At 45.9% G+C, this 63,187-nt stretch overlaps 1 protein-coding gene across 6 annotated transcripts; it reads right to left on the bottom strand.

Moving 5' to 3' along the window:
* Positions 1-22,666: 22,666 nt before the first annotated feature.
* On the bottom strand, positions 22,667-51,668 carry LOC105494658 (adenylate kinase 2). Of its 6 annotated transcripts, none has more exons than XM_011763296.3 (9): positions 51,478-51,619; positions 46,604-46,721; positions 39,400-39,525; positions 36,261-36,371; positions 36,034-36,128; positions 29,213-29,285; positions 27,870-28,065; positions 26,744-26,812; positions 22,667-25,504 (listed from the first exon to the last, which is right to left on the bottom strand). In XM_011763296.3, exons 3-9 carry the CDS (start codon positions 39,472-39,474, stop codon positions 25,500-25,502), a joined length of 624 nt encoding a protein of 207 aa, XP_011761598.2. In that variant the 5' UTR covers positions 39,475-39,525; positions 46,604-46,721; positions 51,478-51,619; the 3' UTR covers positions 22,667-25,499. The 6 variants fall into 6 exon arrangements, with proteins under 6 accessions (XP_011761598.2, XP_011761599.2, XP_070952802.1 ...); XM_011763297.2 differs by lacking the exon at positions 51,478-51,619 and adding an exon at positions 46,904-49,570; XM_071096701.1 differs by lacking the exon at positions 51,478-51,619 and adding an exon at positions 47,334-49,570.
* Positions 51,669-63,187: the final 11,519 nt, after the last annotated feature.

The following is a 63,187-nucleotide window of genomic DNA, read 5'->3' as shown; positions in this document are numbered from 1 at the left end:
AAGAAGCTGGAAAAGTTATGAAAACCAATCCTCATTGAGCACACAAAAGAAGTATTATGCAGTACAGGTAATTTAAGGGCTTTATTTTATTTTATTTTATTTTTTGAGACAGAGTCTCGCTCTGTTGCCCAGGCTGGAGATGGTGTGCTCTCGGCTCACTGCAACCTCCGCTTCCCAGGTTCAAGCAATTCTCCTGCCTCAGCCTCCCGAGTAGCTGGGATTACAGGCGCCCATCACCATGCCCAGCTAATTTTTGTATTTTTAATAGAGACGGGGTTTCACTGTGTTGACCACGCTGGTCTCGAACTCCTGACTCCAGGTGATCTGCCCGCCTCGGCCTCCCAAAATGCTGGGATTACATGTGTGAGCCACTGTACCCAGCCCTAAGAGCTTTAAATGTAGTTTTGGGTATGTCTTTTCTACCTGACTGCTGACTTTAAAACTGAACCCCGTTCAGAGACACCCCCATTATGATTATAAATATGAAAGAGTATTGAATTTCTACACACACATCTCTCCACAGACCCAAAGTCCCATGATAACTTGTTTGGCTCATCTCACTGTAGCCACACCTAGCATCATGCTGGACACAAAGCAGGTACTCAGTAAATGTTTACTGAAGGAACAACTCAAACATGCTTACTTGTGAAAATAAGACCAGAGTGGTTTGTGTGGGTCTAGGTGGCTACAGGTGCTCTCACTCTTCAAGACAAGAAGGCACATAGGCACCACTGTGCACCTGTTCTTCCAAGTACACCAGGCCAGAGGCAGAGTGAAGGTGAATGTGGATTTGTATGTGTTTATTCACTCTACACTATGTGAAAACTGGAGCCAGTTTTCTATAATATTTTTGGCAATTACATCTGTATCAGTTTCACAAATTACCACAAATTTGTGGCTTAAAACAAGACGATTTTATTGTCTTACAGTTCTGGAAGTCAGAAGTCCAAAACGGGTCTTATGGAGGCTAAAATCAAAGTGTCAGCAGGGCTGCATTCCTTCTGGAGGCTCTAGGGGAGAATTGGTTTTCATAACTTTTCCAGCTTCTTGGGCTGCACTCCTTGGCTGGTGGTCCCCTCTTCCATCTTCAAAGCCTGCAACACAGCATCTTTAAATCTCTCTTTGTTCTATCTTCATACATTATCTTCTCTCTTATAAGGACCCTTGTGATTACATCAGGCCCACTAGGATAATCATCCAGGATGATCTCTCCATTTTAAGATCCTTAATGTAATCATATCTGCAAAATCTCTTTACCATCCGAGGTAACCTTCACAGGTTCTGGGGATTAGGACCTGATATCTTTAGGTGGTCATTACTCAGCCTACCGCAGGATATCATTTTGCTTTGTTGAGCAAGATGCTCAATACATGTTTGGTGAATTGCATCGTAACAGAAAGAAAAAGTACTGCCCCAGCAGAGAGCCCACAACCTGAGTACCCTGGAGCTGTAAGAGCTGAGCAATCATGGGCATAGCATAACCCAAAGCTCTCCCAACATACGGGGGAGGAGCTGAATCACTAAGCTCCCCAACACTCAGGGCATTGCTGTTTCTCTTTCCCCCGATACTGGTCACTCCTGCTCCAACCTCTTCCAGGGATCAAAATTTCTGTTCTTATATCTTGAAGAAATAACTTGCATGTGTTATTGTTATTAAACAATTTAAATCTTTTTTTTTTTTTCCTAGAGACAGAGTCTCACTCTGTTGCCCAGGCTGGAGCACAGTGGCGTGATCTCAGCTCACTGCAACCTCCACCTCCCAGGTTCAAGTGATTCTCCTGCCTCAGCCTCCCGAGTAGCTGAGACTACACGACTGGCTAATTTTTTGTATTTTTAGTAAAGACAGGGTTTTACCATGTTGGATGGGTTGGTCTTGAACTCCTGACCTCAGATGATCCGCCCACCTTGGCCTCCCAAAGTGCTGGGATTACAGGCATGAGCCACTGTGCCCTGCCTAGAATCTTTATTTCTATTTATTAATTGAGAAAAGGAACCAACTGTTTTAGTTAAACATGAACTTCGGAGTCAGAAAGATCTGGGTTCAACTTCTTCCCTGAGAAAACACCAAATGGCAGACGACTGGTGCAGAGAGTTGACTCAGACGCCTGGGGGCCCAGGAATGGGAGGTCATAGTGGTTTCCATGGAGGCTTTGGCAGTGGCGATGGGGCCTTGGGGTAGTAGTTGGGGTCAGGGTCTGGGCCATGGAGCTTGCAGAGGCAAGGGTGAAGACAAGGAATGGATGCCTGTCACCAAGTTGGGCTACCTGGTCAAGGACATGAAGATCAAGTCCCTGGAGGAGATCTAGCTCTTCTCCCTGCCCATCGAGGAGTCTGAGATCATTGACATTTTCCTGGGGGCATCTTTCAAGGATGAGGTTTTGAAGACCACGCCTGTGTAAAAACAGACCTGCACTGACCAGCACACCAGGCTCAAGGTGTGTGTTGCCAATGGGAACTACAGTGGCCACATTGGTCTGGGTGTTAAGTGCTCTGAGGAGGTAGCCACTGCCATCCGAGGGGCCATGACCCTGGTCAGGCTCTCCATTGTCCCTGTGCAGAGAAGCCACTGGGGGAATAAGATCAGTTAGCCCCCACACCATCCCTTGCAAGGTGACAGGCTGCCGTGGCTCTGTGCTGGTGCGCCTTATCCCTGCTCCACTGAGGCAATGGCGTCACCTTGGTCCCTGTGCCCAAGATGCTGCTGATGGCTAGTATTGACCAGTGCTCCACCTCAGCCAGGTGTATTCCATCGTAACAGAAAGAAAAAGTACTGCCCCAGCAGAGAGCCCACAATATGAGCACCCTGGAGCTGTTAAGAGCTGAGAAATCGGCTGGACACGGTGGCTCATGCCTGTAATCCCAGCACTTTGGGAGGCCGAGGCGGGCGGATCACAAGGTCAGGAGGTTGAGACCAGCCTGGCCGACATAGTGAAACCCTGTCTCTACTAAAAATAAAACAAATTAGCTGGGTGTGGTGGCATGCGCCTGTAGTCCCAGCTACCCGGGAGGCAGAAGTTGCAGTGAGCCAAGATGGCGCCACTGCACTACAGCCTGGGCAACAGAGACTCCATCTCAAAAAAAAAAAAAAAAAAAAAAAAAAAAAGAGCTGAGAAATCATAGGCATAGCATAACCCAAAGCTGCACTGCCACCTGGGCAACTTCGCCAAGGCCACCTTTGATGCCATCTCCAAGAATTATAGCTATCTGACCCCCAACCTCTGGAGAGACACCATATTCATCAAGTCTCCCTATCAGGAGTTCACTGACCATCTCATCAAGATCCAGACCAGAGTCTCTGTGCGGAGGACCCAGGTTCCAGCTATGTATACAAGATAGAGTTTTGTTTTGTTTTTTGAGACAGGGTTGCCCGGGCTGGAGTGCAGTGGCATGACCTCCAGGGCTCAAGCAATCCTCCTGCCTCAGCCACTCCCCAACCCTAGTAGCTGGGACTACAAGCATGCACCACCGTCCCCAGCTAATTTTTTGTGTGTTTTTTGTAGAGACAGGGTTTGCCATGGTGTCCAGGCTGGTCTGGAATTCCTGGGCTCAAGTGATCCGTATGCCTCGGCCTCCCAAAGTGCTAAGATTACAGGTGTGAATCACTGCCCCTGGTCAACAGAGTTTTTACACAAGAAAAAATAAAATGAATTAAGCCTGCTTAAAAAAAAATCTGGATTCAAAGATCTTGGTTCTACCACTTACTAGCTATAAATAGTAATTTTAACTCTGAGAAGCCTCAGATGATGTTTTTGTTTCATTTTTTTTTTTTTGTCCTGGAAAATAGAGATAACAGAACCTCCATTATAAGGTGGGTGTGACAAATAAATAAGATCATGTATATCAAAGTGTAGTCTCCAGACCAGCTGCATTAACATCACCTGTGAAGTAGCCCCACTTCTGACATACTGAATCAGAAACCCTGGGCATGGGGCCCAGCAATCTGTGTTACAACACACCCTCCAGGAAATTCTGGTGTAGTTCAAGTTTGAAAACCACTGATATCTATGTAATACACCTAGTACCCAATTGGTACTCAACAAATGATTCTGTCACCACTATTGCTTACTACTGACAGTTCTGGCATATTCCCTCTGAGATGTTAAGTTGGTTATCTATCTTTTCCCCCTCATGTCCTACAAACGCTGTCTGTCTTAATATTTGGGTTGTCTGCTAATGCAGTCTATCACCCACACAGCTGCCCTTTAATATAAGGTAGTCTTCTGGTCTTTCCTTGCGTACTTCCAGTAATAGGTAGCTCACTATTTATCTGGGCAGGGTAAACCCCCTGGTCAAGCCTGTTCATACAGGCATGCCAACTGCGTATGCACTGTAAAGACCTTCCCCTAAAGGCCTCTTCTCCAAGGTCCCTCAGCTGTGCTTAGGTCTCTCTTCAGCTTTAGGGTAGCTCCCCTGTACGTCTGAGCCTCAAATGAAGCTTGATCAGCCCTGAGGAGCAGGGGAGGTTTCCTTCTCAAATCTGGGACCGTGTTTCTACTTGCTTGCCTGGTGTTTTGGCAGCCACTTCACCCCGCTGACTCACTCTGGTTTGAGGTCACCCAAAACCCCCAAGCCTTCTTCTCAGGAACTGCAGGCACTTGCGTCGGCTGGGTCACTCCAGTCCTTGATGTGTGCAATTCATTTCTTAAAAATAACATTACTTTCAAATTATGAAAGACATACTTGATATAGTAAGTTAGGAAAACACAAAGGGGAAAAAAATCTCACTGGTAATGGTCATCCTAAAATTGACATCTGACTTTCAAAAAAAGGATCCTGTATTTTTGTATTCAAGAAAAAAAAAAAACAAAACACCCACTTAGGCAATTTCCATTTCTGGGGCAAAGAAAAGAATCAGAGAAAACGAAACTAATGTACCATAGGAATCATTGTGAATTCCAGCATATATGGACATCTCTTGTCTCATAATTCAAATGTACATCAATGCATAACAATGTAAACTCATCCCCCCAGAGACTACCATTGTTAATCTTTTGGATATAGCCTCCAGTCCTTTGCAGTTACCATCCTGTATTTTTTAACTTAACTCTAGGTCTAAATTTAACACTGAATTTGGAGATAGACAAACCTGGTTCAAATTCTGGCTTTTGTGCTTTTGAGTTATACCACTTTGGAAATTCATTTAACCTCTTGGAGCCTCAATTTCCTCATCTGTAAAAAGGGGCTGATAATATCTGCTTCCCAGGTTTGTTGTAAAGATGGAAATTAATGAGGGCCAGGTGAGGTGGCTCATGTCTGTAATCCCAGCACTTTGGGAGGCTGAGGTGAGAGGATCAGCTGAGGTCAGGAGTTCGAGACCAGCCTGGCCAACATGGTGAAACCCTGTCTCTACTAAAAATACAAAAATTAGCTGGGCATGGGGGCGCATGCCTGTAATCCCAGCTACTCGGGAGGCTGAGGCAGGAGAATCACTTGAACTTGGGAGGCAGAGGATGCATTGAGTGGAGGCCGTGCCACTGCACTCCAGCCTGGGTGACAGAGTGAGAGTTCATCTCAAAAAAAAAAAAAAAAGAAAAAGGAAAAAGAAATTAATGAGAATAAAGCTTCTGGCACACAGTAAATGCCTGCAGAGTTTGTATTGGGGTTGCTACTATTAACTCTTCATCTGGCCAACTACTGCTCCCTTCTTCCTCCAAGGCAGATGCTGTCCTCCTTTGTATCTTTCCCTGCCTTGCTGCTCCCATACATCACACTCCCTCTCTGTCTTGCTGCTGTCCCATGTCTATCTTTGTGTTATAGCATCAGACACATGACACAGTGCCCCTCTACCCTCTAAGCTCCTCCAGGGCAGGACCATGTCCACCTTATTCATTTCTGTGTTCCCAGGGTCCAGCAGAAGGCATGACCCAGTGTGGCTCTCAGGTTAGAAGGGGCTGGATAAGAATTTGCGATGGAGGCCGGGTGTTGTGACTCGTGCCTGTAATCCCAGCACTTTAGGAGGCTGAAGTGGGTGGATCACCTGAGGTCAGGCATTTGAGACCAGCCTGGCCAACATAGCGAAACCCTACCTCTACTAAAAATACAAAAAAAAAAAAAAAAAAAAAAAGAAAAAAAAATTAGCTGGGCGTGGTGGTACGTGTCTGTAATTCCAGCTACTCTGGAGGCTGAGGTAGGAGAATTGCTTGAACCCACGAGGTGGAGGCTGCAGTGAGCCGAGATAATGCCACTGCACTCCAACCTGGGCAAGAGAGCCAGACTCCATCTCAAAAAACAAACAAAAAGAATGCGTTGAAGGAATGAATAAACTTAGAAGAGATTGAATGCATGAATGAGTCAGTAACAGCAGATATCATCCACCAGCAGAATCCTCTTTCTCCTAAGGATAGAATCCTCCACCTCCCAGACTCCATCTCAAAAAACAAACAAAAGGAACGTGTTGATGGGAGGCCGAGGTGGGCGAATCATGAGGTCAGATCGAGACCATTCTGGCCAACATGGTGAAACCCTGGCTCTACTAAAAATACAAAAATTAGCTGGACGTGGTGGCATATGCCTGTAATCCTAGCTACCTGGGAGGATGAGGCAGGAGAATCACTTGAACCAGGGAGTCAGAGGTTGCAGTGAGTCAGGATCGTGCCACTGCACTCCAGCCTAGCGACAGACAGCAACTCGGTCTCAAAAAAAAATAAAAAAACAAAAAACTGTTGATTGAATGAATAAACTTAGAAGAGACTGAATCCATGAATGAGTCAGTAATAGCAGGTGTCATCCACCAGCAGAATCCTCTTTCTCCTAGAGACAGAATCCTCCACATCCCAAGGTGGGTCCTGCCACGTGTGGGATTAGGGCTTCTGCCTGGCACAGGCTGGGATGAGAGGCTCTGCCCCTCATAGCGAGAGCGTCGCTAGGGGCAGAGCCATCCTGGGTCAGGGGTGAAGGGAGGGGGCAGGGTGGGGCTGGAGTGGTGGGAAACTTGTAGCAAAGGTGGGGGGTGCCCTTGCCTAACTAGGCGGGGCTGGAACCTGAGTACTGATGCAACCAAGATCGTTTCCTACTGCAGCCACACTCCGGCTCCCACAGTCTGTCACCCCATCAGTGATGACTGAGGCGTGACCTCCAGGAGGGCCTGGCCTACAGAGCAGAGAAACAGAGGCCTTAGGGATAAAGGGTGGCAGCCTGGCTGGCCGGCCTATGAATCCAGGTCCAAGCTCAGCAGGTACTTCCTGCCGCCAGGTCCAGCACCAGCCAGTTCACCTGCTGTGCAACTTTAGCTAAGACATGTCTCCTCCCCGCTGCCTCAGTTTCCCCATCCTGGGGGACTCTTTCTGCTTTGGCATCATTAGAAGTCTTACCTATTTGCCAGACATCTTCAAAAATTTTTCTGATAGCAAAACAAAAACCAAAACCTGATACTCAATACCGTTTTTGAGTCCACTGAGCAGCCCCTTAAGAGAAGCAGACAGCTCAGAGTCAGGCTGAAAAGCTGTGTCACCCTAAGTCACTTCCCTGTCTTCAGTTTCCTTTTCTGTAAAATGGCCATTGATAATGACTATTTCCATCCCCACAAAACAGCTGTGAGGATTAAGTGAGCTGTTGGATGTAAACTGCTTTGCAGGGGTTGGGAGCATTACTCTTACTCTGAGAGAGGCGGTAGCTCCAGGCCCAACCTTACTGAGGCTAGTCCCCGACACGCCCTCAGCTTGTGGCAGCAGCAGAGATGGTAGGGCCTCCTGGGACATTCCTGAGCCTGGTGTGGCCACAGCTGAAGAAGCAAGTCTGCATGTACTCTGTGGTGAGAGCCTGGCTGGTCTCAGGGCTTGCAGGGAAGGGAGTTTTTAGAGAAGGAAATGGTTGTGGTGAGACAGAATGATGGAGCAACTTCTTGGGGATCTGGGTGGAAAGCCCCCACTCCTGGTGTGTTCTGATGGTGGGATGTGGAGCAGATAATGCAGCCCTGCACCAACCTCAATCACCATCAGAAAGTACCTGGTGTTCACCGACTGCTGGGCTAGAGCAGAAACAGGTTTTAACGTGAAACCTCAGACCACTTGCCATTTCTAGGCCTCAGAACCTCCCTCCCTGCAAGCAATTACTAGGGTCATCTGGAGGCTGGTCCCACCAGCCAAGTCTCTATTCCACTACTGTAAGGGATGGGCCAGGAAAACAGCCTTTGGAGTTAGCTCCTGATTTGCTGGTGACATGGGATGTCCTTTCCCCTCTTTGGACCTTGGTACTGGATGTGATGAAGTTGTATCTGGTTTGGCAGTGGCATAACCTTGAACCCAAGATACTGTGGCCATGCCAAGTATTTTGTAAACTCTGGGCTGTTGGACAGTAGAAAGGCCAAGTGCTGCGGAGGAATGAAGAAAACACCCGGGACAATTGAGGGCTTGATCACTTTTCACTGAGCAGCTTGAAGGAGACCCAACCTTCTGTGTTTCCACTTCCTCATCAGCAGAATGGGGACATTTTTTTTTTCGTGGTGGTTGTTTGTTTGAGACAAGGTCTCGCTCTGTCATCCAGGCTGAAGTACAGTGGCACGATCATAGCTCACTATAGCCTCCATCTCCCGGGCTCAAGCGATCCTCCAACCTGTGCTTCCTGAGTAGCTGGGACCACATGCATGCGCCACCACGTCTGGCAATTTTTGTTTTTGTAGAGATGGAGTTTTGCCCTATTGACCAGGCTGGTCTTGAACTCCTGGACTCAAGTGATCTGCCCACCTCAGCCTCCCAAAGTGCTGGGATTAACAGGCATGAGCCACTGTGCTTGGCTGGGACATTCCTCTTTAGGTCTCTCCTTCTTTCTCTGTAGAACAGGAAGAATGTGAGCTTCCAGGGTCCTGGGCCCTGTGATTCTGCTTCTCAGCTGTGACCTTGGGCAAGTCACTTCACCTTCACCTCTCTGCATCTTGGTTTCTCCATCTGTCCAATGGGTATTTTCCCCCGCCCCACTCTCAGAGTTGCTGAGGTGAAATGGGGTCATGAGCACTAAGGTGTTTTGAACAGGAAAAGTGAAAAGAGATTCTGCAGGGCAGCTCCTTTGAAGCCCCAACCTCCTTGCCCTCACCTGTCCTCCCAAGAAGGTGTAAAGCCTTTTGTGGAGTTCCACCTAAAACAGAGACCCCTGGTTAGCTCCTTCCTCAAGCCCTGCTGGGTTATCTGACAGGCCCATAGCCTAACCTGGCTGGTGTGGTGACTGGCTGCTTCTCTCTAGCTGGCACAACCCTGGAGTCCAGGCTAGGACAGAAGAGGCCTGGGTCTCTGCCCAGTGGCTTCTGCAGCAAAGGGTTTTCTAGTCAGATAGAATGGGGTTTGAGCCCCAGCTATGCCACTTTTTAGCTGTAGTTTTAGCCATTTCACAATTTGATGGTGTCAGTTCGACTGCACCATGGGATACCCAGATAACTTTGGACTTGGACTGGAACTAAACCACTCTCCTGGGTCTCTAGCTTGCAGACTCACTCTGCAGATCTTGGGACTTGCTGGCCTAGCGTGATATATATAGAGCCTATTGGCTCTGTTTCCCTGACTGGTAGAGAGGCCTTGGGCAATTTGCTGCTCCTTCTGAGTCTCTGTTTTGAAATCTGTAAAAAATATAATAATTTCTAGCACAAGGACCACTTCCCTGCTTTAGAATTCCCATTATTGGCCGGGTGCGGTGGCTCATGCCTGTAATCCCAGCACTTTGGGAGGCTGAGGCGGGCAGATCACAAGGTCAGGAGTTCAAGACCAGCCTGACTAACATGGTGAAACCCCATTTCTACTAAAAATACAAAAATTAGCTGGGTGTGGTAGTACCCGCATGTAATCCCAGCTACTCAGGAGGCTGAGGCAGAAGAATCGCTTGAACCTGGGAGGCAGAGATTGCAGTGAGCCGAGATTAGACCACTGCACTCCAGCCTGGGCAACAGAGCGAGACTTTTTTTTTTTTTTTTTTAAAGAATAATTACCATTATTTACCGAAAAGAACTCTAAATCTTCTTTGCAAGTATTTCAAGGCCATGCTCTGCTCTGCCCTGGCCCACGTTGCCAAAACTGATTTTGTCCATCACTGACTAGACACTCTCACTGGACACCATTCCCTTTCCAGCCTCCATGACTTTGTACAAGCTGTTCCCTCCCTTGAAATACACATACTCTTTCGTCTACCTGGTAAACTTTCACATGTCCTCAGGACGCATCTCCAATGTGTGTTCTTCTCAAGGCTTTCCCTGACTCCCCTAGGAGTTGTCTGTGCCCTCACAATGCCTGGCACATCCTTTGGCTATTGCATTATCCATGTCACATTGGGGCTTGGGGTCTGTATGTCTGCCTCCCTCCAAACTGTGACCCCTTGGAAGGCCTGGGTCCAAATCACTCATCTCTATATAAAACAATAGAGTGGTAGTTTCCCCTTCCTCGTGTTCTTTCAACATTTTTCAGTTTCTGGAGCACTTTTAAGATCCTTGATCTCACTGAAACTCACTGCAACTCTGGGAAGGAGACAGAGCCAAGATTAAAGCCCCCAGGCCTTCCTGGCCAGGGCTTTTTCAGAAAGGAGATGTCCAGTGGGGAGTGGGGGTTACTTCTTTGGTATCTAAGGTTTCCAGTTCAGCAGGAGGTTGGGACCTGCAGGTTGGCGGACGGTGCAAGGGCAGATGGAGGCGACAGGAAAGAGTCAGGTCTAGGGTAGGTAGGAAAGGGCTGGATCTGATTTCAGATGTGTATCTCTCTGTGGGGCCTTAGGCAGCACTCATTTCTTCTTTTCCTTTTCTTCTCTCTTCCTCCTCTTTCTTCTTCTTCCCTTCCTGCCTCCCTTCCTTCCTTCTTCCTTCTACTCTTCATTTCTTCCTCCTTTTCCTTCTTTTTTTTTTTTGGGACAGGGTCTTGCTCTGTCACCCGGGCTGGAGAGCAGTGGCGCGATCTTGGCTCACTGCAACTTCTGTGTCCCAGGTTCAAGCGATTCTCCTGCCTCAGCCTCCCAAGTAGCTGGGATTACAGGCATGCACCCCCACACCTGGCTAATTTTTGTATTTTTAGTAGAGATGGCATTTCACCATGTTGGCCAGGCTGGTCTCAAACTCCTGACCTCAAGTGATCCACCCACCTTGGCCCCCCAAAGTGCTGGGATTACAGGTGTGAACCACCGCAGCCGGCCTTCTTTTTTATTTTTTTGAGGCAGGGTCTTGCTCTGTCACCCAGGCTGGAGTGCAGTGGCACAATCTCGGCTCATTGCAACCTTGACTTTCAGGGCTCAAGCAATCCTCCCACCTCAGCCTCTCAAGTAGCTAGGACTACAGGTATATGCCACCACACCTGGCTGATTTTTTACTTTTTTGTAGAGATAAGGTCCCACTATGCTGCCCAGGCTGGTCTTGATCTCTTGGGCTCAAGCAATCCTCCTGCCCTGGCCTCTCAAAGTGCTGAGATTACAAGCGTGAGCCACCGTGCCCAGCCTGCAATTTTCATTTCTTTTTTTTTTTTTTTTTTTTGAGACGGAGTCTTGCTCTGCCGCCCAGGCTGGAGTGCAGTGGCCGGATCTCAGCTCACTGCAAGCTCCGCCTCCTGGGTTCACGCCATTCTCCTGCCTCAGCCTCCCGAGTAGCTGGGACTACAGGGGCCCGCCACTGCGCCCGGCTAGTTTTTTGTATTTTTTAGTAGAGACGGGGTTTCACCGTGTTAGCCAGGATGGTCTTGATCTCCTGACCTCGTGATCCGCCCGTCTCGGCCTCCCAAAGTGCTGGGATTACAGGCTTGAGCCACCGCGCCCGGCCTGCAATTTTCATTTCTATCTTCCATCTCTTGAATTGTTTTTAGCTCCATAAAAGGCAGCTCTGAGGGTCAAAGTGGAATGTATAAGATAATCAAAGTGTGAGTGCTCTGGGAATGAAAGGGACTGAAGAAACTATAGACATGGCAAATACATGACCCTAAATATATTCAAACACTTCAACTGCTCCCAGCTTGCTGACGAGTGATCTGTTATTGTTAGAACCCCCTCCCAGGTCCTCTAAAAACTCGTCACCAGAACCCAAGTCTTTTCCTTAAGGGCTTAGAGGCCCTCCCAGTACCACAAAAGCTCTTGAATGGGATCAAGACCCTCTTAGGGCCCAAAGATACCCCTCCCACTTCAGGGCTTCAGGATGTAGTGTTGAAGGGCTTGGAGCTTCCTATAGCTTACAGGTCTCTGATGGTGGCACCCACATCCCTTAGAGAGATTAGAGGGGCCTGCACTGCTTGCCTGGAATGGGGCTTATGCTCCATTTCATCCAAAAGCAGTTCTGTTTGCAATCTCAAGTGCAGAAATACCATAATTTGCTCTGAATGTCTGCTGTGAGCTCTGGGGACCCTGGGCACCCTCCGGATCAGAACAGGGTTGCTCTCAAGTCGAACATATCTCTCAGGCCACTATGGTATTCCTCCAGGAAGTTGTTTTCCAGGAAAGTCCCTGGGAAACAACTGGGAACATGTGTCTGTCATTCAGGGGTAGCCTGGCTCAGGGCAAGGCTGGGAAAGACAGCAACAATTTTCCTCCATGATCTCACCAGGTTATCCTAGAGCCCAGAGATGTGTGTTCTCATCCTAGTTCTGACCTTGTTGTAACCACGGATGAATCACTTAGACTTCCCAGGTCTGTATGCCTCTGACTAGGGAGAGTGGGTCCTATCTCACAGAGGATCCAGCAATATTAAAGATATGAAAATTCCTTGCTGTTGACATTTGAATAATGGGAGAAAAATACCAGTGGGAGGGAACTGCAAATTAGTGGGCCTTGAGTCAGACAGATCAGAGTTTTGGCCTCAGACCTCCCTTACACTGGCCAGATGACCTGAAACAAGTCATCTCGTACTTGGTAACACTCTTTCTGTGCTGCTTCAGGAAGCCGGTCCTCTAGAACCTCATGTTCAAACTGCAACTCAGGGATACCTTCCCTGTCTGTGCAGGGAGGTCAGCTTATTGGTATGATCACATCTTTAGCATTTGTCTTCCCAGCCAGACTGAGGGCTCCCAGCAAGAATTTTGTCTGACCTGTCCTCCAGAGGCCAACATGGGGCCTGGGCCATAGGTGCAAGTTCTTTCAGTCTCGACTGCCTCGCTAGGCTGCTGGAGAAACCCAGAAGGTAGACGATGAGACCCACAAATATGAGGCATATGGAATGCATGGGCTACCCTGTGAAGAACTTTACCTGAGGTTGGAAGGGGGCAGAGTGCCCTGAACAGGAAGGCACAGGGTGGCCTTTGGCCTCCAGGAAAGGGAGGAAGTATGAGACACGGGGAAATGCAAACAGCAGGAGGAACAGTGTTACCAAGCTGGGACTCCAGAGGCTCAAGGCCCTCCCCAGTGCCTGTGAAGCCTGTGTGTGGGCTCTGCTCCTTGTAGCCTTGTAGCCTTGAGCTGTGGCTCAGGAACTTGGTACTCAATCCAGTCCCTGCTGCCTCCCACCTGCCCTGTAGCCCCATCTCCTTGCACTCACACCCTCTCCCTACCATCTGCAACACGGAGCTCACCCTTTCCTCAACGCACCTGGTCTTTTCTGTCTCCAGACCATTGTGCACGTTGTTCCCTCAATAGGAATGCACATCTCCTTCTCTACCTGGAAGATGCAGTAGCTCCATGTCCTTCCTATAGGGAAGCCATCCAGGACATTGCAGGCAGTCATCTGCTCTCCCCATGGAGCCCTGCAGCTCCTTGGGCATCCTTCTTGCTACGCAGTGCAGTACTTCCTTCTCTGTATGCAGTGCAGCATTTCCTTCTCTCTATGCAGTGCAGCACTTACCACACTGGGTTGATGGCTCGTTTTCCTGTCTGTCTCGCTCCACCTGCCCCCTACCCCCAACTCCTATCACCCCCTGACAACCAACTGGGAGCTACTTGAAGGCAGGGATCAGCTCAGCTCCTCTCTGTGGCCCCAGTGCCCAGCAGGGTTTGGTACCAAGGAGAGATCCTAAATAACCTGGGGCCTGTGTTCTATGCAGGAGGGACTACTTTGTGGTATCCCAAATGTCCAGCCTCTCATAGATGATATGAGGGAGGAAGGTCACGGACAGGAGCAATCTTATTCAACTGCCTTCCAGGAAACTGAGGCCAATGAAGGGGTAGGGATTTGCCCAAGGTCCCGCAGCACATCAGCCATGAAGTTGGGCCTGGAACTCAGGGGTCCTGGTGCTTGGTCCCCAGCTCTGGCTGCAGCAGCCTTGAACAGTGTCCAGGCATTGAGCCAGGGTGTCTGGAGGCCCCAGGGGCCCACCTATGCAGCTGCTCACTCCACTCTGGCTCAGCCCCTCTGACCTGGCTCTCAGCCAAAGGCAGCACGAGGCTCTGGCTGCCCCTGCCAAAGGTCATGACATCAGCAATTTGAGGAGGTGGCCAGGCCACTTCCCTATGGGCAGCTCAGACACAGCAAGACCTGGAGTAGCGTCTCTATTGGACTGTGGGCTCTGAGGCTGGTCTCCCAGGTGGACAGTGTCCTTGCCAACCTGATTAGAATCCGGTTAAACCCGAGGTAACAATCTGCAGCCCACAGAGCAAAACACAGTATGGAATATGAGTTCGACAAATGTTCATTAGCATATCATTATTACTGTGACGATGATGAGATCCTACCCAGCACAGTAACTAAAAGCACAGGCCCTGAAGTGCGCCAGTCAGAGTGCAGTCAGGCCCGCCATTTACCAAGTTATGCAAGTTATTTAATTTTTTTATGCCTCAGTTTTTGAACCTTAACGGGAGAATAATAGTATCTGTCTCATAGGGCCCTAGGAGAATGAAATCATTTAAAATGCGTAAGGTGGCTGGGCATGGTGGCTCATGCCTGTAATCCCAGCACTTTGGGAGGCCAAGGTGAGTGGACTGCTTGAGGCCAGGAGTTCGAGACCAGCCTGGCCAACATGGTGAAACCCCATCTTTACTAAAAATATAAAAATTAGCTGGGCATGGTGGTGTGCGCCTACAGTCTCAGTTACTTGGGAGGCTGAGGCATGAGAATCACTTGAACCCAGGAGGTGCAGGTTGCAGTGAGTGGAGATTATGCCACCGCACTCCAGTCTGGGCAACACAGTAAGGCTCTATGTCAAAAAAATAAAATAAAATAAATGCATAAGGTAATTAGAATGGGGCCTGCAGAGAGTAATCAGAGTTAAGTGTTAACTGTTGTTAATACTATTAAGTGGCCAAAATCCTTGGGCTAACAGAACACCCCTGGCCTCTCTCTCCTACTCCACATTAAAACACAAACTGACTACATCATCCCTTCCCTGCTTGAAAAGCTTCAATAACGGGCTCTAATATGTGTCCAAACCCTTCGCATGACAGTAAGGTCTGCTCTTCCTTGTCCTCTGCCTGCTTCCCTAGCTGCTTCTCCCACCCACTTCCATTCTTCCCAAGTTCCTTCAGCCATACGCATACTGACCCTGGAACCTGCTGTGCTTTTTCATGCTTCCATGCCTCGTACAAGCTCTAGTGTCTTTCTTTCACCACCTAGCAGATTCCTGCTCAATTTCCTGTGTGCCCAAAGTAGTTGATCTCTCCTGTGTCCCCTTCATGCTCCAGATATCCTTTCATCCCAGCACACATCACCCAGTATTACAATGGACTGTTTACATGTGAGTTTCTCTCTGGACTGTGAATGCTTCCAGGGTTGGATTGTACCCTTTGCTTCCTGAATTCTTTTTGCCTGACTCGATGCCAGCAGGCCTGTGGCAGAACCTCAATGTTTGTGGAAGAAGTGAGACTCCTAACTACCCATCCCTGCATCAGAGATGCAGCCCTGATCAGTCGGTGCTAGGCATGGCAGGGTGGAGACTGGGACCTACTCTTTGTCTTTGAAGGAGCCCCAGTCCCCTGGAGAAGATGAGTCCATGTATTTACAAATAAAAGAGTGCAGAGGCTGCATGAATGGAGTGTGGGCCAATCACATTTCCAGGAGACAAATTAGAGGTTGCCAGGTGGGTGTGGAGAGGAAGGAGACATAGGAGGAGAAACAGGGAGGTACTGATTTCATGGAACTCTAGGTGGTTGTTTTGCGTGAACGTAAAATTAAGAGAAACATGAAGCCAGACAGGCCTTGTGTGGCAAGATGATGAGCCTAGACTTTAGCATGCAGGCAAAACTCTTCCCCGGTCCCTAATTCTAGGAACTCTTGGCCCAGGGAGGGGTTTCTAGGGCATTTCTTTGTTTCCTACAGCAGCAATGCAAGCTGAGGTATGAACCTAGAAGGGAAAGGCAGCCCAATTTATAAAACACATTTAATTTGACACAGCTTATCTGATTCTCACAAAACTCTGCCCTCAGTGGCTGCCTGGCAAACTCCTACTAACCCTTCAAGGTGTGGCTCAGATGTTCCCTACTTTGAGGCCTTCCCAGATCCACTTAAGCTAAGTTGATCGCTTCCTGATCTGTTTTCCACTGCTCTCCACAAGTTTCTCCGATTTTATACCCATCTCCTCTGCTAGACTGAGAGGTCCTTGGGGGCAGGCAATGTCTCATTCATCTTTGTTTCTTGGTCTCCCAGGCCCAGCAAAGATAAGGCAAGAGTAAATCTGTTGAATTAATAAATGTGGTATTACTGTGTCTATTTTGCAAATAGAGAAACTGAGGCTCAAAGAGTGTGAGTGATACATTCAAGGCCACCTAAGTGAGGAGCAGAACCAGGACCTAGACCTGGTCTGAAGAATCCATCTGGTGAGGAGGGAAGGCACAAGGTTTCACATAGTTAAGGTCAGAGTTTGGCAAACTTTCAAAGGAACTGTGCTTTGGTTCTGATCCCTGCTGCCCTGAAATCAGCACAGCTGAGGGAAGAACTTCACATTCTGCACTACCTCTGTGATGACCTGAGGTCAGGCCACTTCCTTCACTAATGCAAACTTCCCAGGTGACCACTGTCTACTTTACTCACCAGCTTCATAGCTCTAGGCACAAGCTTCTCAGCCAGACAGGCTGGGTCCCAGTCTCAACCTCAACACTTACTATGTGACCCCTGGGTTTCAGTTTCTCATCTGTAAAATGGGGATAATGATGATACCAAACTTGCAGGTCACTGTAAGGGTTAATTGAGATAATGCATACGGAGAATTTTTTTTTTTGAGATGGAGTTTTGCTTTATCGCCCAGGCTGGAGTGCAGTGGCACAATCTTGGCTCACTGCAACCTCTGCCTCCCAGGTTCAGGCAATTCCCCCACCTCAGTCTCCTGAGTAGCTGGGACTAAAGGAGTGCACCACCATGCCTGGCTAATTTTTGTATTTTTGTAGAGACGGGGTATCGCCATGTTGGCTAATCTTGTCTCGAACTCCTGACCTCAGGTGATCCACCATGCCTGGCATACAGAGGGTTCAGCATGATGTCTGGCACGTGGAAAATGCTCCTTCCTTTCCACCTCCCTACCCCACTGCCCAAATCTTTTATCTCTTCAGGGTTTGGCTCCAGTCTCTCATCCTCCTCCATGAAGCTTCCCTGCTCTGACTGCTGCAACCTTCACTCATTGCCCTCTAACTCCTGCAGCCCTTATTTATGCCACACAATTCAGGGTATTCAATCGAGCTGGATTCCTGTTGGTTACATCCTCAGGATCCGGACTGCTTTCCCCTTCCCCAAAGTCTCAGTTCCCAATAGGAATCCATGTAGTTTCAGGGAAGCTGATTCTACTTTCTCCCTCCCCTATCCCCCCAATTATAAGGGCAAGGCACATGATCTAGGCTAAGCCAGTAAACAACCCTTGCCACTAATTGCTGATTCAGAGGTGGGCATGTAATCTTATTCAGTTCAGTGACTCTCAGGACTTTTGCTGGGAATTCTGTGATACAGGGTCTCTGTATTTTCTCTCTTGTTCTGGATGTTGTGGAGTACTGATGTGATGTCTGGAACTGCTGCAGTCATTTTGCTACCATGAGAGAGACAAGCCTGATGATACCAAGGGGGCAGTCATGAGACTGGCACATAAGTGAAATCCTGACCACACCATGCCTGACTGCTGGGCTCCACTAGACTTTCAGTTGCATGAGTCAACAAATGTCCTTTATTAAGCCAGTTTTCTGTTATTTACAACTCAAAGCATTCTGATTTAAACATCTAGTTAAATGATTTTGTTTAGGTCACCAAAAGATGTATATATTCACTTATATGTTGACTAGGTCCCTGCTATATACAAGTACTGTGCTGGATGCTAGGATTTAACAATGAATAGCATTAATGTGGTACTATTCTCATCAGGGAGCCCAAGCATGATGTATAGTATGGCAAAAAGAATTGGAGATTAAAATGCCTGTGTTTAGGGGATGGCTCTGATGTTGTATTTAACTTCCTTAGTATCCATCTTACCTCCTTTGGATAGCAGAACCCTGACTTTTCTTTGAGAAGCCATCTAAAGGCCTGGTCAGTGGACCCAAGACTGGCCAAGAGGCATATTCCATGCACCTGGCCACAGCAACTAATTCAGCGATGGGCATAAAAGTCAGCCCTGAGACTGCAAACTTTAAAAACAGGTCCTGTCCTGCTGGGGTCACTAAACTGGGGAAACATAAGCCTGGGTTTCCTTAAGCTGTAAAAGAGTGCTAAGACTAGTTAATCTCTGAGAGTTGGTAGCAATAAACTCTCTGACTTCACCCATTATTGAACTAGACATTATCAGTGCCTTCTCCCATGCCTGGCCCTGGGCTGCATGATAGGGAAAGAGGGATGAGGCAGACTTATTGCCCTCTTTAGCTGAGTCTTGAAAGGACTCAGCTAAACATACACAGTATAGCCATACAAGTGGTAATCAGAGGGCACCAACTCAGCCTGAGTTGTTAGTTTTGTATTTTAAAAGTATGTGACATGTTAAACACAGAAAAATTAGAAGACATACTAAAAATTTTAAAACAAAAATGTCCCTTAGTTCAACCACTCAGTTATGATCATTGTTAATATTTTCACCTATATGTACCCAGATGCTTTTCTATGTACATAAACTTTTAAATTAAAAAAAAAAAAATACCAAATGCAATGGAGCCTGGATGGAAAAGACATTAGTGGAAAAGCTAGTGAAAACCAAATACTGTCAGTCTAGTAATGTACCAATGTTAATCTCTTAGTTTTGACAAATGTACCATACTCAAGTAAAATGTTAACATTAGGGGAAACTAGGTGAAGTATATACAGAAACTCTCTATACTATTTTTAGAACCTTTCTATAAACTTAAAATTACTCCAAAATACAATGTTTCCTTTTAAAAATAGATCCATTCTTTACCCAGACATGGTGGTGCACAAGACCAGCCTGGACAACATATGGAGATCCTGTCTCCACGAGGAAAAAAAAAAAAAAAAGCAAATTCCATTCTGTATTGTTTTAAAACCTTTGTTTATTCACTTAATACATTTATCATAAAATCTTTCTGTCTTAAAATGACTTATTTCGTGATCACATATGATTCCATCCCATGAATGAATCAGCCAATCTCCCCTTTTGTTGGAAATTTAGGTTGTTTCCAATTCTAACCCTGTTATAAAGAATGCTTTCTGCACATACTTAGTCATTTCCTTGGGGTACATGTACAAACTGGAATTGCTGAGCCAGAGCTGCTAGCTAGGAAACACTTACTGAGCACTATGGGCATCACTGTTCTAAAACACCTGATAGACATGAACTCATCCTGTCAACAGCACGAAGAGAGAGGCACTGTTCTCATTCCCTTACCACAGGACAATTTTCAAAAATTTCCAAAACATGAGCCAACATATTCTCACTAAAGACTCTCTCGGCCCACTCCAGCACCTCACTGGTGTTGAACATGTACCCCATCATGATCTTTTGTGCTCCCTCCTATTTTGGCCTCAAGATAGGAGCAGGTACAGCTAGGCCAAGGTATGGTTTCAACAGTTGAAGGTGTGCCCCTCATCTTCAACTACAGAATGTCCTACTCTCAGTAAGCTTTGCGGGTGACAAGACCATCGCTATCTGGTTGGCTGCCGTGTCAGGACCACAATGTCTCCTGCCAGCCTGGAGTAGAATCAGCATCCCTGGGGAAGATAACACTGATTCCCATCTCCACTCAGGGGCACATTTGGTAGCTCAGGAAACACCCCAGTGAAAAGCAACCTGTTCGGGTTTGGTACAGAATTCCAGGGGGATGAGGTGCCACTGAGGAATGGGAATGGGTAAAGATACCTATTCTGAAATAGCTGGTAGCCATGGTAAGGTCCTTTTTTCCTCAGTAAATGGCCTTGGGAAACGACATAGAAAGGATCATTTATTGGGTAGCTGCTATTTCTCAATTCATATGAACTTCACCACTCTTCTAGATGAGTGCTATGACCCTCATTTTACAGATGAGTTCATTGAGGCTTACAGGTTAAGTGTCTCCCTCAAGGCACACAGTAAGCTACTGTCAGGGCCAAGATCTAACCACAGACCATCTTTGTCATCCCCAGAACTCATGCCCACACCACTAGACACATGACTGGAAAAGAGAGCCGACAGTAAAACTGAGGCACTTCCCCCACTTCAGCCCCACAGCAAAGGATTGCCTGATTCATGGTCAAAGCACAGACTGTGGTGTGTTTAGGGGAGGGAGGAAGAGTGGCACATGGGCTGAGCTTAAAGCGGCCCATCAAATCTCTATGTACATATCCTTGTCTTTTGCTCTTCTGCATTCTTGACATTATTCATGAGTTGAAAAGCTTCCCTTCTACGGTCACTGTGCTTTGTTTGAAAACTTATCTCTAACCAGATACAGATTTCCCAAGAACTCTGGTAGGGGTTCTCTAGGTCAGCAGTCCCCAACATTTTTGGCACCAGGGACTAGTTTCGTGGAAGGCAATTTTTCCACAGACCAGGATGAAACTGTTCCACCTCAGATAATCAGGCATTAATTAGATTCTCACAAGAAGCAGGCAACCTACATTCCTCGCATGCACAGTTCACAATAGGGTTTGTGCTTCTATGAGAATCTAATGCCACTGCTGATCTGACAGGAGGTGGAGCTCAGGCGGTAATGCTCACTTGTCTGTTGCTCACCTCCTGTTGGTGGTAGTCGTGGCCTGGGAGTTGGGGACCCCTGCTTGAGACCCCCGCTTGAGGTTAAAGCAGCCCAGAGCACCAGTGGCCGCTGTACCTTCCCTTGTGCTGTGCCCTCAGTTGGAATGCTGCCACCCTCTGCATGGAGTCACCCAGATCCCACCTCCTTCACAAAGCTACCTTCTTCTCTGCAGTCTGACCTCCTGTACTGCATAACTAGCCCTTCCTTTACACTCTGCTTCTCTTCCAAAATAGACTCAAGGCAGTTTACAACACACATGAATACAAAAATGCTAAACACAGAACTAAGATTGGGCTGGCGTTGGAATTTCATTAAGAAACCATGGCTGAGGAATGATTAACAACTGAACACAAGACGTAGTTTTGAGTTTCCTCACAGCCAGGGCAAGAAGGAAAACAGCAGAAAATGAAGCATTTCTTTTTTTTTTTTTTTGAGACGGAGTCTCACCCTGTCGCCTAGGCTGGAGTGCAATGGTGCGATCTCAGCTCACTGCAACCTACGCCTCCTGGGTTCAAGCAATTCTCCTGCCTCAAACTCCCGAATAGTTGCTATTACAGGTGCATGCCACCACGCCCAGCTGATTTTTTTGGTATATTTAGTAGAGACAGGGTTTCACCATGTTGGCCAGAGTGGTCTCAAACTCCTGACCTTGTGATCCACATACCCCAGCCTCCCAAAGTGCTGGGATTACAGGCATGAGCTACTGTGCTCGGCCAAAAATGAAGCATTTCTTATCTAGTAGAAGAAATAAGACCAGCTAAACAGGAAGCATAATGAACTCCTAGCTAAGCTCAGAGGAATTTGTCTGGAAAACCCTTACAGAACACCACACAATCAAATTATTTGCTCCATAGCAACTTTACCCCCAAAATGCAGATCTGTTTGGCTTATTGGCTTGAGGACTATCTGCACAGGATCTAGACCCATGTTGTCTTGCCCTTTGATTCTTTGTCTTTCCATTCCCACCTGCTTTCTGCTGGGGGCACCTCAATCTGGACTGGGCACCTGGAAGGGGTCCTCTGTGAGAGCAGCTCATCATCACACTGCCATGGATGACTCTAAAGACAGAGCTGCTGCATTCCCAAGACATCAGAAGCACACTGCTCCCTCTGGAGTTATGAATAATGCAACACCATCAGCCACACAGAGCTGTAGTCTGAGAGAGCTGCCTGTGCCTCAAGAGCCTGCATACACACCCTCCCCTGGCCACCTTTTCCAGAACCAGGAGACAGTCGTGGAGGACAGGGGATGGGAACCAGCTCCTTTCCCCCAACATAACTCGCCCCTCCGGCCTTTCTGGAATATGGGTGATTCTAGGAGCTATGCAAATCCAGCACATTGGAGCTTGAGTACCAACAATAAGGAAACAACAGAGGATGACAAAATAGAAAAAGGTCTTCTTACCTGTGGCAGGTCCTTCACTGTAACACAGCAAACCTACTCGAGTTTCTCCTTTTGTTTAGATCCATGGCTCATAGCCTTTTCTGTATCATGAGTGTCTTTGAGATCATTTCCTCTCTCCCCAGCAAAGTGTCAAAGCAATTGGTACAGTGGTAAGAGGTTGGGGTGTGGAGCCAGACTTGGGCTCATGCTCTGGTTCTGCCATTATCAGATGTCTGAACCTCAAAGTCCACAGACATAAAGATAATAGCAGTACTTACCTCCATGGGGTTATTGAGAAGAATAAATGAGATAATGTATGCAGAACCTCCCACACAGTTAAGCATTTAATACGTTAGACTATTATTAATTATGAAAACACATAAAGAATTCTGCATATAATTTCAGAGGTTTGATTTCTAGGCGATCCTTAGCCTGGTTCCAGATGGTCAGTAAGACAACTTTCATCAATGCCTACATTTTCCCTCTGAATTCCATCTGTGTTTACCAAGCATCTGCTGTGTCCTGGGCAGTCCAACCCACATGAGTATCTTGGTCACTAGTGTCATCAGAACCTTTGAGGGATAGGGATCATTCCCATTCTACTGATGAGGTGAGATAACTTGCCCAAGTTCGCATGGTGAAGTTGCTGTTGAAATCTGTCTTCTGACTCGCTCTGTCTTCATCTGAGGAAAGACTTGTGAGGCTTCTGAAGAGGCTGCTTTCCATCCTGCTGTGTTCTATCAGTGACACTTTGTGCACACAGGAGATCCTAAGACACATACCCTAGGCCCTCAGAGCCGGCAGTGACTTCTTTAAAATCAGTTCTGGCAGTGCTGAGTGTCCATGGAAAAGAGCTCTTATTCAGAGCAGCCCTTCCTGTCTGCAGAGCTATGCAAGTAATTAAATCACTTCAGCAACAAGGTCAAGGGGACAGATAAGTGTTAGAGACTGTGTTTCAGTCCTGACTGCCTCTTATGCATGACCTCAGGAATGCCACTTCACCTCTCTGAGTCTGGTTTCCTCACCTATAAAAGTGAAGGACAGTTCTGACTCCACAGGGTGCTGTGTGAGGGTTACCTGAAGTCGAGGGTTACATGAAGCCTTTGCATAGTACCTGGCATAACGTCAGTCTTCTGGGAGTGGTAGGACTAGTCTGCATTCTTGGTTTGCAGATTGGAAGAGGAAACCCAGGCCCAAAGAAGCAAACAAACAATAGTTCACCCAGTCTTCTCTGTTTATTCTTCTCACTACACCATGCTGCTTCGCAGGCTGGTTTGACAAACATTTCCCCGCAATTGGATGCATGATGACCGACGGAGGAAAGAAAATTTTCAGAGGGCATTTAAAAAGCTCAGGGAACAAACAGATCAGTGCAAATCAGTAAGGTTGACACCTGAAAATGACTCTGCAGAGGTGAGGAAGTGGAGCAGAAGAAGGAGGGGCTGGTTCAGGGAACAGGATTTAATATGTCAGTGAAGATCCTGCCTCTCTCTGTAACAAGATGCCTAAAGAAGAATAGTGGTGCTTCCAGCCAGCTCCCTCTTGTTTTGGGAACAACAGTCATTTCTCAGAAAACTCACTTGCAAAGGCAGCCCTTCCAAAAGCATAAGAGCTTTAGTTTGGACAAATGATTTAAGCTCACTTTTGCTGGAGAGGAAATGAATTTAAACTAGGACACACAGAGAAGCAACAAAGAGTGCTAAAGAAGCAACTGAAAAGGTAGTCAAAGATCTGGCTTAGGGATTAGAAGCACTGGCTTTCTAGACTATGGACAAGTGCCCATTCAACAATTATCCAGTCTGGCAGGAAGCAGGTATTTTTCTGTGTATATCTGGATCCAACTAACATTTATCCATTGTCTGTTGCGTGCCAGGTACTGAGCAAAAACTTCTTCCTATAAATTTCATTTAATGCCATTAAGGCCAAGAAGGTGGCATAACCAACTTCCTTTTTCAGCTGAGGAAACAGGAGCAGAATGAATAACTAACTGGCTGGGATTTGTCCTAGGTCCCTAAACTCCAAGCACAGTGCTAGCTCCACTAGACCAAGCTGCCTTGTCTCTGGGCTCAAGAAAAGCCTGCATAGGAGCTGAAGGTCCAGAGGTTGCAAGCTTATCTTATGTGCACATACTTGGACCTCCCTACCACATAGCTGTCAGTGACCATAAGAAAGGGCTTCTTTTCCTTCCAAGCCAGGTCCAGAATTCAGTATCATTTTTCTAGCTTAGATTATCTTAAAAAATGCCACAACAGGGGATACAAATTTTAACATTTTATTGATTTAGGGGCCAAACAAGGCAGCATTTGGTCAGTTAAGAAAGGCACCTCATTGAAAATAATACATCACAGTGCTGTTGAGTGATCCCAGTCACAGGATTTGATAATGGAAAGGACAATCTTTGGATGACATAGCTTAGGACACTTGCTCATTTATTTAAAAGAGTCCCTTCACACACTGCAGATAAAAGAAGGCAAGAGCATAGGATTGTGGCATGTGCTGTGTAGCTGTGAGAGGTTACTCATGAGAGTAGGTAGCCTAGTAAATCAGTGGTAAGTCAGGGGAAGGGAATCAGCCTCCCTTTCCATTCCATTCCCTTCCCCCTCCCCTTGATTCCAGTATGCTTGATTTGTTGAGCCACCATCCCTATGAATACACCTTACATCTCTTTCAAATGTGGAGACGGTTTTTTGATCTTACAGTGTGTGGAACCAGGGTCAGTAATCAAAGCCTCCCTGTTGCAAGCTATAGACACACAGGACAACAATTTGATTTCCTGTACTCTTGGTCTGGAACCCATGGGGTTCTGAGATAAAAGCTGAGGTCTTAGTGCACTGGCTTTAAAAAATATTTTCACCAGTCCAGAGTAAATGAAAACCCGATTCCTTAGAAATAATACTGTATCTATTTCTACCCCCACCCTCCAAGCATGGTATTTTTTAAAAAATTAATTTTTCCCTTACACTTTAAAAACTCCCGCCTATGTATAAAAGAAACTGCCACACTACAATAACACTGCTGTTGTTCCAACTATTCCTTTGAGCCCCTCACCAGCCCTCCCTCACCATCCTCACCCTGACCACCCTTCCCTTCTGCCCAGCACCTAAGAGCAGGGATCACGCCGCAGGGTGATGAGCAGTGGTGTAGTCTCGCCTGGCCTTCTGATACTAGGCTGAAATAGAGAGGAAACAAGAGAGAACAAAATGGGTTTTTAAAAACCAAGTACATATCAAAGGAGGCTGGCATGTAAGCCCCAGCAACCAAATGCATTAAACACTGGACATTTCTCTGACAGGTAAAAGCAGAACCTGCTGAGGCTAAGACTCTGGAATTAAACAAAGCAAAAACAGAATTCTAACCATTCTGAGAAGGGTATATGCATTCCCTATGAATCTTCTAGTTCTCATGGGCAGCCCAAATATTACTTGCACATGTTGTATGCACACATGAATCTATGTGGATGGATGACAAATATTTGGGCAAGGATCATGCATATTCAATTAGCAAACATTCAGGGACCTCAACTTTGAGGCCAAGTGCTTACAATTGTCCCTAGTTCAAGGGGAGCTGATTCCAAGATTCATGATGCCACTGTCACCCAGAGAAGGATCCCAGGCCGGGCACACATCGCTGACAGTTTTTGTTTCACTCCTCTTCCTTGCCCATTCCCAGAAGTCATGTGCTTCCCAGAAACACACAAAGCCAGACTGAGTTTCCATTAAGAGTGGGTGGAGTTAGTTTAGAGCCAGGAAGACAAGGCAGGACAGAGGCAGCAGACATTCACTTGGACCAGGCAAAGAGGGAAGCAAGGTGGCCACGTACTCATGCCCAGTTGCCATGTGGACGGCAGATAAGACCTCTGGTAGTCTCACAGATGGCAGGAGAGCTCAGGTCAGAAGGAGGCTGGGCACTTTAGAGCCCACTAAATCGAGTCAGCAGCAGATTATGCTGAGGCAGGCGACATTATTTACTGGATCTGCCACTGACTTTCTAATGGTTTTTCCAGAGGCTGCTGTTTTTGTGGTCCTTCATAGTAGTCTGTTACTTCATCTGTTTGCCACAAATCAAACCAGACACCAAAAGACATAGCAGGGAACTTAGAAAATGCTCAATAGTTGGGAAGCTAAGGTTATGAATAAAAGCTGGTTACTGTCACAGGTGGTCTTATTTCCGGGTGATCTTTTCTTGGGGAAGTCCATGGCTATAGCCATCATAAAATTAGGGGTGAAGGGTTGGATCTAGAAGGCAGAGGGTTTGGGCTTAAAAAGAACATATCTGATTTCAGTTTTATGTCCTGGAGACTGGGTTTGAGTAAATACTGATCAAAATAAATCCAAGAATAGATCACACACTGTTTTGTCGACACTTGGAAACAGAGGCAAACATTAAAAATAAAAGCAAATAAACCTACCCTGGTCTCTCTTTGGGGAAGTAGATTTGACTGCTCTCAGATGCTCAGCCTCCATGTTCAGAAGACAATCTGAATTCAAAGGGACCTTTCACCTGGTTTAATTCTCTGGCAACAATTCAGTTTTCAAACCCAATTCCCAAATAATCGCTACTTTTCAGCATCATGATGCAGATCACAAAAACATTCTAATTTGGCCTGGCTCTTTTTATGACGTCTCCCAGTAATTTCTATAACCTGCAACGTAAGCGCCTTTTTCCTTCCACCTAAGGGGAAAAAAATTAATGATCCCTGTTCACATGTTGACTCATGTGGGTTTTCATTATGGGTTAGAAAACAAATGGAATTCTCTGTCCATAATGTACCATCAGGAACTGAGACCCTGCCTGACTTCACATGATCCTGGACTTCTAATCAGCTGCTGGAAATGGAAGAAATACTATGAGGTTTTGGAATTGTGGCCCCTGGAAGATTACCTGGGTTAGTTTATTTTGGCCAAAAAATAAAATCAAAAGTATGGTTAAAGTAAACAGCTGGGCCGGATGTGATGGCTCACATCTGTGATCCTGGCACTTTGGGAGGCCAAGGTGGGTGGATTGCTTAAGCCCAGGAGTTCAAGACCAGCCTTGGCAACTTGGCAAAACCCTGTCTCTGCAAAAAGTACAAAAATTAGCCAGGTGTTATGGCGTGCACCTGTAGTCCCAGCTGCTCAGGAGGCTGAGGCGGGAGAATTGCTTGAGCCCCAGGAGGCAGAGGTTGCTGTGAACCAAGATCACGCCACTGCACTCCAGCCTGGGTGGCAGAGTGAAACCCTGTCTCAAAACAACAACAAAAAAGAAGTAAACAGCTGGTAAAGCAACCTAGCCTAAAACTTAGAAAGTAGGAGAGTGAACACATATGTACACACACACACACACACAACACACATACACACAGATGAGATGAGAGTAGCACACACGCCAAAGATAAATCAAGCAAGTGCTTTTTTAATCAATACATCAAATGATATTTTTGCTAGCCTGAGGAAGCTTCTCTTTGCCTGTCCTATCATTCCCACCCATTCCCTCACAGAGATAGGAAGAAATTCCTTCTTGGACCCAACATTAGATAAACATAACCAAGTCTTTACATGTGGCTTTGGAGAAGGCTGCTAGGATGCTTGCGAACACGACATCAGGGGTCTGGGATGCATCGATAGCGGAGTGGATCCCCCGTTTCCTGTAGTACTCTATGAGCGGGGTGGTTTGAGTGTGGTAAGCTTGCAGGCGGATTTTCAAGGCCTTCTCATTATCATCTGATCGACGAATCAAGGGTTCCCCAGTGATCTGAGAATAGGAAGACAGCAATGAAAGGCTGGGACTGTTAGCAAGGTTTTCTTATTCCATGCCAGATGCAGATTTGAGATGGGACCATTCTGCCCAGGATGCTGTCTGTTCCCAAAGCCCATCAGAAGCAAAGACAAGCAATCCAGACCCTCTCCAATGAAGAACTTGCTACTCCCAGGAGCAGAGCAGCTGGTGAACAGAAGTCAGAGAGTTTGTCAGAAACACCAACTGTGAGGAAAGGGGCTCATGAGGGGAAGATAGGCAATAACTTTCTCATCTTTGTGCTCAGGTGATCCAGCTTCCAAGATAAACACTTCTAGGGTCAAAAGTAAGGAAGTCAAAGGCCCCTAAGAACAGGAGAAAGGCCCTGTTCTTAGAAAGGCCCCTAATACATCAAAATCAAAGATACATTAGCAGTTGTAATCTTAGTTGCTTAAATATTTAGCATATGTACTAGAGTGTCACCCATCAACATTTTAAAAGTGGCAAGTAAAATGAGAAAGAACTTTGAATGGCAGAATTAGCAGCTTTGCAAAATGTGACTATGTTGCCATAACGGCTCTGGAACCTGTATTTATAGAACCTGGATGACCTAATGAACTTGTTTCATAGGACGAAGGTAAACCCAGGAAATTCTTACTGTTGTCTGCATGCTTTAAAACAGACCATATAGACTCTTTATGGCAAATGGTGCAGTGACCATGTATGAAACCCCAGGACACAGTACAGCCGCAGTAACTATAAAAAGAGAATATTTTTCTGGAGGACTGGTCATCAAACTTCTCTTCAGTGCCACACTCTTCCCACTCTCCAATTCTAGGCTTTTAAGAAACCTTCTCCTGATTAGCTGATCACTTAGGTGGCCATGATGCCAGAAAGGGGCTGCTCTTGACAGAAGACAGGTACAATCTGGGCACTGCAAAAAGCTGGCACCACTGGTAGCAACCTTGAGGCCAAGCAATAAACCACCTAAGGAGACACTGAACAGATCTGACACAGGCCATGATTTACTTGATAGTGTTATTTTTCATGACTAAGTTAGCAATATTGGTAGAAATAAAAGGAAGATGGAACGAATAAAGGAAAAAGAAAACAGTGAAGAAAGGAGAAGGAAAGAAAAGGAAATTTTTTGTCTGAGTTTACATACGTCATCTTTCATGGGCTCTTTTGGAGGGTTGAACTCCTCATGGTAGGAACGGCCACTCTTGGGGTGAATCAGCCTGAAAGACAGCAAATGAATATGAGTTAGGTTAACTGATAGTACGCGCCTGCACTCCACTGTAGGGGGCTCCGGAATGACAAGCAGAGACAGGGACCCTGGATGCAAGGACCCAGCACCCAACAGAGAATCCAGCTAAATAACTGGGCTTTCAGGAGAGCTTATGCCAGTGGCAGAGTATATTTTCTATTTTGGCCAAACATTATCATGAGTATCTGGTTGAAGAGTAAACGGGCTGGCATAACTACCTAATTCAGGACTTGAGAGAAGGAACTCTGGTGCTGGTCTCACACAGCCATCTATTCTATTCACCCATTTACTCGACAAACATTAATAAGTATCCCATTCAAGCCTTAAGCTGAATTCAGAGGCTACAAAGCAATGAGTAATGATCCCTGTTCACAAGTAGTGCTTAGTGGGAGAGACAAATGTGGAAATAAATAACAAACGTGATAATCCTTTAACAGATTTGTACAAAGTGCTATGGGGGACAGAGGACAAATAAATGAACTCTATTTCCTAACCTAGTTTGGTTACAAAACCAGGAAGGTACTAACAGGAAAAATAATTCCCATGGATGCAAACACTGCCAGATAATGCAACACATATTTTCGATCACACAGATAAAAGATAGGCTAACCCTGATGACTTGAATTTTGGTTGGTACTTGAGACCAATCCCATTTTGAGAACTTGGAGAGTGGGGTTTCTTTCATTTACCAAAAGTGGTATTTGTGAATGGCAAAAGAGCAGTGTGTGGGAGTCATATTTATTGCAGCCTGGCTGCTATGTGCCTGGCTGCTAACCCTAATCCAGGGTTAGCAATATTCAAGTCATCAGGAAAAATGACTTATTAAACAAGTTATGGAATATAGAGTTCAATAAAAGGCATTTATTTGGCACTGAATGTATAGCAGGTAGCTGCATCTCTGCTGAGTCCCCACAGGCAACAAGCCCATGTTCCTGACTGGGAACGGCCACACCACAGGAGCCTAGCAACCTAAGGAAAGGAGGCAGGCCAAGCTCTGCTCAGTAGCCAGGCCTTGCTTCAGTTCTGTGGTTTCTCAATTCTCTGCCAACCAAGTGTTTGTTTGCTTATTTAACTAATGGTTGCTCTTCTCATGAAGGTCTATTAGACTAGAGCTCCCTAATATTTTTCACCATTTGGCAGGCATAGCAATATTTGGGCTGGGCCCAGCAGCTTATGCCTGTGATGCCAACACTTTGGGAGGCCAAGGGGGACAGATCACCTGAGGTCAGGAGTTTGAGACCAGTCTGACCAACATGGTGAAACTCCGTTTCTACTAAAAATATGAAAAATTTAGCAGGGTGGCAGGCACCTGTAATCCCAGCTACTTGGGACGCTGAGGCAGGAGGATCGCTTGAACCTGGGGGTGGAGGTGGCAGTGAACCGAGATCACACCATTGCACTCCAGCCTGAGTGACAGAGCAAGATTTTGTTTCAAAAAAATAAAATAAGTAAATAAATAAAAAATCTATTCAATTCTATTTAGGTTATTGAAGTAGCACCTCTGTAAAATGTGCTACTTTCTTTTATGTTAACCACAGCATATTTTGGGGGACAAGATGGTCCATTTATGGCATAAAGTGGCACTGGATTATGGGCAGGAGGGAGGTGACAGTAGAGAAAATAAGCTATACAGTCATCCCTTGGTATCCACGGGGGGATTGTTCCAGGAGCCCCCTCTGTGGATACCAAAATCCACAGATGCTCAAGTCCCTGATATAAAATGGTACAGCATTTCCATATAACCTATGCATATCCTTCTGTGTACTTTATTTATTTTATTTCTATTTTATTTTTGAGACAGACTCTCGCTCTGTCACCCAGGCTGGAGTACAGTGGTGCAGTCTCTGCTCACTGCAAGTTTCGCCTCCCCGGTTCACGCCATTCTCCTGCCTCAGCCTCCCAAGTAGCTGGGACTACAGGCGCCCACCACCAAGCCTGGCTAATCTTTTGTATATTTAGTAGAGACAGGGTTTCACCATGTTAGCCAGGCTGGTCTCGAACTCCTGACCTCGTGATCTACCCACCTCGGCCTACAAACGTGTTAGGATTACAGGCATGAGCCACCACGCCCAGTCTAATTTTTTTATTTTTTGTAGAGATGAGGTCTCATCATGTTGCCCACGCTGGTTGTCCTGCATACTTTAAATCATCTCTAGATTATTTATACCTAACACAATGTAAATTCCATGTAAATAATTGCTATACTGCATTTTAAAACTTGTATTATTTTTTATTTTCTTCAGCTTTCCCACGTTATATTTATTGGTGGTTATGTTCTGAATTTTTTTTTTTTTGAGACGGAATCTCACTCTGTCGCCCAGGCTGGAGTGCAGTGGCGCCATCTCAGCTCACTGCAAGCTCCACCTCCCAGGTTCATGCCATTCTCCTGCCTCAGCCTCCTGAGTAGCTGGGACTACAGGCACCTGCCACCACGCCCACCAAATTTTTTATTTTTAGTAGCGACAGGGTTTCACCGTGTTAGCCAGGATGGTCTCGATCTCCTGACCTCGTGATCCACCTGCCTTGGCCTCCCAAAGTGCTGGGATTACAGGTGTGAGCCACCGCACCCAGTCTGGTTCTGAATATTTTTAATTCACAAATGCTTGAATCCATGGATATGGAAGGCCAACTGGACAATGGAGAAAAGGTTCCTGTGACTGCAGTCATGTACTGTGAGGTTGCACTTTCCAGTATTTGAGTGCCTGGAAGGATTCCTCTGACGCATTCATTCAGAAATGGCATCCACTGGGAGACCCACGGAGAGGAGAGAGCAGGCTGCTAGGCTCAGCAGCAGCAACTTGGGGAAGGGCTAGGGGCATGAGATGTGGACCAGGATATTTTTTTACCTTCTAGAGAGCACAGGGCACATAGCAGCCAGGCTGCAACAAATATGACTCCCATACACTGCTCTTTTGCCATTCACAAATACCACTTTTGGTAAATGAAAGAAACCCCACTCTCCAAGTTCTCAAAATGGGATTGGTCTCAAGTACCAACCAAAATAGCTCCATGGGCCACTGAGTCTGGCTTGGCGGTACCATCAGGGCTGGGAATCTACAATCACCGCTACTGTGAGTATAATACTTTATTTTTATTTTTTTTGAGATAGAGTTTTGCTCTGTCACCCAGGCTGGAGTCCAATGGCCTAATCACGGCTCAGTGCAGCCTCGACCTTCCTAGCTCAAGCAGTCCTCCCACCTCAGCCTCCCAAGTAGTTGGGACCACCAACACAGGCGCATACCACCACACTTGGCTAACTTTTTTTTGCTTTATAGTAGAGACGAGGTCTTGCTATGTTGCTCAAGCTGGTCTCAAATTCCTGGCCTCAAGTAATCCTCCTGTTTAGGCCCCCCCAAATGCTGTGATCACGGGCATGAACCACTGTGCCCAACATTCAGTGTGACACTTTAAACACCTGTTTTCTCATCCACAAAATTGGGATGGTACCAGGTATTAAGATAATACCAGAGAGCCGACTGGTAGGATAATTAGGATATGAGAGAGACAATATAGAATAAGTTTAAAAACAAAAACAAAAAAACAACCACCAACTATTCATATTCAAGAAACAGAACAATGACTCAAAATTACTAGAAGTGAGGTCAGAACTAATTCAGAAAATTGTTACAATGGGGTCCGTATCATCTCAGACTTAAAAAAGATCTTGTGTGAGGTCTGGGGTTCATTCCCCAGCATCTCCAAACAGCTAACATCTGTGTCCAACCTTGGCAACAGAGTGAGACTCTGTCTCAAAACAAACAAACAACAACAACAAAAACAAAAATCAAAAAACAAAAACAAGATCTGTATTAAACTGACTAATTCCTGCCTCATTTTCTTCTAACCATCAACATGTTTGACTAGGAGGCAGAAAGCAGGCTTCCAGGGCTAACCCTGCCACTCATCTGCTGGGTAAACTTGGAAAAACACCTTCAGCAGTGACATGCTCTGTGAGGAAGGAGGTCCTTCTCTCCGTGAGGGAGGAAGTTACAGTAACTACCTACTTCCAAATGGAGGGACTGAGTCTTCTCTCTTTTATCCTTTACAGCAACCCTGCTGTTTGTTCTTCAGAATTTCTCTGTTCTCTCCCACCCAACCTCAGTTAGAAACCTCCATCACATCATGTGGATCATAAACAGGCTCCTAGATGGTATCCCTATCTGTTTATCCTTGCCCTAATTTACCTTGTACACCAGGACCAAGCTAATGTTCTTAGAATACTGTTTTTGCCACAACACCCAGTGGCTCGAGAATATCTCATGAGTCCTGAACTCCATCAAGTCTACCCTCTTTGGTTTGGCAGATCTCCCCAGTAAAGCTCTTCTCAACAGCATTCCTTCTACCATCCTGCCCCCAAGGCCAGTGGGCAGACACATCTGCTACTAGCCTCAGCGAAAGCCTAACCCATACTCATTCTGCCTTCTACTCCCTTCTGGGAAAGTCTCACTGAAATACTCTTCATCCAGGAAGAGTTTGATGTTATCTCTATCCCAGGCAGCCTTTCCTCCCTGTCCCCAGGCTTTCTTCTTGGACTTCCTACTACACTGAACAGCCAAAGTTTCATACACGACTCTCTGAGGTCAGAGATGGGCATCACTATATGGTTATCCTAGAGCCTCTTGTGGTCCTCTGCTCCCAGGGTCTAGTACTGTGCTATGCAGGAAGCAGGTACACAGGAAGCTGGGCCCATAGAATCAAAGGTCCCCAGTGTCACCTGGTTCTGCTAATATGTGCTTGGTGCCTCAGAGACCCCAGGCCTAGTGATGTCTTTACTGTTAACCCTACTGCTTCTTGACCTACATCAACTTTGTCTACTGTGTGCCCAGTAGGGATACAAAGAAACAGAAGTTCCTGCATTAAAGGAGCCTATGGAATAGCCAGAGACATGTAACCTGGACATTTGAAAAGAAAATGAATACAAAGTAGAGCCCACTGTATTTCATATTGCTTTCCAGGATAATAGTGCTAACCTTGTACTGTCTATTCACATGTTTGTCTCTGTCCTTGAAGGTGTGGACTACAAACACATGGAAAAGACATTCAACCTCATTAGGAAATCAAAGTAATAACGTCTGAAATAAGAAAACATTTTTTCCCTAATCCAAAAATTTACATGCATTATGATGGCCATAGTATCATTTTAACAGTGGCTAACTGGAAGAAACACAAATATACAACAATAAGGAAATTAACAAAGTTATGCCTACTGTGAAATATCACACAGCAATTAAAAGTAATGGTCATGGATGCCTGGTTTAAGATGGTGGGCTGACCACTTTCCTGAGACACCATTAAAATGACAAAGACATAAAAAAGCTACAGCCCATGATAAAGAGGGGAATGGAGGGTCCATTTGCAGTTGAAAGCTTCTGACATACTTATGAAAGGCACAAAGCAGACTGCAGTGATTAGTGAAATAGGGTAAAGAAAACCGTAGCCTAAAGCAGTGTTGGTCTGTCAGAACAAACGAATCCAGAAGCAGAGGCATTTCTGTGTTCAATGCTATTATAGAGAAACAAACATGTTAAAACACACACACACACACACACACACACACACACAAAGTGGCTGTACTATAAGCAAATTCTTCCTCCATTTTCTAAACTTTGTACAGATGGTTATATGATTTTTATAATTAATAAAAAGCCAGCAAAGTATGGCAACTCCAGCTGAAATCAGATTTAAGGAGCACTAAAATGGAGGAGATACACATGTAAAGAAATTAACATTTCTTAAGCACCTAATATAGGCAAGGCTTTGAACTATGCATTTCATATTACCTAACACATGCAATAGCTCCTCAAAGCAGGTGTTATCAACCCCCTTCTACAGATGAGGAAACAGCCTCAGACAGGTTAAGATATGTGCCTAGGGTCACAGTTAAAAAGTGACAAGAGGGAGGGTGCAGTGGTTCACGTCTGTAATCCCAGCACTTTGGAAGGCCAAGGCGGGTGGATCTCTTAAGGTCAGAAGTTTTGAGACCAGCATGGCCAACATGGTGAAGCCCTGTCTCTACTAAAAATACAAAAATTAGTCGGGCATGGTGGTGCATGCCTGTAGTCCCAGTTACTTGGGAGGCTGAGACAGGAGAATTACTTGAACTCGGGAGGCAGAGGTTGCAGTGAGCCAAGATTGCGCCACTGCACTCCAGCCTGGGTGACAGAGTGAGAGTCTGTCTCAAAAAAAAGACTAAAATAAAAAGGCGACAAGAGCTGGGAGCAGTGGCTCACGCTTGTAATCCTAGCACTTTGGGAGGCCGAGACAGGCGGATCACTTGAGGTCAGTTCAAAACCACCCAGGCCAACATGGTGAAACTCTGTCTCTACTAAAAATACAAAAAAATTAGCCAGCCCTGGTGGCAGACACCTGTAATCCCAGCTACTTGGGAGGTTGAGGTAGGAGAATTGCTTGAACCCAGGAGGCGGAGGTTGCAATGAGCCGAGATAGCGCCACTGCACTCCAGCCTGGGAGACAGAGTGAGACTCCGTCTAAAAAAAAAAAAAATGACAAGAATGAGATGCTGTTTGACTTCAAATCCCTTGCTCTTCTTTCCATATCCCAATCCCATCTCACCACTTCAGTGGATGTCACCAAATAAAATCAATCCGTGTTGAAATGGATATGGCACTAAGCTTCATGGCTGGGATTAAGCACGAGCAATTCTCAGAGTTTGACAAAGCTCTGAGAAGCATGAAAAGGGACCCTCAAGGGACAAATACCTTCCTGTGATTCTTCGGATCAGCAGAGAGTCTGGGATGCTGAATTCAATCACAGAATCAAGCTTCTCTTTCCGCTTCTCCATGAGGTCATCGAGCTGTAAAAGAATGTGTGGCCCACCTAAGTTACCAGAGCTTGGTCAGACCCATCTCTTTCAAAGGAATTAAGAGAAAACAAAGGGCAAGAGTGTGCTCTCATACAGAACTAATATAAAAACTAAGCTACCCACCATTTCTGCCTGCCTCACAGTCCGAGGGAAGCCATCCAGAAGAAAACCATTTTTGCACAAGGGGGTCTCCAAATTCTTCTCAATGAGTTCCACTACCATTTCATCACTCACCTGGAAGTTAGGAACAAAATAGCCTTGGGTTTAAATCCATTACCTAGGTGACTGACATTAGCCCAACTCCATAGCCAAAAGTTTGTGTATATAACCTTATTACTAAACAGCAAGTTTTCTTGAACCCAAGGAAGCAAAAATAAGAGCAAATGTGAAATGGCTCCATTTGGAAGATCCAGTTTCACAATTTTATCTCTGTGGTTGCCAAATGCACATTCTCGTCTCTTGAAATTCCCCTGTATCCCAAAAAATCTGGGTGAGGGAAGACAGATTCCATTACTTGTTACCTCACCAGGAGAGCTTTGTATCTCAGGTCCTGAAGGCCCCTCCTGCCACTAGAGTCCAGAGTCCAAACTGTCAGTTAACAGTTCATCAGCAATCAGTGATCCTCAAGGCACAAGAAATGTGAGGACAAATGGCTGAGAGACCACCTGAGAGAGTGCCAGGAGAGAATGGGGTTGACCAAAACACAGGCATCAGCTTTCCCTGTTTCACAGCTGTCATTAGGCTAACAGTAACGTGACTGATGTGTGTACTTGGTTACACATCTGGGCCATCCTGGACATGAGGAAAAATAGAAGTTCACTGAATTGGCAAGATTGGGTCAGAACCAAGGAACTAAGGAGCCAAGCCAACACTCTTCCCTCTTTTTTTTTTTTTTTTGAGACAGTCTCATTCTGTTGCCCAGGCTGGAGTACAGTGGAACAATCTCCCCTCACTGCAACCTCTGCCTTCCAGGTTCAGATGATTCACGTGCCTCAGCCTCCCAAGCAGCAGGGACTACAGGTGCGCAGGACCATGCCCAGCTAACTTTTTGTATTTTTAATAGAGACGGGGTTTCATCATGTTGGCCAGGCTGGTCTCGAACTCCTGACCTCAAGTGATCTGCCTACCTCAGTCTCCCAAAGTGTTAGGATTACAGGAGTGAGCCACTGCATCCAGCCCAAAGCCAACACACTTCTGAGTCTCTCTAAAACCCCAATGAGGACCTCTTCCAGTTTTTAGAAACTGGTTTTTCTTTTCTTTTTTTTTGAGACGGAGTCTCGCTCTGTTGCCCAGGCTGGAGTGCAGTGGCGTGATCTTGGCTCACTGCAACCTCCGCCTCCAGGGTTCACTCCATTCTCCTGCCTCAGCCTCCCGAGTAGCTGGGACTACAGGCGCCTGCCACCACGCCCGGCTAATATTTTTGTATTTTTAGTAGAGACGGTGTTTCACCATGTTAGCCAGGATGGTCTTGATCTCCTGACCTCGTGATCCACCTGCCTCGGCCTCCCAAAGTGCTGGGATTACAGGCGTGAGCCACTGCGCCCAGCAGAAACTAGTTTTTCTCTTGGGCTGTTATAGAAAGAAAGGTCTCCAGCCTGTAGTGAAACCTGCCCATCTTGGCAGCTAATGGTCTTATTTATTGGTGCTAACTGTGAACTTGGGGACAAAGTACATGCTCTGCAACTAAGTGAAGGTTGGAGATAAGCAATTTCATTGCCACATCTCAATTTTTTCTTAGTACAGAGTCTTCTGTCAAGACTCAAAGTCCAAAATATCTAGCTTTCTGGTTTGACTCAGAGATTCAGTTACATGAAGGGAAAACTAGAGAAATGGGCAGGCAGAGGTATCATTTGATACGGCTACAGAATCTCAAAGCCTAACAGAAGGTAACTTGAGAATTAAAGCAAAGCCCAGTTCCTTCCCCAACTAACATTCTAAGATAAAAAAAGACCAGAAGACCAAGCACAAAATGACATCTGAAGGTGATTCTCAGAGGCCAAGTTCCAGAATAACTCAGTTATAATTAATCTAGAGATCTTCTTTGATTAGTGCCAGAAAATAATAGATAGTATTTGTCCAATCAGGTCAACTGGCCTAAAGAAAGAGAAAATGTGGCTGGGCATGGCAGCTCACACCTGTAATCCCAGCACTTTGAGAGGCTGGGGCAGGAGGACTGCTCCCGGGTTAAGCTCAGTTTAAAACCAGTGTGGGCAACACAGTGAGACCCCGTCTCTACAACAATAACAAAAAGTAGCAGGGCATGGTGATGTGTGCCTGTAGTTCTAGCTACTCATCAGGCCGAAGTGGGAGGATCACTTGAGCCCAGGAGGTCGAGGTTGTAGTGAGCCATGATTGCGCCACTGCATACCAGCCTGGGTCTCAGGAAAAAAAAGAGAGAAAATGCAATTATAGTCCCCAAATAGAAAGGATTACCTTTGTCACAACTGCGAAGTAATTGCTTTGGTACAGAAACAGAACACAGAGCCACAAAGCAGGTTAAAAAAACACTTCTGTGACTTCCTAAATCCTCTCTTGAATACATCTCTGAGTTCTGGCCTAGGATAGCAGTTTCATTTCTGGCTCTAAAATTTGGGTATATAACAAAATACATCAGCACAGAAAAACTTCAAGAATACTATGAATGAGTGCCATAAATTCAGAACAAACAAAGTAACTTGCGCTCTAAAAAGTCTTATAAGGCCAAGTGCGGTGGCTCACGCCTGTAATCCCAGCACTTTGGGAGGCCAGGGCAGGTGGATCACCTGAGGTTAGGAGTTTGAGACCAGCCTGGCCAACTTGGTGAAACCCCGTCTCTACTAAAAATACAAAAATATTAGTCGGGTGTGGTGGCGGGCGCCTGTAGTCCCAGCTACTCAGGAGGCTGAGGCAGGAGAATGGAGTGAACCCGGGAGGCAGATGTTGCAGTGAGCCAAGATGGCGCCACTGCACTCCAGCCTGGGTGACAGAGTGAGATTTTGTCTCAAAAAAAATAAATAAATAAAATTCCTATAATCTGCCACTTTGTTAAAACACCCTCTAGCACATGGTTGTCCAAGAGAATTTTGTTTGATGATGGAAAGTTCTGTACCAGTGAAGGCTGGTAAATACTTGAAATATGGCTAGTGCAACTGAGGAATTGATTTTTACATTAATTAAATTTAAATTAATCTAAATAGCCACCTGTGGTTGGTGGCTACCATATTGGACAGTGCAGATCTAGATTCTGAGGAATATCAACACTCATTGGTATCACCAAACCTACCAGTTTCCCAGCATCCATAGTTGCCTTCAGCCTTTTTCCTAGCTCTGAGCCAGAAGCCACCATGGCCCTCAGCATGTCCCCAGTAGCCAAATGGCAGACACAGAAGTTTTCAGCCAATCTGGGTGCCTATGGAGAGGAAGACAAAAAACAAGATTCAGTTACATTACAGGCTGTGGAGTCAGACTACCTAGGTGTGAACCTGGCCCTGCAACTTACTGGCTATGTAAACTTGGGCAAATGCCTACTTCCTTACCTGTAACGGGGATAAAAGCATCTTATGTTACAATCTAACGTACAATGATTATAGGGTTATGGTAAGAATTATATGAAATAATATATGTAAAGCACTTGAAACAGTACAACTAGCACACAGGAAGCAGTCATAAATATTAGCTATTATCACTATTTCCACTCAACACACTAGTGACAAGTAAGTTTCAGTTTCCCTATTATAAATGGGAAGACTTGCCAGGCACAGTGGCTCACACTTGTAACCCTAGCACTTTGGGAGGCTGAGGTGGGCGGATCACGAGGTCAGAAGTTCGAGACCAGCCTGACCAACATGGTGAAACCCCGTCTCTACTAAAAATACACAAATTAGCTGGGTGTGGTGGCATGTGCCTGGAATTACAGCTACTCAGGAGGCTGAGGTAGGAGAATTATTTGAATCCGGAAGGCAGAGGTTGCAGTGAACCGAGATTGCACCACTGCACTCCAGCTCCAGCCTGGGCGACAGTAAGACTCCGTCTCAAGGAAAAGAAAGAAAAAAAAAAAAAGGGCAGGGGGGTTGGCATTGTGGCTCACGCCTGTAATTCCAGCACTTTGGGAGGCCAAGGCAGGTGGATCACTTGAGGTCGGGAGTTCAAGACCAGACTGGCCAAGATGGTAAAACCCCATCTCTACTAAAAATACAAAAGTAGCCAGGCGCAGTGGCAGGCGCCTGTAATCCCAGCTACTTGGGAGGCTGAGGCAGGAGAATCGGTTGAACCTGGGTGGCAGAGGTTGCAGTGAGGCAATATTGCACTACTGCACTCCAGCCTGGGTGACAGAGTGAGACTCCATCTTAAAAAAAAAAAAAAAAAAAACAGGAAGAATAAAAATAGTACCAACACTTCACATGGTTGCTGTGAGGTTTAAATGAAGTCATGTATATAATGTACTCGGCACACTGCCTGGCACATTAACATGTGCTGAATAAACATTTGCAAAGGGATGAATGTGTAACTGCCATGTACTACAGTTACTGGGTCAGGGAGGCAACTACGAGCTGTTTGCCCCCAGGCAGAACTGGGTTTTCTCCCTTCCCTGTCACTAAGCAGCTGTATTATCTTGGCCACCTCACTTTTCAGTTTCCTTATCTGTTTAAAATGAAGGCAAAAAAGGCTCCATCTCATAAGGTAGCTGTGAGGATTAGCTGAGATATATACAAGGAGTACTTGGCATATAATAAGCACTTACATACTAGTTTTAGGAGGCATTATAGCATTTTGGTCCAGAGCATAGGCTTGAGAGTTAAACTGCCTGGTTTTCAGACTCCACGTCCACTAACCATTACGTAAAATTGACTTAAGAAGTCACTTCACCTTTCTAAGTTTCAAATTTCCTCTAAGTAAAATGGAGATGGTAATAGTATCTATATCACTGGGTTGATGAGATTATATAGAATTCAGTATTTGCAGGCCCCGGCACATAGTGAGCACTCAGTGGGCACTGGCTGTTACCATAACCCCTGTCCTAATCCTACATTCATTCATAACGAAAGAAAACATTTACTAATGCCTTTTCCAAGAACCCTGTTGGGAGCCTGGGAAACAGATGAATAAAAGGCATAGACTATGTTTTTAAAGAGCTTATATTTGGTGAACTATATATGAGAATGCAGAATTAGAACAGGGAGAGACCCTAGACAGCTCAACACTGGCTTTGCAGTGGGAAAAAAAGAATGCAGAATTCACAAGGAATGAAGCTCAGTTCAAGGAGCTCAATCTTAGCTTTTTCCGTCCAATTGTTTTATAAACTAAGTAGGTTTAGATCCCGATTCAAACAAATCAGTTCACTGGGAGTTTTCTTTTCTTTTCTTTTCTTTTTTTTTTTGAGACAGTTTCACTCTATCACCCAGGCTGGAGTGCAGTGGCACGATCATGGCTCACTGCAGCCACAAACTCCCTGGGCTCAGGTGATTCTCCTGCCTCAGCCTCCCAGTAGCTGGGATTGCAGGCACATGCCACATGCCTGACTAATTTTTATATAATTGGGAGTTTTCTTAGGTGCATGCTTAGGTGCACACAATAAAAGGTACATAGACAGGGTTGGTTTCTGATTCACGGACTGATTCAGTTAAAGCAAAGAAATGACTTCGTAGCAAAATGGAATCTAGAGAGAAGGCATTAAAAACTCTGTACTTTGGGTCAGGTGTGGTGGCTCATGCCTGTAATCCCAGCACTTTGGGAGGCCAAGGCGGGCGGATCACCTGAGGTCAGGAGTTCAAGACTAGCCTGGCCAACATGGTGAAATCCCATCTCTATTAAAAATACAAAAATCAGCTGGGCTTCCTGGCATGTACCTGTAATCCTAGCTACTTGGGAGGCCGAGGCAGGAGAACTGCTTGCACCCAGGAGGTAGAGGTTGCAGTGAGCCGAGATCCAGCCCGGGCGAAGAAGCAAGACTACGTCTCAAAAAAAAAAAAACCAAAAAAAAACAAAACAACACCAAAATTCTGTACTTTGCAAAACCAGTGAACGTCAGGAGCCCTGACAATGAAAAACCAGGCTGGCACTGTGGCCATATATCCAGAGAGTGCTTTCTGCCAATCTTTCTCATTGCTGTTGAAATTAACCTGGGTAAACAATTTGGAGGTCAGGCTTGCTCAAGTGGAAAGGCTGACCAAAACACCAGAGAAGAGCTGTTAGCACAGAACCTGTTCTATTTTTGTCACTCCCAAACTGCAGGACTCTTATGCACTGTTCCAGGTGATTGGATTCTACAGCTGGGTGAAAGAACACACACCAATAGGGAAGAAAACTAATTCCTGGCTGCGCACAGTGGCTCACGCCTGTAATCCCAGCACTTTGGGAGGCTGAGGCAGGTAGATAACCTGAGGTCAGGAGTTCAAGACCAGCCTGGCCAAGATGGTGAAACCCCGTCTCTACTAAAAATACAAAAATTAGCCGAGTGTGGTGGTGGGCACTTGTAATCCCAGCTACTCAGGAGGCCGTGGCAGAGAACTGCTTGAACCCGTGAGATGGAGGTTGCAGTGAGTCGAGATCATGCCATTGTACTCCAGCCTGGGTGACAGAGCGAGACTCCGTCTCAAAAAAAAAAAAAAAAAAAAGAAAAGAAAACTAATTCTTTCATTTCCTGCTTGTTGCCTGGGAGTCAGTGTGGTAGGCTGTAAAGAGCATGTATGGGTTTCAAAGTCAGACAGATATTTATACTTGATTCCTAGCTAAGGCACTCAGTAGCTGTGTGATCTTGGGCTCAGTACTTAACTTCTCAGAGTGTCAGTTTCCTCGTCAGTTGAATGGGGATAATGACTACTTCACAGGGTTTTTATGAGGATAAATGAAGTAAAGTACCAAAAACATCAGACATGCAGTAGGTATTCAATAAATAAACGGCTCCTTTCCATAGTCTTTCTTCTTTGCATTACTCTTTATTTACAGACTACAGAAACTTAATGAAATAACTTTATTATAGTGCCCTCACACTTCAAACTTATGCTTTAGAGCAGCCATTCACAGATTCTAAATCACTGGAGGAATGTTGTTAAAATGCAGATTCCGGCCGGGCACAGTGGCTCACACCTGTAATCCCAGCACTCTGGGATGCCAAAGCAGGCAGATCATCTGAGGTTGGGAGTTCAAGACCAGCATGACCAACATGGAGAAACCCCGTCTCTACTAAAAATACAAAATTAGCCGGGCATGGTGGCACATTCCTGTAATCCCAGTTACTAGGGAGGCTGAGGCAGAACTGCTCGAACCCGGGAGGCGGAGATTGTGGTGAGCTGAGATTGAGATCGGGTCATTACACTCCAGCCTGGGCAACAAAAGTGAAACTCCGTCTTAAAAAAAAAAAAAAAAAAAAAAGCAGACTCTGGTTCAATAGGGTACGGCCTAAGTACCTGCATTTCAAGCAAACTTCCCGGCCTGGATAAGTGGCTAGGCTCTAAACTATACTTTGAAGAGTAGGGGTCTGAAGTCCACACTCAGTCACAGTCTGTTGCTGTGAGTCAAAGACTGTTGCTGAGCCCAAGAAACAGGCTCATCACCTCTATGAAAACTCTGTGGGGTGGAGGACTCTGGGATAATTGATGGGAATAAAACCACTAGAGAGACAGCATGGTGGGCTGAGTGGTTCTCAAATTTCGGTGTATTATCAATCATCTGGGGCATTTGCTAGGCCCACCTTTAAAGTTTATGATTGAGCGGCTCTCAAGCAGCACCTCAGGTTCTGATGCATATACAGTTTATGAAGCCCTGATATAGTGGCAGAGACTGAGTTTTGTAGTGGTACAGATCTGGGTTAGGAAACGGGCTCTACTGTTTATTCACTGCGTCATCCTGAACAAATTACGTTACCTTTCCTAAGGTCTTGGTTTCTTTATCCATAGAACAGAAAACAGTGTCTATCTGCAGAACTGTTGAGGGGATTTAATAAGATTATATATGCAAAAACATCCAGCATAGGCCTGACAATTAGGAAATAAAGGAAAACTATCAGTCCTAGAGATTTGGTTTAATCCCAAATTAACCTGTCTTCTCATCTTGCAACCATCATCTTTTCCTTAGGTTTTTTTAAGAAATGAGGTCTTGTTATATTGCCCAGGGTGGAGCACAGTGGCTTCACAAGTGTTAGCCCACTACACATCAGCATGGGATTTTTGGCCTGCTCTTTTTCTGACTTGGGCCGATTCACCTCTCCTTAGGCAACCTAGTGGTCTCCTGCTCCTGGGAGGTCAACATATTGATGGTGAACTTTTTTTTTTTTTTTTTTGAGATGGGGTCTCACTCTATTGCCTGTTGCCCAGGCTAGAGTGCAGTGGCATGTTCATAGTTCACTGTGGCCTCAAACTCCTGGACTCAAGCAATTTTCCTGCTTTAGTCTCCCAGGTAGCTGGGACTACAGGCATGTAGTACCATGCCTGGCTAATTACTGTATTTTTTGTAGAGATGGGGTTTCGTCATGTTGTCCAGGCTGGTCTCCAACTCCTGAGCTCAAGCGAGCTGCCTGCCTCAGCCTCCCAAAGTGCTGGAATTATAGGCGCAAGCCACCGTACCCAGCCTGATGCTGAATTTAGTGCAGATACCTGATCAGCATAGCACACTACAGCCCCAAACTCCTGTGCCCAAGCAATCCTCCCACCACAGCTTCTGGAGTAGTTGGGACTATAGGCGCATACCACTGTGCCTGGCACAATCACCTTTGTGCCTCCAGTCTTTGTCATTCCTGCTGTCAATGTTCCTACACATGCAGCTAGAATCGGAGGATGAATGGGAGACCTTGAGCAAATTGTAGTTCCTGTTCTATCCCTGAACTAACCCAACATTCATCAAAGTCACTCATCTGATATCTTAAAACACTGTTGGATATGCTACCTGCCCCCCAACACATACACATTCCAAAGCCTTCAACATCTCTGTGGTGCAATAGGGGAAGAGCCCAAATATCTTAGCCTGGCACTCAACTGTCCTCCACAATCAACTTCTAAAACCTGCCAAGCCCTCCCAACTTACTTCCACAAGTGCCCTGTGTTTACGTACTGCATCACTGCAGACAAACTGCTCTTATGCATGGTTCCCAAATACATAGCATAAATGCCTCTCCAAGGACCTCAACTCAAGCTCCTCACTCCACATATTGGTCTAAGCCTTTTCTGTACTACACTTCTGAGTACATTTCTCCCATCGAAAGCCTAACTGGGCTGGAAGCAGTGGCTCACGTCTGTAATCCCAGCACTCTGGGAGGATCATTTGAGGCCAAAAGTTTGAGACCAGTCCAGGCAACACAGTCATACCCCATTTCTACAATTTTTTTTTTAATTAGCTGGGCATGGTGGCAGGTACTTGTAGTCCAGCTACTTAGGAGGCTGAGTTGGGAGGACCGTTTGAGCCCAGGAGTTCGAGGCTTCAATGAACTATGACTGTGCCATTGCATTCCAGCCTGAGTGACAGAGTGAGACCCTGTCTCTTAAAACAAAAACACCTCCCCAACTACCCCTTCTCCCGCTGAGGAATCATATTAACATTAACTTTCAGCATCTGCATCATGCCAAGCAATTTTCCATGCACTGTTTTACGGTACTTAGTATGCATAATACATAACAAACCCATGAGGTAGAAACTATTTTTAACTGCATTTTACAGATGAAATTCAGGGACTAAGTTGCCCAAGATCACAGAGCTAGTAAAAGAACTGGCAACAGGCCAGATCACCAAGCCCTAGCTCTTAGCCATGACACTATAAGGCTTTAAGACAAACAACCCACAGAGCCTTAGTGGCTATCCTCCTGGAAGGGAGCACAAGGAGGACTTCAAAGTGCTGGCAATATTCTGTTTCTTGACAATGGGTGTAAGCTACACAAATGTGTTCACGTTGTAAAATAAATCAAGCTGTTCACTTACGATATTTGCACCTTTTTCTAGGTATCTTATAGCTTAAGTTTTTTTTTGTTTTTTTTTTTTAATCCCAGAAACCTGTGTTTGCATTTCAGCTGTCTCTTAACTTATTGGAGAAATCATTACCAGCCTCACTGGGTGAACAGGAGGATGAACGGGAGACCTTCAGCAAATTGTAGTTCTTGTTTTATTCCTGAACTAACCCAACATTCATCAAAGTCACTCATCTGAAGCTTCCCACCTGGCACCCTGCATTTGTATGTATTTTTCCATTCATATTCATTTCTGCCTCTGCATCTAGATTACACAGCAACAATGTAAAATTATGACTACTCAAGAGTCAGATAGACATGAGTTCAAATCCTACCTTTGCTACTTACTACACGTGTGTCCTGGGGCAAGATACAGCCTCTGAGCCTCAGTTTCTCTGTCAGTAAAAAGGATCTCTCTCCTAGTGTTATAGGATTAAATGAGATGATGCATGTAAAATCTTTAGCTTGGGGGCCTGTCACATAACTGAGCAATGGGTGACTATGTTGAAATTATTACTCCCTCCTGACATGCATAGGGTAGGAGAAAAATCTAACCTGGGGCAGTAGATAGCAGCAGAAAGAGCAGGAGCTTTGGAGTCATTCAGATGCAAGCTCTGTAAATTACTTGCTATGTAGCCTAGAGAACAAGCCATTCAAACTTCAGTTTCTCCAACTGTAAAAGGGGAAATAAGAGTGTGGGTCTCAGAGTTGTTGCGAGTATCACTGCAAAGACATAATGGATGCGTCTGACCCATAAGACTGCCTAAGCGTGCCTGGCCTCGAAGAATTGGGCATAAGTTTGACACATGGAAGAAATGAGGAGGCGCTGGCAAAAAAGAAAAACAAGAAACATACCTTTGGTTTTGACCACACCGAAGGAACATCCAACCCCAAAAGGGAGGAAAGGAAATAAAGTTATTTAAATAAAACAACAAACCCAGGTATTATAGATGTTTTAAAACATTACATTGATGCATAAGCGGGTAGTTTTGAAATATTTAACTACTTTAGTTAAAAGTAAGGAGTTTTAAAAGGAAACTATTTCAGCCATGCAACATAAAGCATATAAAATACTGAGTTACGCAGGTATAACAAAGTGTAGCAAGAAGAAAACAAACATTACTGAGCAGGCACTAGGCACTAACCCCAGGTTAGGGATTTTTCATGTAAGATTGCAAACATCTGCCAATGGGAGCCAAGCAGGCAATGCAACTGTGTGAAATGAGTCAAATGTAAGCAACAGGCAGTGAAGAGGACCGTGCAGGGGACAGGAAGACACACAGACCATCCAAAGCAGCAATGCCATACAACTGCAAGTGACTGCTGCCACACTGGAATGGAGGCATCACTGCCAGGTCTTCTGGTTTCTCAAGAGAAACTGGAGCTCTGGATTTTTAAGAGAAATTGCATAACTGAAAACGCTCTGTGGTCAACTTACTATTTTGAAAGCTGACAAAGAGAATAAATGAAGCATTTATCCTGACTTTTCTATACCAACCACATCACAGGGTAACCAAACAGTAGATGAGGGGAAGTTTCTGTTTATAGAAATATTTCAGCTAATAAATGACCAGGGAACAATAAAATTATTAGAATACCACCATTTCACCATCCATAATGAATTACTGAACCTAGACACTGAACAGCATGACTACAAACACCACAGAGACAAGCAAATACCATGTGCCTCCTCAGGGAGAGCACAGCACCCATCACCTGTGAAGTAGTTGGGCCAAAAAATTGAACCTGAATTGAATTAAGTATATAGTAATTAAGAATAAACCACCAATTTACAGGAAATAGAGAGGGCAGAGGAAGATGTTAAGTACACCAGAGAAATACAACTGAAAATTTCCAGACAGTGGTATAATACACCCAGGAAAAATAATCCCATTTCTTTGGCAAAACCATAAGAAAAAAGAGAGAAGGGGAACTTATAAATTAAAAGAAAGGATGGGCACAGTGGCACATGCCTGTAGTCCCCGCTACTTGGGTGGCTGAGGGAGGAGCCCAATAGTTCAAGACCAGCTTGAGCAACATGGCAGGACCACCATCTTTAAAACACTAGAAAAGTTAGCCAGCATGGTGGCATGCACCTATAATCCCAGCTATTCAGGAAGCTGAGGTGGGATTGAGGCTGCCATGAGCTATGATTGGGCCACTATACTCCAGCTTGGGCAACTGAGCAAGACCTTGTCTGTAAAAAAATAAATAAACAAAAGAAACGTAAAATGATCACATTGGTAACAAAAAAGAAAATCTGAATAAAAATTGTTAATTTTTTAAAGGATATTATGCTTATGTTTTAAAAAATTATCTTTTAGCAATACATACTAAAACATCTACAAATGAAATGTTATGATGCCTGGGAGGTGCTTTATAATAATTTGTTAAGGGAGAATGGCTGGAGAAGCAATGACCACCAGTTAATGGTTGGGGCTGGGTAAGGGCTCATTATACCATCCTGTCTTCTTTTGTGTATTCAACATTCTTCATAATAAAAAGTTAAGGTGTATGGAATGTCTCTGCAGGCTACATGTTATTGTAGGCTACCATTTGCAACCTCTGATTTATGATCTTTTTTTTTGAGACAAGGTCTTATTCTGTTGCCCAGGCTAGAGCACAATGGTGAGATCTCAGCTCACTACAACCTCTGCCTCCAAGGCTCAAGTGATCCTCCCACCTCAGCCTCCTGAATATCTGGGACTACAGGCATGCACTACCATGCCTAGCTAATTTTTGCATTTTTTTGTAGAGATGGGGTTTTGCCACGTTGCCCAGGCTTGAACTTTTTTTAAAACTCCACAAAAATACATACAACCACCAATATTCCTATTGTTCAACTCTGGAAAGTGTACAGAGGTTAAATGACTTGTGTAAATCTTATCCTTTCAACTCCCAGCTCTAATCACATCTCCTCTATTTCTAAAAAGCCTTCTCTGACCAACTCTCACCATCATGCACCCTTATCAATCAACTCATTAATATAATGTTCTTCTAAACTTCCTGATAAATCATGTCTTACACTGAAATACATCCAAGTTGAAGGAGGGGAGGGGAGATGTGTTACTAAGATAAAAGGGAGTCAAAATTTACTGAGTACTTACTGTATAACAGGTTGTCATCTAGGTTGTGGGTGCTTGATACACACACACACACATATATATCATAATCTTCCAGTATCGTTGTGAATGTTTAGTTGATGAGGGCAGGAACTTTATCAGTCTTGCCCGATGCTTTATCTCCAATGTTAGGTGCTCATGAAATGTTGAATGAGCAAGGTAGGTATTATCCCCATTTTTCAGGTAAGAACACTGAGGCTCAGAAGTTACATAGCTTGCTAGATTATAAAACCCTTGTACCAGTACTATATTAGGACAGGTTGTTCATTCCATAATTACTGAAATTATTAACTTCAATATGAGTTAAGGAAAAAAAATCTCACGGCACAGTGGCTTGTGCCTATAATCCCTGCACTTTGGGAGGCCAAGGCAGGAAGATCACTTGTGTCCAGGAGTTCAAGACCAGCCTGGGCAACATAGCAAGACCCTGTCTCTATAAAAAATTGTTTAAAAATCAGCTGGGCGTGGTGGCATGTGCCTGTAATCCCAGCTACCTGGGAGGCTGAGGTGGGAGGATCGCTTGAGCTCATACCACTGCACTCCAACCTGGGCAACAGAGGGAGACCCTGTCTCAAAAGAAAAGAAAAGAAAAGAAAAAAGGAAAGAAAAGAAAAGAAAAACAACGAAGCATTTGAGCTACTCTGATTATATTTGATCACTCACAGTAAAAGTCTGCAAAGTAAGATTAAACATCCCGAAGCTGCAGATTACCCAATAAATAAGTGTGGCAGCAACGGGAAAGAGATGTCAACAATGCTGAGGATAAAGGATAAAGGGATCAGGTACAGGTAAGCTCCAAAGAAGAATCATCTCAGTCTGTGGAGAGAAAAGAAAATTGTCTTTTCTGACCTAGTGCCCAGGTCACAGGAACGAATGAAGTGTTCCAGAACTTCTTTCCTTAACACCCACATTAATCTGTGACATTCATCCGCTTCCACTAACCCCCCAAGAGACAAGTAATGTGCCACAGGGGGTACCAAGAATGAGTAAGATGGTCTGTTTGCCAAGATTTTTAAAACTTGGCAAGTGCTAGGAGGAGAAAAGCGGGCATAGGCAGTCCCCAGATTCCCTTTCATTTGGGAGCTGACTTCCCTCTTTAGAGCCTAACAACAGGCAAGAGACAGAGGCTTAGGGCCCCAGGGGCCATGCCAGACCCCAAGCAAGAAGGGGACATCGATAATCCAACCTATGGGCTTCCAGATCCTAAATGAGATCATCGATCCCAACCCTAACCTATGGCCCCATTATGTCCCAGATCTAGAAGGGGCCCAGATGCCAAGTGAGGCCCCTGTTGCCTGTTAGGGCAGACGGTAACTTCAGACTCTAACTCCATGGCTCCTGAGGTCTCAGGCTCATGAAACTCATTTCACTAACTTGGGAAAGCCACCTGACCTTTCTGGGCCTGTTTTTTAACCTGTTGATTGATAAAGTTAAAATTTCAAGTTCCCTATAAACAACAACAAACAACAACAAAATTTTTTTAAAAAGGGAAAAAAAAAAAAAAAACACCAAAGGGAAAGAAGATATAAACAAACAAAAATAATAAAATAAAAAATAAAAAAAATTCAAGTTCCTTCTCATCTAAAATCATTTGAGTCATCCCAAACTGCTTAGCCTCAGTAGCCTCAGGTCCTAACTCCAAGCCAGGTCCCATGAGCACTCCCAACGCTTATTGTGGACACTACTCAAAGTGCGACTCATGGCTCTCCAGGCTATAAACCAGTTCTACACATTAACCTGCAACTTTCAAACAGGGGGAGCCTTAGGTTTCCTCCCATCTCTATTCAACTGGCTCACACAGCACATGTCAGCTCTCCGCCCCACGTGTTGGAGATGCTCCTCCCCCCCTCCCCCTAAGTCATAAATCATTATCAAAATCTCCCGACCTCCAGTGCCTGGAATGTAACCCTGATTCTGGACAATTCACCTCCAACTCGCAGGGAACCTGGGCCATAAAGCTAATTGCCTCCATTCAGCCTGTAATCTAGATGCTTCGGCCCAGGGCTCACTCTACCCCTCAAACCTTTCCAGTCTCCAGCCCCTTAGTGGAACTAATCGGCCCTTAGATTCCCTAACTCAACACCTCAACACTGAATCCCTCGCCCACTCCAATCCTAACTCAGACTGTCCCGATCTCCAATTTGGACCCTCCCCGAAATGCCTCACCAGAACCGAGACCCCAGCCAGCGTTCCCCGCAGGCCTCAGTGCCCGGCCCGCTCCAGGCAGGTCCAGGGCTTCTGGATCTCTGGCCGCCTTGACCTTGGAGCTGGGCAGGCTCCGCCGCCAAGCCCAGTCCTGCCGCTCACCTGGGTGCCTTTACCGGCCCCGGGAGGCCCCAGCAGCACGGCCCGGATGCCTTTAGGATACTCGGGTTCTGCCGCTGGCACACTGGGAGCCATGTCCGCCGAAGTCTCTCACTGGTACCAGCTCGCACACCTCACAAGTCCAGTGCTTCCCAGGCCAACGCACGCACGCCACGCACGTCCCACTCGCCGCTCACACTGGCCCATCGCCGCGTCCGTCAGCCCGTTCCACCCGCCCCTGGGCACGACGGACACTTCACCTTACCAACTGCACGGCGATACTGAGGAAGTTTGCTTTTGATTGGACAGAATTGGTGCGTATTAAGGAAGGGGCGGGCCAGCATGGACTGAGGGCGGTGGGTGTGCGGAGTGGGCGGGAAAACGCGAAGGAGGACAGGAGGTCTGGCGGAAAGGTATAGTTCGTCGTTTGACGGTTGATGACACCAGCAACTCCATCGAAATCCTATTAAATTGCGCGTGGGAGTTTAAATGGGTAAAATCACTCTTAGAAGACAAATTGGCAATATGTTTCAAATACTCTTTGGTCCGGCAATTCCACTTCCACGAATTCAATGGGTAAAATCAAGGATACGAGTAAAAGATTCGTGTAACAAAGATGTTAATTGCAACACTTAGCCCAAAAGCCCGAGACAAACCATAAAATAAAGGCAATTAAATAAATTACAACACATTTGTATCCTGGAATACCCCTGTTGTATAAGATAATTGTATCATGCAGGAAAATGTTCGCCAAGCAAGATACAAAATTGCAGTTACAACAAAATCCGAATTTTGGCCAGACGCGGTGGCTCACGCCTATAATCCCAGCACTTTGGGAGACCGAGGCAAGCGGATCACCTGAGGTCAGAAGTTTGAGACCAGCCTGACCAACATGATGAAACCCCATCTCTACTAAAAATACAAAATTAGCTGGGAGTGGTGGCGCATGCCTGTAATCCCAGCTACTTGGGAGGCTGAGGCAGGAGAACTGCTTGAACCCGGGAAGTGGAGGTTGCAGTGACCCGAGATTGAACCATTGCACTCCACCCTGGGCAACAGGAGTGAAACTCTGTCCCTCTTCCAAAAAAAAAAAAAAAAAAAAAAAAAAAAATCCCTATTTTGTTTGTTACAAGTGGAGACCGTTGTGTAGTGTGATTAGAGGAGCACCTCTGCTTTGTACATTTTATTTTTAAAAGTTCTATAGTACATTCTTAATAAGTTTAAAACAAGTTTTACCTTTATAATAAGAAAAACGTTAACCTTTTAAAGTCAGGAAAAGATAGTTTTTCTCAAAAGCGATTACCCTCTTGGATAGGGAAATAATTTCTACAGCTTTTTGGTATGTGAAAGTTTCATCCAGCCCCGAGGGCCTCTTTGAACCTTTAGTTAAGAGTGTGTAATGAAACCATATGCTTCCCCACAGGCTCCTAGCAACTCATTTTCTACATCTTAGTGATGAATTTGCTATCCCTTCCGCTGTGGTCTCTCTCTTTTTTTTTTTTTTTTTGAGTCGGAGCCTCGCTCTGTCGCCCAGGCTGGAGCTCAGTGGCACGATCTCGGCTCACTGCAAGCTCCGCCTCCTGGGTTCACGCCATTCTCCTGCCTCAGCCTTCTGAGTAGCTGGGACTACAGGTGCCCGCCACCACGCCTGGCTAATTTTAAAAATATTTTTAGTAGAGACGGGGTTTCACCGTATTAGTCAGGATGGTCTCGATTCTTCTAAAGAAATTTTACCAGCTTCTTCACCAGACACTCCCTTCAAGGCAAGTTAACCTAATTCCTGGAAAGTTAACAGACACCACGTGTTTCTTTCCTCTTTCTTAACTCTTACACTAGCTACTTGGGAGGCTGAAGTGTGGGAATCACTTGCAGCAGGAGGTTGAGGCTGCAGTAAACTATAATTAGGCCACTACACTCCAGCCCAGGTGACAGAGCAAGACCCTGTCTCTAAAAACAAAACAAAAGTAAGATTTCCACCTTTAGAAAACTCTCCACTTTGGGCTGGGCGCAGTGGTTCACACCTGTAATCCCAGCACTTTGGGAGGCCGAGGCAGGCACATCACCTGAGGTCAGGAGTTTGAGACCAGCGTGGTCAACATGGTGAAACCCTATCTCTACTAAAAATACCAAAATTAGCCAGGTGTGGTGGCGCATGCCTGTAATCCCAGCTACTCAGGAGGCTGAGGCAGGAGAATCGCTTGAACCTGGGAGGCAGAGGTTGTAGTGAGCTGAGATTGCACCACTGCACTCTAGCCTGGGTGACAGAGCGAGACACCATCTCAAGAAAAAAAGAAAAAGAGAAAGAAAACTCTCAACTTCTACAGAACTTGCAGTCAACGGGGGAAAGAAACAAGACATTGATGGAGGCTGTGCTGGGGAAGGTACAGGCTTCAGTAATAATACAATAGAGGAGCCCCTAGCTCAGATTTGAGGGGAAATGATGTGGAAGTGAGACGAAACCTTAAGAACAAGGAGGATTTGCTTAGAGAAGAGAGGGAAGAAGGGTATTCTAGACAAAGGAAATGGCATGTGCAAAGGTCTGGAGTCAAGAAAGATTAGGACAAGAGGCTAGGCGTGGTGGCTCACGCCTGTAATCTCAACACTTTGGGAGACCGAGGTGGGCAGATCACCTGAGGTCAGGAGTTCAGGACCAGCCTGGCCAACATGGTGAAACCCCATCTCTACTAAAAATACAAAAATTAGCCACGTATGGTGGTGGGCATCTGTAATCCCAGCTACTCGGGAGGCTGAGGCATGAGAATCACTTGAACCTGGGAGGTTGCAGTGAGCTGAGATTGCGCCACTGCACTCCAGCCTGAGGGATAGAGCAAGACCCTGTCTCCGGAGGGGAAAAAAAAAAGAACGAAAGATTATAGAAAGTTGAGGGGAACTGTGATATTCAGCAGAGGAACACCCCTCTTGTGTTGTGGAAACCCTTTACTGCAAGGAACTTGGGGAAAAACAGAGCCACCCTGAAGAAGCTGAAAGGGCAGACTCTTGCCTGCCTTCTTGGCAACAGGGGAGTTAGCACGCGACCAGGCTTGGCCAGTGGGATGTCCTACCCAGGACTTTGACTCTTGAGGGAGAGAGAGGAAGGGACAGGGCCTGTTCTTCGTGGGGAGGTGAGAGTCCAGCCACAGTTGGGGGACCATGGACAGTGGTGGCTGTCCAGGTAGGCTTTTACTGTGCCGTGTCTCTGGCTGTGTTCTTAGCCTAATTACTTTTGGTTCCTACTCATGTTTGGTATTGGTGAGAACCTCACAGTATTCAATAAATGCCTTCGCTGCTTAGGTTTGCCGCCAAGACTTCTGTTTGGTACAGAGTTGAAAGAGGGTCAGTCTGGCTGGAGTTACAACTCAAGAGGGTAAGGAAAGAAAAAAGGGGGAGAAGAGATAGGGTTCTATAGGAAATTCTCTTGGGGGCTTTTGTGGGAGGCTTTGCTTTCCAGGAAAAAGGGATCCACAAGAAGAAAAACCCCCTTCCTGCCTGGCTCAGGGATGATGCAGCACTTAAAATGTAACAGCTATCTTGGGAGCAGGAGGGGAGAGCTGCGAGACTCAGAGGGAAGCTGACCTAGGGTCTGACATCACTGAGCTGCTGAATTAAGCAACTCAGATGTCACCTTCTTCCACACTTCTTGTGATGAGAGATGAACCCCTAATGTTCAAGCCGCATCGATGTAGGTATTCTGATACCCACTGCCCAAAGTACCTTATGTGACACTGCAAGTCACTTAACCCTGCTGGGCCTCAATTTCTCTTCGCAAAATCAGGATGCCAATACCCACTGCACAGGATCACTGTGAGTATCAGATTAGATAACGGATATAAAGTACTTAGCACGGTGCCCTACTCATGGTAAGCACTCAGTAAATGTTAACTATTACTACCTGTGTCAAAGACATAGAGGAGATGAGTTTGTTTTGTGGGAGGGTAGAGAGAAGAGAATGACGACTAAAAGCTGGGAAGCCAATACTTAAGCGGAAAGAAGTCAGAGAATGACTAGAGACTAAAGAAGAAAACCTGAAATTTCATTCTACCCACCACATCCTTTTTTTTTTTTTTTTTTTTTGACACGGAGTCTCACTCTGTTGTCCAGGCTGGAGTGCAGTGGTGCCACCTCGGCTCACTGTAACCTCCGCCTCCCAGGTTCAAGCAATTCTCCTACCTCAGCCCCCTGAATAGCAGGGATTACAGGCACCTGCTACCATGCCTGGTTAATTTTTGTATTTTTAGTAGAGGTGGGTTTTCACCATGTTGGCCAGGTTAGTCTTGAACTCCTGACCTCAGATGATCCACCCACCTTAGCCTCCCAAAGTGCTGGGATTACAGGTGTGAGCCACCACGCATGGCCACCACATTCTTTTTCTTTTCTGAAACGGAGTCTCACTCTGTTGCCCAGCCTGGAGTGCAGTGGCTCGATCTCAGCTCACTGCAACCTCCATCTCCTGGGTTCAAGCGATTCTCCTGCCTTAGCTTCCTGAGTAGCTAGGATTACAGGCACCCACCAACAGACTCGGCTAATTTTTGTATTTTTAGTATAGACGAGTTTCACCATGTTGGCCAGGCTGGTCTTGAAAACCTGACCTCAAGTGATCCACCCACCTTGGCCTCCCAAAGTGCTGGGATTACAAGCATGAGCCAATGCGCTTGTCCCATTCTATCAATTTTTATCTGCCCTGGGTAAGGCCTTTGTTGATCTCTCCTTCCTTCCCAAGCCTGGCCTTTGTCCCATCTCTTCACTTAACTGTGTTAAATGTGGGGTTCATGATATCAGCTTGACAATCCCAGATTCTTTCATTCAGGAATTCTCTGGACGTGTATCAAATATATCTCTTGGAGACACTCTTATTTCCAGGAGTTCCCAGTTGATATGCAAATTAGGCCTCTATAGTTACTTCCAGACACTTGGAAACTGTGAGTAAAGCTTCTCCAGTCTGCCTTTCCTGTCTGTACTATTAACCACTATGCTATGTTGTCTCTCATATGTAGTGGGACACTGATTAGTGTTTATTGATTGAAATGATGAAGAAGGAGTGTTACCAAAGCCAAATAAAAAGTTTTAGGGAGTGTATTAGTCAGCTTCAGCTAAGTTATATTGTAGCGACAAATAACCCCAAAATATCAGCTTACAGAAAGGGTTACATGTTAGCTGCAGGTCAGTTATGTCTCTGCTATACACTGGGGATGCAGGCTGAAGGTTCTGTTCTTGGAAGAGAGGAAAAAGGTACACTGGTATGCTGGTATAACTTGCATTAGAGAAAGCTGATAGTGTATATCTCTTCCCAACTTTGTGCTCAATTATGTAACATTGGTAGCTTGAAATCAGTCATGGTGGAAGTACTTATACTACAGCAAGTGGCAAATATTTTCCCCCCAGAAGAGCTGGTTGTTAAATGTTTACCAGCACAGGACTGGAAAAAAGGAAAATGATGGGGATCTCTTGATGACCCTTAAACCTTCTGCCTAGAAATGGCATAGGCCATGGAATTGCTACAGGTCACATGCACTCACACTGTACTTGTCAAAGCAATTCTCATGGACAAGCTGCAGTCAGTGGGGCCAGGGATGTACTTCTTCCACTGGGAGGGACTCCGTAGGGGAGGCAGGGAATATTCATGAACGATAACACAATCTGCCTTCATGGAGGAGTCAAAGGTGAGGACTGAGAAAAGTCCCTTGGAATTGGCCTCAAGGAGTTTGCCCGTGACTGGGCAACATGAGAGCAGTTTCAGCTGAAGGAAGTGACTTTTATTTTACTCTTGCCTGTGGTGATCAGAGTTCTCCACAGATTAATTTTTAAAAGTTACCATTTACTGAGCAAGGATTGGTACCAAGCTCTGTGATCAGATCTCTGCATACAGTCTCACTGAGTCATCACAATACTCTTGCTATGGCCGGGCGCGGTGGCTCAAGCCTGTAATCCCAGCACATTGGGAGGCCGAGACCGGCGGATCACGAGGTCAGGAGATCGAGACCATCCTGGCTAACCCGGTGAAACCCCGTCTCTACTAAAAAATACAAAAAACTAGCCGGGCGAGGCGGCGGGCGCCTGTAGTCCCAGCTACTCGGGAGGCTGAGGCAGGAGAATGGCGTGAACCCGGGAGGCGGAGCTTGCAGTGAGCTGAGATCCGGCCACTGCACTCCAGCCTGGGCGACAGACCAAGACTCCGTCTCAAAAAAAAAAAAAAAAAAAAAAAAAAAAATACTCTTGCTATGTCAAAACTTTTTTTTTTTTTTTTTTTTTTGAGATGGAGTCTTGCTCTGTTGCTGAGGCTGGAGTGCAGTGGTGCGATCTTGGCTCACTGCACTCTCCACCTCCCAGGTTCAAGCGATTCCCCTGCCTCAGCCTCCTGAGTAGCTGGGACTACACGCACATGCCACCACACCCGGCTAATTTGTCAGAACTATTATATCCCTATTTGATGCATGGGAAAACTGAGGCTTAACTCAGCATAGTTAATTGGCTTTCTCGAAATCACACAGCTAGTGAAATCTCCCACCACACAGCATTTTCTTTTGTGGCAGACTGTACTGTTTTCCACAAGTATTTGATATCTCTCCCTATGAAAGGATTATTTGTTTCTGTTCTGTTGAACTTGGGTGAGGGCATATGACTTGCACTGGCCAATGAAATGCAAAGAGAAGTATTGTGCATGACAATTCAAGGGAGAAGCTTTTGAGAGCCAGGGCAGGATTCACATGTTCTTTTGGCCTCAGCAGTCATGGCAGACTGTGTTGAGACGGAACCTCCACCAGACTAGGTCCCTGAGAGACAAACCACCTGCAGCAGAGCCCCCTGGTCAATCCAAATGAGCATGTAGCATGAGCAAGGGTTTTATTTATTTTTATTTTTTATTTTTTTGAGATGGAGTCTCGCTCTGTCACCCAGGTTGGAGTGCAGTGGCACTATCTCAGCTCACTGCAACCTCCGCCTCCCGGGTTAAAGCAGTTCTCCTGCCTCAGCCTCCCGAGTAGCTGGGATTACAGGCACATGCCACCATGCCTGGCTAGTTTTTGTGTTTTTAGTAGAGACAAGGTTTTGCCATGTTGGCCAGGCTGGTCTCGAACTCCTGACCTCAGATGATCCACCTGCCTTGGCCCCTCAAAGTGCTAGGATTATAGGCGTGAGCCACTGTGCCCAGCCTTATTTTTTAATTTTTTTAGTTTTTATTTTTTTGAGATGGAGTCTCACTCTGCTGCCCAGGCTGGAGTGCAGTGGCAGGATCTCAGCACACTGCAAGCTCTGCCTCCTGGGTTCACGCCATTCTCCTGCCTCAGCCTCCCGAGTAGCTGGGACTACAGGTGCCCGCCACCTCGCCTGGCTAGTTTTTTGTATTTTTTAGTAGAGACGGGATTTCACTGTGTCAGCCAGGATGGTCTCGATCTCCTGACCTCGTGATCCGCCCCTCTCGGCCTCCCAAAGTGCTGGGATTACAGGCTTGAGCCACCGTGCCTGGCCATTTTGTTATTTTTAAGCTACAGAGGTCCAGTAGCTTAAATTTTCCCTAGTTGTTTCTTCTGCAGCAAAACCTTACCCATCCTAACTGTTCTATCCCTCGTGAGGGTCAGACCAAGAGGCTGGACAGGAAGCTCTTGCTGAGTATGGCAAGACCTACTTACCTTGATCAGTAGAGATGTAGACTGAGTTCCAGGGGGTTTGTGGACTTTAAGTTCCAGTTGCCCACACAGACCAACTCCCTCCCACCTGGCAGAGTGCATCTCTCCTGTGCCTTTTTTGGGCTTCACAAACCCACTTGACCTAGGGCGCCTTCCCAATCTCTGCAACAATCTCTTCTGTTCCTTTGTCTCCCGAACCACAACCATGAGATGTGGTTTTCTAAAGAACTGGCTAAGCCCAAGCCACCTGAACAAGCAAAGCCTTTCTAATACTGTTTTTAGGTCACTGTGGCCAAATTCTGATTTCCATAAAAGTCATCAGCTTCCAAGAAAAGGCTTATGATATTAACAGCAACAAAAACACCCTCAACTGGGAAATGTTACATATTAGACACGGCCCATGAGGAAATCCTTGTGGAGGGAATCAAAGTGCTGGGAATACAGGTGTGAGCCACCATGCCTGGCCTCAAATTTAATTTATAAATTAGGGCCAGGCATAGTGGCTCGCAGCTGTAATCCCAGCACTTTGGGAGGCTGAGGAGGGAGGATTGCTTGAGGTCAAGAGTTTGAGACTAGCCTGGGCAACATAGTAAAACCGCATCTCTACAAAAAACACAAAAATTAGCCAGGCATGGTGGCATGGACCTGTAGTGCTGGCTACTCAGGAGGGTTAAGTGGGAGGATTGCTTGAGCCTAGGGGGTTGAGGCTGCAGTGAGCTGTGATTGTGCCACTGCACTCCATCCTGGGCAACAGAATGAGACCTTATCTCAAAAAGAAAAAAAAATTATAAATTAGGCACAGCAAGAGATTAATAACAATAACTAATAATAAAACAATTATAGCAATACACTATAATTATGTGACTATAATCCCTTTCTCTCTCAAAATATCTTACTGTGCTCTGCTCACCCTTCTTGTGATCTGTTGATCTGATAACTAGGACAGCTACTAAGCTATTAGCTGGTGGGTGGTGTATACAGCATGGATATGCTGGACAAAGGGATGATTCACATCCTGGATGAGATGGCTCCAGATTTCATCATGCTGCTCATAAAAGCATGCAATTTACAACTTATGAGTTGTTTATTTCTGGAATTTTCCCATGTAATATTTTTGGATTGCATTTGTCCTTGGGTAAGTGAAACTGCAGAAAGAGAAACTGGATAATAGGAAACTACTGTGGTTAGGAAACAGGCTCAGCTACTATAACAGAGACTCCAAAATAACAATGACTTAGACAAGATAGGTGTTTACTTCTTGCTTATGTCAAAACCCTGGCAGGCAAGCGGGAGTGGATATGGTGGCTCTACCATCAGGGAACCCTGGCTTTTTCTGTTCTCCTTAGTTTGACATCAACATGCAGCTTCCTTCCTGTGGTCCAAAAGGGCAGCTCCAGCTCCTACCATCACTTCTGCATTTCAGCCAGCAGGAAGGAGTAACAGGGCAGTGGGGGATGTCCCCCTTCCCTCTAAAGGCATAACCTGGAATTGCACCCACTACTTTCATTCTCATGGCACTGGCCAAAACTTAGTTACAAATGCCACAACTAGTGGCCGGGGTGCTGGGAAATGTAGCTTTTATTCTGGACAGACATGTGCCTAGCCAACAAGGTAGAGGCTGTATTGCTAAAGGAAGAATAGATGCTGGGGAACAATTAGCTGTGTGCAAAAGAGAGTTTACCTTTTGGAAAGATCTCTTGGGGGAAGGGTAGAGAAACGGCTGGATGGTAGGAGATCAGAGCCAAGGAAATAACCTGAACCAAGGCAGAGACATCCAGGATGGAGAGAAGCGGCAGAAGGCTTAGGAGATATGGAAGTTGAATGGACAGGATGTGTGACTAATTGGCTATACTTCTAATTAACTGTACTTATCATAGCCTGTATTTGTGTGATTAGCTATTTAATATCTCCCTCTTAGGCCGGGCTCACACCTGTAATCCCAGCACTTTGGGAGGCCGAGGTGGGCAGATCATGAGGTCAGGAGATAGAGACCATCCTGGCCAACATGGTGAAACCCCGTTTCCACTAAAAATACAAAAATTAGCTGGGTGTGGTGGTGTGTGCCTGTCATCAGGAGGCTGAGGCTCAAGAATCACTTGAAGCCAGGAGGCGGAGGTTGCAGTGAGCCGAGATCATGCCACTGTACTCCAGCTTGGCGACAGAGCAACTCCATCTCAAAAAAAAAAAAGGCTGGGCGCGGTGGCTGACACCTGTAATCCCAACATTTTGGGAGGCCAAGGCGGGCAGATTACAAGGTCAGGAGTTTGAAACCAACCTGGCCAACATGGTGAAACCTCGTCTCTACTAAAAAAATACAAAAAAAATAGCCGGGCGTGGTGGTGGGCACCTTTAATCCCAGCTACTTGGGAGACTGAGGCAAGGAGAATAGCTTGAACCTGGGAGGCAGAAGTTGCAGTGAGCCAAGATTGCGCCACTACATTCCAGCCCAATCAACAGTGCAAGACTCTGTCTCAAAAAACAAAACAAACAAACAAACAAAAATCTCCCTCTCCAAGAGGATTATGAGCTCCATGAAGACAGAGATTGAGTCTGTTTTACTTATCACAGATTCCCAGGGCCAGTGCCAAGCACAGTGCCTGGCATACACTGAGTGCTTATGTATGAGCGAATGAATGAGGTAAAAGAGGAGCAGCCAAGGACAGTAACAACAATAACTCTGGGGATAAGTTTGATTCAGACAAATCAAAATCTTAAAGTAAATATCAAACAATTTTTTATTTTTTTTTGAGACAGGGTCTTACTCTATTGACCGGGCTAGAGTTTAGTGGCACGATCACAGATCCCTTCAGCCTCGACCTCTCCAAGTAGCTGGGACTATACTACAGGTGGGCACCGCCACCTCCAGCTGATTTTTGTATTTTTCTTTTTCTTTGTTTTTGAGACGGAGTCTTGCTCTGTCACCAGGCTGGATGCTGCAGTGGCTTGATCTTGGTTCACTACAACCTCCCCCTCCCGGGTTCAAGCAATTCTCCTGCCTCAGCCTCCTGAGTAGCTGGGATTACAGGTGTGTGCCACCATGCCCAGCTACTTTTTGTATTTTTAGTAGACATGGGGTTTTGCCATGTTGGCCAGCCTGGTCTTGAACTCCTGACCTCAGGTGATCCACTCATCTCAGCCTCTCAAAGTGTTGGGATTACAGGCATGAGCCACAGCGCCTGGCCTAACAGTTATTTTTAAAAATAATTTCTACTGACTGTAATCTGTCATCCCCTTTCCTGATGGACATTTGTCCCCCTTGGTGACATCTCCAGCTGGTTCCAAAACTTTTCAGTCATTTTTAGTTATTAATGCAGTCTCTTGTTTCAGCCATTAACTTGGTCTTTCCATTTTCAAAGGTCAGTCTCCTTTGGGACTCACAGTCCAGCAGGCAGGCCTTGTGGCATGGAGAGGAGATAGGTCTGCTCTCTCTTCTCTGCCCTCTGGTGGGGCAAAACAAGAAGGAAAAAAGGGACTTGTTTCCTTAGGTGTCCCCTGCTGGCCCTTGGCTGATCTCTTCTTTGCTTCTTGAGAGGTGTCTGTGTTCCTGTCCTCTCGGACATCATAGCTGCTTAGCTCCTTATCTGTAGACACAGGGGGATGGAGTAGCACGCTGCAAAAGGGCTTGCTGCCAAGTCGCTCTCTTCTGCAGGTGGGCTCTGGCTCACCCTTCACAGTGCACCTCTTTGCCCCCCACAGGCCTGCTCCCCCATCACATCTACCCTCTGCTGCCCCAGCCCTGGGACCTGTGGACAGAGGCCTGTCTCAGAAAAAATCTCAGAATCCATCTTTCTGCCACTCCTTGCCACCTGATCACATCCTTGGCTTTCCCTCTCCATGCCCTTTCCCCTATTTCCATAGCACCAGGGCAGGTTGGCAACTGTAGTCGCTAAGCAAACATCATCAGGGAAGGAGAAGTCAGACGCCCTCTGGTGGCACCCCACGCCTGATGAATGATTCTTTTGGCTCTGTTCCAGTTAGCTACTGTCCTAGTTAGCTCTGTTCGTTAGCTTGTGTAACTGTAACGGATCAGCCTCAACTTCGAGGTATAACACAATCACCATTTCATCATGGTCATGGAATCTGTGGGTCACGAG

Source organism: Macaca nemestrina, chromosome 1, assembly GCF_043159975.1.
Source record: "Macaca nemestrina isolate mMacNem1 chromosome 1, mMacNem.hap1, whole genome shotgun sequence".
Lineage (NCBI taxonomy): Eukaryota > Metazoa > Chordata > Mammalia > Primates > Cercopithecidae > Macaca > Macaca nemestrina.
The sequence above is the reverse complement of the archived record's forward strand: the minus strand, read 5'-3'. Positions and strand labels throughout refer to the sequence as shown.

Coding starts and splice junctions, on each gene's coding strand:
- LOC105494658 (XM_011763293.2), bottom strand. CDS start 51,570: ATGGCTCCCAGTGTGCCAGCGGCAGAACCCGAGTATCCTAAAGGCATC. Junction 36,129..36,260: donor CTGTGAGGCAGGCAGAAATG/GTGGGTAGCTTA, acceptor ATTCTTTTACAG/CTCGATGACCTCATGGAGAA. Junction 29,286..36,033: donor ATCCGAAGAATCACAGGAAG/GTATTTGTCCCT, acceptor GCTGTCTTTCAG/GCTGATTCACCCCAAGAGTG.